General features: G+C 42.5%; 1 non-coding gene across 1 annotated transcript; it reads left to right on the plus strand.

The window, feature by feature from the left end:
* The first annotated feature begins 10,817 nt into the window (after positions 1-10,817).
* Positions 10,818-10,924, plus strand: LOC141624375 (small nucleolar RNA R71). The gene has a single exon (XR_012534181.1). It is a non-coding gene; the product is annotated as a small nucleolar RNA R71 (small nucleolar RNA).
* Positions 10,925-72,089: the final 61,165 nt, after the last annotated feature.

Consider the following 72,089-nt stretch of genomic DNA (forward strand, 5'->3'; position numbering starts at 1 on the left):
GTTCTCATCTGTGTAATCATTTGCAGGGCCTAAGAAACATCACACCTCTAGGAATGGGTGATGTGGACTCAGAGTCGGGAATGGAGCCGAGTTGTCTTTCTTTGTCTTGAAGGGAACATATGTAATCCAACTCCCTAGTGGTTTTGAGTTATTTTTAAATAATCACTATGTACCCAGTTTGTCTAAGAACATTATTTCAGTTTCCGTACTTGATAAAGACGGATTTTCATTTTTAATAAAGGATAATAGCTGTATTTTCTCTTTCAATGAAATGATTTATGGTAAAGCGGTTTCCATGAATGGAATTTACATCTTATATCAAACCACGGAAGTATTACACGTGAATAATAAGAAATTAAAGGTTGGTGAAAAAGATCAAACCTATCTATGGCATTGTCGAATGGGACACATAAATGAGAAACGTGTAAAGAAACTCGTCGATAATGGGACTATTCCCACATTCGAATTTTCTACATATGGCACGTGTGAATCATGTCTCATTGGCAAAATGATTCGAATTTCCTTCAAAGGTGTTGGAATGCACGCTAGTGACCTATTAGGACTCACACATACTGATGTTTGTGGACCTATGTCAATTACCGCTAGAGATGGCTATAGTATTTTATCACTTTCATGGACGATTTGAGTAGATATGGATATGTCTACTTAATGAAGCATAAAAGTGAGTCCTTTGAGAAATTCAAGGAATACCAGAACAGGGTTGAAAACCAACTGGGTAGAAAGGTTAAAGCACTCCGTTCAGATCGGGGTGGCAAATATCTTTCAAATGAGTTTGATCAGCACCTTAAAGACTGTGGAATCGTTTTGTAGTTAACTCAACCTTGACACCTCAAGAAAATGGTGTGTCCGAATAGAGAAATCGAACCTTACTTGATATGGTTCGATCCATGATGAGTCACACGGTAGTGCCTGATTCATTATGGGGTTTTGCTCTTTTGTCAGCTGCTCTTATACTTAACCGAAGTCCGACTAAAGCTGTCGACAAGACTCCATATGAAATGTGGAAGGGAATGGTCCCTAACTTGTCCTTTATTCGGGTTTGGGGCTGCGAGGCTTATTGGTCGGACTATATGTTTTCGGTAACTTGTCGTTAGGATCACCAAGACCAAAACACAATTTATAGCTTCACAAACAACTCTACAATTAGTAAAGAGACAAGTAAAGGTCGGATCCCAAGGGACGGGAATTGAGATGAGATTTCTATTGCAACTAGTGGTGTCTTAGGGGTGTCACAATTGGAGTTGATGTAGAGGTCACTAAACTAAATAGCAATAAAAGTAAACAAGCAAGATGAATTGAAAAGGGTTGTACACAATTGATAAAAGGCACTAGGGTGTCATGGGGTCATAGGGGATTCATGGGAATTGATCATACAAACATGTTCTCAAATTATAAGCAAGCAATTATTGTTGTGATGGATTGAGTTGGGTTATATCTTACAATCCTAGGAAAGTTTGGGTCCCGGAGCCGAATCGATTAGATTGTACAACACCTACAAGTCGACTTAGTCTTCCCTACTCAACAACATGCATGATCTAATGAGACTCGAGTTGGTTTATGTCTTACAAGTCTTATTGAAAAGATAGGTGATTGGTAAAAAATGCAAGGATTCATAGGCTCGCATTTCATCAAACATAACATGTGCATGAGTTGAGATCATAACAAGCAAGCAAATAAACCATGAAAGCATATTAATTTAAGCATGAATCATTCCCCATGTTGGTTTCCCTTAATTACCCATTAACCCTAGCTAGGTGACTACTCACTCATTATCATGTTGAACATGCTAGCAAGGTTGTCAATCATGCCAACAAAGTGAAACATGATAAACAAATGAAAGTAATTAGCAATAATTAAAAAGGGATTAAGAGAATTATACCTAATAATGATTCCAATAACAAAAAAAAAAGAATAAAAGAAGTACTTGATGCTTGATTGAGAGGTTGTCAATCTCCCAATAATAACCCAAATAATCTTCAATTACCTAAAATAAAGGATGAACAAAAGAGAGATTAAGGAAATAAAACTTGTATTAAAACTTGATTAATTGTTGATTACAAAACTAAAGAGAGATTTGATTGATATTAACTACTCAAAGAATTGATAAGAAGAACATGCTCTTCTAATTAGACTAATGGGGTATTTATAGTGGGGATTAGGTGTAGGAATTAGGGTTAACTAAGGCCTTAAATGACGATTAAGTCCCTACTTAGGGAAACGCCGGTATTTTTGGAAGGATGGGCATCTTTCTTGAAGCTTGAAGAAACGAAGTTGTGCTGCCTTGGAATCCGTGCGTCTTAAGCTCGGGACGGCCGGATTCGTGAGTTGCTGCCCGGGCGTCTTTGGGAGAAGACGGGCGTCTTCTGGTTGCTGCTGCCCGAGCGTCTTGTAAGGAAGACGCACGGATTGCGGCTTGGTGGACGGGCGTCTTCTTGAGAAGACGCACGGATTGTCATGCAGCGTGCTTTCTTCTTCTTTTCTTCCCTTTTCTTCATAAAATCCTTGGGGATTTCCTCGGGGATGCAAGGATCTTTTCTCATCATTGCCCATCTACTATAATATGTACAAAGGCCTTCTAATCTTGTCTCTCCTTGATGCTTGGTCATTGAATTCAATCAATTTAGTCTCGTTTTGCCATGAAAATGCAAGGTTTGAACTCCTTTCCTACCAAGGACACAAAACCTCAAAGAATATGCAAAACAAAGAACTAAAGACAATAAATGACCCAAATATGCACTAAAAAGCATGGGAACAAGGCTAATTCGGGGACTAAATATGCTCTAATTATGGTCACATCACTTATGTCAAGTGGAGACACGAGGATAAGCTCGGCCCGTGATCGGTCAAGACATACTTTATAGGTTATCCAAAAGGAACATTTGGTCATTTCTTCTATTCGCCTACCGAACATCGAGTTTTTGTTGCGGCTAGTGCGACGTTCTTAGAGAAAGAATTTCTCGAGAACAAGACAAGTAATAGAACCTTCAAGCTGTCGGAGATTCCAGAACCAACAACCGAGGAACGGATGGAGGAAGTTGTTCCTCCAACTGATGATTCGGTTAATATTCCTGAGGAACCTAGGAGGTCGAGTAGAGTATCTAATCCTCCGGACAGATACATTGGTATGGTCGAGTAGAATGACGTTTTACTCCTAGAGAGTAATGAACCCGCTACCTATAAAGGTGCTATGGCCTGTTCTGACTCAAAGCTATGGCTCGAAGCCATGCAATCCGAGATGGACTCTATGTATGAGAATGACATATGGGATCTTGTTGATTTACCGAATAAGGAAAAACCTCTACAGTGCAAATGGCTTTCCAAAATAAAGCGTTCTGTAGACAAGCAACCAGATACCTATAAGGCACGACTAGTGGCAAAAGGTTTCACTCAAGTGCACGGATTGCATTATGATGAGATTTTTGCACCTGTAGTCATGCTACGTTCCATTCGGATAATCTTAGCGATTGCCGCTTTTCATGATTATGAAATTTGGCAAATGGATGTGAAAACCGCCTTCTTAAACGGTTATTTGGAGGAAGAGTTGTACATGGTGCAACCCGAAGGTTTCATAGATCCTGAACATCCTAAGAAAGTATGCAAGCTTAAGCGCTCCATTTATGGACTTAAGCAAGCTTCTCGGAATTGGAATCATCGTTTCGACCAGGTGATAAAAGATTATGGTTTCACTCGATCGGTTGAAGAACCATGCTTATATATCAAGTCGAGTGGGAGCAAGATTGTATTCTTGATATTGTATGTCGATGACATACTCTTGATTGGGAATGACATTCCTCTCCTATCTTCGGTTAAAGAATGGTTGAAGAACCATTTCCAGATGAAAGATCTGGGTGAGGCACAACGCATATTGGGAATCCGTATCTACCGAGATAGATCATGACGGACATTATCACTTAGTCAGGAGTCTTATTTGGATAAGATTCTTGAGAAGTTCAGCATGACCAACTCCAAGAAGGGGAACCTTCCAATGACGTCTGGGATGCAGTTGAGCAAGTCTCAGTCACCCACGACGCCTGAAGGGATTGAGCGCATGAGTCGTGTTCCTTATGCATCTGCAATAGGATCAATCATGGGAACAAGGCTAATTCGGGGACTAAATATGCTCTAATAATGGTCACATCAAATATCCCCAAACCGAACCTTTGCTCGTCCCGAGTAAAAAGAGGTGACAAAAACTAGGACCATTATTTAAACTAACCTAATAACCTAGCCGATATGAGACAATTAGCGGGTCTCACACCGCCCCTTCAACTCACAACAAGACAACCATGAGGTAGGATGCCTTCTTGCAAGGCAAGGTGGGTCTTGCCAAAATGGCGACACATCCAAACATTAAGCACACAAAATCAAATAATGGATGCTTCTACAAAAGAATAGCCACTCTCCTCATCTAAGTGGCGGAAATTATCTACAAGGGAAGCAATTCAAGGGTACGCACTCCTTCATAGATGCAATTTTTCAAACTACTAAGCCTAGAAGGATACCAATAAATCACCTCCAAATTGTGTCAAGCTAGGGTAACTTTGTCCTTAATCATTAAATGCTTTTGTCAAGAATAGACTCCTTATGGTGTTAGAAACACTGGAGAATCGCGGAATTCCCCCTCTTGCCTAGACAAGAAGAAGGGTCTCCCCTCTCTACCATGCACAAAAATGAATACGGTGGATAAAGGGATCGATAGATATTTGAGTTTCGCTTTAGAAGTTTGCTTTCATTTTTGTTTTTTCCCCCCAATTTCATGTGGCATATATCATTTGAGAACACTTTCTTGCCATTTCTTTTTTATTTTTGGCAATTCAACACTTGACAACTTTCTTTGCATTTCTTTTGAACATTTTCAAAGTCACCCCATATGTAGTTAGGGTGGCTTATATTTGAAGCTTTAGGAGTTCTATTTTTGCTCCTCTTTTCATTTGATGCATTTTTTTGCAAACTTTCTTTCACTTTTCATTTCATTGAACTCAAATTGATTTCTATTTGTGCCCATTCCCTTTGATGACAAAAATGTGGTAGAACATGGATGATGGATGGATGCATGGTTTCAAGGTTCACCTTGGAATAAACGGTAGCCAAGGAGTTATCACACCACAAGGTACTCTTGACTAGGCCTTAATCCATGGGTCAAAGGATACTAGTATGACACATCCTAGGGTGTTTTACAAGTATTCTAACAAGCAAAGTCTTAAGAAGAAAAAGCATCTACTAGGGCCTATATTCACTTGTCAAGCTTCCCAAGTAGACGGTTCTGCAAAATTTTCTAACATGCAAACTACATGACATGATGCAACTAACATATAAACATCCTAATGCAAATGATTCTACCAAGTAATATGACATATAAACTAAATGCAAGTCCTAAGTTCACAATGTTGTACCGCATCAATCAAAATAAAGCCACATAGTCATTACCATGAAGAGGAAAAAGGAGATTGGAAAGATCATACCATGCGGTCTTCAATATCCTCATGTATCGGATGTGGCATAGTCGATCAATGTGAACAAGGGTAAAACAAACACAATATATACAACAATATATACATGACTACATTAAAAAGGAAATGAACTTGTTTTTGGTTTTTCAATTTTTCAATTTTTTTGGATTTTTGAATAGAAGTTAAGTTAGAATTCCCCATCCCCACACTAATATGGGCATTGTCCCCAATGGCCAAAATGATGGGAAATCATGCAAGCATGATGCATGAATTCTACATTAAATGCAAGCTACACTAATCTACACTACATGATGCATGGGCTTTTGTTTATGACGGAGAGGATAATTTAGATTTCCTCCCGTTGTGTATGTATGTACTTCCCCCAAACCGAGTTAGACATTATTTCTAATGTCCTAAGGTTGGGTGTAGTTCATGCACACACAATGCAATGGATGAAACTAAATTTGTCATTTTGGATTTTCAAAAGTGGGAACAATGAAATAAGAACACCTCAATGGGGCCGAGGTGTTAGTCCTCTATGTTGCTAGGACTACTCCAATCATGATCAAGATTAAATAAATAAAACAAAGAGAGAGATAGACAAACCTCAAGAGGGTAGGAGCCTCAAAAGCTTGCTAATCCTCCATCATATCATCACTATCATCATCTTCCTCAATAGAAGTGGACTCATCACCACTTCCTTCTTCACTTTGTTGTTCACTTTGTTCATCATCCTCTTCTTCTTCTTCACTAGCCTCTTCATCATCATCATCCTTATCAACCGCATCACCAACAACCTCATCGTCACCCGGACTCTCATCCCTAGATGCACTCGGAAAGAAGACTTCCCTATCCGCCCAACTAGGCAAAGGACATGAAGGATCAAGTAATCCTTTCCTAGCTAAATGAAGGAGGGGTGGATATTGGGCTAAGTAAGCATCTTCCCGATCCTTGAAGGCTTGCTTGTGCATCTCTTGCATAAGAAGAGTCATATAATCTTTGCTTGCTTCAACACCTTCCGGTTTGAACTCTTGGTACTCGAAAGGATAGGGTGGTGTGACAATGGAAGATGAGGGCATTTCAATTTCACCCTTTTGTTCTTTGATGATGTACTCGGCCTCTTTTGAAAGGGGAAGGAGATAGTTGGTCCGGTGGACACTTAAACGACAAATCTTCGAAGGCAAAGTAAAAGATCTAGCCTCACTAGTGAGCCACCCATACTTGGTGTCAAGAGGGTTATGAGAGACCCACTTGTATTTGTTTATCATAGTATCAATATCAATGATATGACCACCCTTTTTCGCCACATACTTGTTATCCTTATCGAAGTTCGGATCAAAGTATTTAGCCAAAAGAGTGACTAGACCTCCATTCATAATAACGGTAGTGCCTTGCTTCCCACAATCAACATTTAGCCATCTATCCACCAAAAGCCTTAGAGAGTTGAAAGGCTTGGTGAATTCCCTTCCAATGTTCAAGGCCGACTCAAGAAGAACAAAATCGAGCTTGGTAAAGTGGTTGGTGTCTTTTCTTGCAATGATGGTGTTTCCTATGACCTTGTGCCACACTCTAATGCCCGGATAGTGGACTAATAGAGCGCGACTAGCATGATAGTTCTCAAATTTCCTTCCGGAAATCGCCTCCCAAAGAGGAGCGGGGTCATACTTGCCAACATTCTTGAAATAACTATGTGAATCATCAAGACCCAATGCTTTACCCATTTCCTTAAAGGAGATGCGCCTACTAACATTAGCTAGGCGGAACTCGATGTTTTCCATGGTCTCTACCTTATTAACTTTCAAAGAACTCAAGAATTCTAAGGTAAGGGAGGGGTATGTCAATTCTTTTGTTGTAAACAATTTTTCCAACCCCGTGGCTTTAAAGAAGGCTCTAGTTTGCTAAAGGACACCCAACTTATCTAAGGCATCTTCACAAATAATCTTGGTGGATAGAAATGATTTTCTAGCATACTTGGCAAAAGTGTCCCTATGGGATTTGGAAATGAAAATTACCTCCGGATAGTTCGAAAGTTGAGCAATTTCCGGAGTAGTTGAAGTTGTTGCTTCCAAGGGAGGTTGTTCTTGTTGTACTTCCAAGTTTGAGATAGCTACCACCATAGCCAATGAGGCTTTCTTTACTTGAAGACTCTTTTGTCTTGTTGAGAGTGCCTTTGTCTTTGGTGCCTTTGTTGCTCCTTTTGCCCTTGCCATTGATCCCTGAACCAAGAAAAGAGTGAAAATCTTCAATTTCCAAGTGTACCCAAATCGATTTTAAGATGAAAGGCTTTGCCTTTATAAATTCAAAAATCGACTCAAAGGTTGAAGATTTTGGTGCTTGGTTTTATTTTTGTTGAAAGAGGAGTGATTAATTTTTGTTAGAAGGATGTTTTGATTTGATTTTGATGAATGTGGTTGGGAAATCTTGTTTTTGTGATGGAGAGGATGAGGGTTTTGAGTTTTTGGGGTTTATGGGTGGTGTTTTGAATGAAGGAATGAAGAAATGAATGTGGGAGGGGGTTTATAAAAGACCCAAAAATTTTGAAATGCAGGGGGAAGACGAGCGGATTTCCTTCGGGATGTCTGTTCTGGGTTGAGAAATCCTCGCCTAAAGACGGGCGGATTCTAGCAAAGACGCACGGATTTGTAACTGCGGGACGGGCGTCTTTCAGTGAAGACGGGCGAATTCCTTTCCAGGGATTTATCTTGTTTTTCTCAGCCAAAAAGACGGGCGTCTTCTCCTGCAGGACGGGCGGATTCTTTGCAGGACGCCCGGATTTGCTAACAGTCCCAAAATTTCAAAAATTCAGCTCATGAAGGACGGGCGGATTCGGACCAAAACGCCCGGATTGCCTAAAGACGGGCGGATTCTCTTGAAAACGCTCGGATTCTTCCCCTTTTACCCGGATTCAGTTCCATCCGTGTATTAGCATATCCCTTGTCATTTTTTCATTCTTCAAAATCTCGTGTTCTTCATTGTGAGGGCACTACTAAGGCATGGATAGCCTAGGCAATTGCTATCCCCACACTAAGCTTAAAGCACTACACATCAATTGAAATTATTAGTCCCTCCCTCACTTCTCTCAAACATGATAATTATCTTGATCAAGGCATAAAAATCCAAAAATGACAAAAAATGCAATATGAGAATTAAAATGCGAGTTAGGGAGTTAGAAATATTTACAAATGGTGGTTTAGGGAGGACTCCACCAAACTCTCATCCTTAGTGAGATGTCATGGGGGCATGTCTAAGGTGTTGTTGATGTTGCTCAACACCTTGAAGAAGTAATCAAAAGCTTGTTCATTGTCGTGATAAAGATCTTCAATAGATCTTTGCCCTTGTTGTCGGTCTTGATCGATAGCATTACCAATATAGGGATTGAAAATCCCTTCAAACTCATCGTCCCAAAGACCACACACTTCATCTACTTGATCACTAAAGATCTCTTGAGTTGATAGAGACAACTCTCCATTTATCTTGTCTTGGCCAATGGGGCCATCTTCTTCATTGCTTGACTTTGGTGAGATTTTCAAGCTCTCTTTGTTATAATTCACTTGCTCTTTGAATGGAGCATCTTCAATTTTCTTCTTCCATTGGAGTTCCGACTTCTTCCTATCATCCTTCCGGCTATAATGATCAATCATAAAACATGGTTCATGCAAACGGGGAGCTCTAATAGTCTTGTCAAGATTGAAAGTTATACTCTCATCTCCCACTTCTAGAGTGAGCTCTCCATTTTTTACATCAATCACCGCACCCGTGGTGTGTAAGAAAGGTCTTCCTAGAATGATTGAAATGTTGGAGTCTTCTTCCATGTCAACAATGACAAAGTCCACCGGGATGAAAAATTTCCTAATTCGTACGGGAACATCTTCCCATATTCCTAATGGTGTCTTCGTCGATCTATCGGCCATTTGGAGTATGATATTGGTGCATTTAAGCTCTCCCATCCTCAAACTTTTACTCACCGAGTACGGCATAACACTCACACTAGCCCCTAGATCACATAAGGCTTTGTTGATCGTGGTGTCGCCAATGGTACACGGTATTGAGAAGCTTCCCGGATCCTTGAGTTTTGGAGGTGAACTCCCTTGAAGTATTGCACTACTCACGTTAGTGAAGGCGATAGTCTCAAGTTTTCGGATCGACTTCTTCTTTGTGAGGATGTCTTTCATGTATTTCGCATAGGCCGGCACATGATTGATTAATTCCTTGAAAGGAATTGAGACTTCCAAATTCTTCAAAATTTCCATAAATTTTCCAAGTTGGTCATCAAATTTGGGCTTGGCTTGACGACTTGGAAAAGGAAGTCTAATCACAATGGGCTCCTTCTCCTTGACATTGTCTTCATTTTTCTTTGAGATTTCTTCTTTTGATGGTTCTCCATCCTTGGAGTTTTGCACAATTTCTTCCTTGTCACTAGCTTCCACAACTTTATCCTCAACTTGCTTCTTCGGTGCTTCATACCTTGTACCACTTCTCAAGTGAATGGCACTAACCGTTTCATGTCTTGGGGGATTACTTTGAGGTGGTAATTGCCCCTTTTATCATTGTGAGCTTGAAGATGCTAGTTGAGTCAATTGGGTTTCCAACATTTTGGTGTGAGCTAGGATGTTGTTGATGGTGGTTTCCTTTGCTTGACTATCCTTTTGCATTTGAGTGAAATACTCTTGTTGATTCTTTTGCATTTGAAGGACCGCTTTTTGAACATCAAAACCTTGGTCATTTTGTTGATTGTATAGAGATTTATTTTGGTAACCTTGGTTTTGGTTGTAAAAGGGTCTTTGATTTTGGTTTCTCATGGGAGGTGGGGTGTATGTTGTTTGAGGGTTTTGAACATTTTGGCTTTTGTATGAGAGATTTGGATGGAATTTGGTGTTTTCATTGTAATAGTTGGAATAAGGGGTACCACTCTTGTATGCTTAGAAAGCATTCACTTGTTCATTTGTTCCCCTACATTCGCTTGGGTCATGTCCCAAAGTTCCACAATTCTCACTTATCCCACTTGGGATTGATGAAGATGCCGTCATGGCATTAACATGATGCTTTGGTGATTTTGAGACTTCTTCAAGTCTAGCCATAGCCTTTTCAAACTTCAAATTGATGGTATCAATGTGAGCACTAAGTTGAGCACCCAATTGAGTAACGGAGTCCACTTCATGCTTTCCTCATCTAGTAGCCTTGCGAGGTCTACTATATTGTGAGTTATGGACCGCCATTTCCTCAATTTTGTTCCAAGTTTGATTGTCATCAACTTCGGTGAACATTCCATTTGATCCCATGTTGAGAATGTTCCTTGAATCTTCATATAGACCGTTCCAAAATTGTTGTACCAAGAACCACTCGCTAAGTCCATGGTGAGGACATGAGCGACAAATTCCTTTGAACCGCTCCCAAGCTTCATACAAAGATTCTTTATCCCTTTGCTTAAAACCCGTAATTTGAGCTCTTAGCATGTTAGTCTTTTTCGGTGGGTAGAACTTTTTGTAGAAAGCTAGAGCCAATTTCTTCCAAGAATCAATTCCGAGAGTGGCCTTATCAAGGCTCTTCAACCATTGTTTCGCGGTGCCAATTAGAGAAAAAGGAAATAAGACCCATCGAATTTGGTCTTGAGTTACGCCGGTTTGAGAAATTGCATCACAATAATCGCAAAAAGCCTCCATATGAGAGTGAGGGTCTTCACTAGGCATCCCCCCAAATTGGCTTCTTTCGACTAATTGGATAAATGCGGATTTGGCAATGAAATTTCCAGTTAGATGTTGTGGTGTGGGAGTACCGTTGGGTAGGTTCTCCTCGGTGGGTACGGAATGTGATGAAAACTTAGGCATTGTGGGTTGATTTTGTGTTATATTTTGTGTTGGGTTCTCCTCACCTTCTCTTGCAAAAGGGTTGATGAACTCAATAGTTGGTTGAATATCTACAACCTCACCAATACCTCTCAAATTTCTCCTAGCAAGTCTTCTATTGGTTGTCAAAGTTCTTTCAATTTCACGATCAAAAGGTAACAAATCACCTTGTGACCTTCTAGACATGCAAAATATCAAACAACTCGAAAACAATTAGAACAAACCTTGAGGAGTTTTACTTCCCCAAGGCAAAGAAAGACACAACTAATAACAATATAAGAAAATCTAAATCAAGTTAACACCGTCCCCGGCAACGACGCCATTTTTGGTCGGACTATATGTTTTCGGTAACTTGTCGTTAGGAGCACCTAGACCAAAACACAATTTATAGCTTCACAAACAACTCTACAATTAGTAAAGAGGCAAGTAAAGGTCGGATCCCAAGGGACGGGAATTGAGATGAGCTATTGCAACTAGTGGTGTCTTAGGGGTGTCACAATTGGGGTTGATGTAGAAGGTCACTAAACTAAATAGCAATAAAAGTAAACAAGCAAGATGAATTGAAAAGGGTTGTAAACAATTGATAAAAAGCACTAGGGTGTCATGGGGTCATAGGGGATTCATGGGAATTGATCATACAAACATGTTCTCAAATTATAAGCAAGCAATTATTGTTGTGATGGATTGAGTTGGGTTATATCTTACAATCCTAGGAAAGTTTGGGTCCCGTAGCCGAATCGATTAGATTGTACAACACCTACAAGTCGACTTAGTCTTCCCTACTCAACAACATGCATGGTCTAATGAGACTCGAGTTGGTTTATGTCTTACAAGTCTTATTGAAAAGATAGGTGATGGGTAAAAAATGCAAGGATTCATAGGCTCGCATTTCATCAAACATAACATGTGCATGAGTTGAGATCATAACAAGCAAGCAAATAAACCATGAAAGCATATTAATTTAAGCATGAATCATTCCCCATGTTGGTTTCCCTTAATTACCCATTAACCCTAGCTAGGTGACTCATCACTCATTATTATGTTGAACATTCTAGCAAGGTTGTCAATCATACCAACAAAGTGAAACATGATGACCAAATGAAAGTAATTAGCAATAATTAAAAAGGGATTAAGAGAATTATACCTACTAATAATTCCAATAACAAAGCAAAGAATAAAAGAAGTACTTGATGCTTGATTGAGAGGTTGTCAATCTCCTAATAATAACCCAAATAATCTTCAATTACCCAAAATAAAGGATGAACAAAAGAGAGATTAAGGAAATAAAACTTGTATTAAAACTTGATTAATTGTTGATTACAAAACTAAAGAGAGATTTTATTGATATTAACTACTCTAAGAATTGATAAGAAGAACATGCTCTTCTAATTAGACTAATGGGGTATTTATAGTGGGGATTAGGTGTAGGAATTAGGGTTAACTAAGGGCTTAAATGACGATTAAGTCCCTACTTAGGGAAACGCCGGTATTTTTGGAAGGATGGGCATCTTTCTTGAAGCTTGAAGAAACGAAGTTGTGCTGCCTCGGAATCCGTGCGTCTTAGGCTCGGGACGGCTGGGTTCGTGAGTTGCTGCCCGGGCGTCTTTGGGAGAAGACGGGCGTCTTCTGGTTGCTGCTGCCCGGGCGTCTAGTAAGGAAGACGCACGGATTGTGGCTTGGTGGACGGGCGTCTTCTTGAGAAGACGCACGGATTGTCATGCAACGTGCTTTCTTCTTCTTTTCTTCCCTTTTCTTCATAAAATGCTTGGGGATTTCCTCGGGGATGCAAGGATCTTTTCTCATCATTGCCCATCTACTATAGTATGTACAAAGGCCTTCTAATCTTGTCTCTCCTTGATGCTTGGTCATTGAATTCAATCAATTTAGTCTCGTTTTGCCATGAAAATGCAAGGTTTGGACTCCTTTCCTACCAAGCACACAAAACCTCAAAGAATATGCAAAACAAAGAACTAAAGACATTAAATGAGCCAAATATGCACTAAAAACCATGGGAACAAGGCTAATTCGGGGACTAAATATGCTCTAATTATGGTCACATCACTTATGTCAAGTGGAGACACGAGGATAAGCTCGACCCGCGATCGGTCAAGACATACTTTATAGGTTATCCAAAAGGAACATTTGGTCATTACTTCTATTCGCCTACCGAACATCGAGTTTTTGTTGCGGCTAGTGCGACGTTCTTAGAGAAAGAATTTCTCGAAAACAAGACAAGTAATAGAACCTTCGAGCTATTGGAGATTCCAGAACCAACAACCGAGGAACGGATGGAGGAAGTTGTTCCTCCAACTGATGATACGGTTAATATTCTTGAGGAACCTAGGAGGTCGAGTAGAGTCTCTAATCCTCCGGACAGATACATTGGTATTGTCGAGGAGAATGACGTTTTACTCCTAGAGAGTAATGAACCCTCTACCTATAAAGGTGCTATGGCCTGTTCCGACTCAAAGCTATGGCTCGAAGCCATGCAATCTGAGATGGACTCTATGTATGAGAATCACGTATGGGATCTTGTTGATTTACCTAATAAGGTAAAACCTCTACAGTGCAAATGGCTTTACAAAATAAAGCGTTCTATAAACAAGCAACCAGATACCTATAAGGCACGACTAGTGGCAAAAGGTTTCACTCAAGTGCACGGATTGCATTATGATGAGATTTTTGCACCTGTAGTCATGCTACGTTCCATTCGGATAATCTTAGCGATTGCCGCTTTTCATGATTATGAAATTTGGCAAATGGATGTGAAAACCGCCTTCTTAAACGGTTATTTGGAGGAAGAGTTGTACATGGTGCAATCCGAAGGTTTCATAGATCCTGAACATCCTAAGAAAGTATGCAAGATTAAGCGCTCCATTTATGGACTTAAGCAAGCTTCTCGGAGTTGGAATCATAGTTTCGACCAGGTGATAAAAGGGTATGGTTTCACTCGATCGGTCAAAGAACCATGCTTATATATCAAGTCGAGTGGGAGCAAGATTGTATTCTTGATATTTTATGTCGATGACATACTCTTGATTGGGAATGACATTCCTCTCCTATCTTCGGTTAAAGAATGGTTGAAGAACCATTTCCAGATGAAAGATCTGGGTGAGGGACAACGCATATTGGGAATCCGTATCTACCGAGATAGATCATGACGGACATTATCACTTAGTCAGGAGTCTTATTTGGATAAGATTCTTGAGAAGTTCAGCATGACCAACTCCAAGAAGGGGAACCTTCCAATGACGTGGGATGCGGTTGAGCAAGTCTCGATCACCCACGACGCCCGAAGGGATTGAGCGCATGAGTCGTGTTCCTTATGCATCTGCAATAGGATCAATCATGTATGCCATGATATGCACACGTCCAGACGTGGCATATGCATTGAGTATGACGAGTCGGTACCAAAAGAATCCAGGTGAAACACACTAGATAGCTGTTAAAAATATCCTCAAGAACCTACGGAGGACTAAGGATAGGGTATTGACTTATGGAGGCGATACTAAGCTACGCGCAATCGGTTACGCAGATGCTAGCTTCCAAACGGATCGAGATGATTCAAAATCTCAGTCCGGATTCGTCTTCACTCTTAATGGTGCTGCGGTCACCGAAGAGTTCCAAACAGTGTTGTAGCAGATTCTACCACTGAATCCGAGTACTATGCCGCTTCGGAAGCAGCTAAGGAAGCGATATGGATGCGTAAATTCTTACAAGGACTTACGATAGTTCCTAGTTCGAATGACCCGATCACCATCTATTGTCACAATAGAGGTGCCATCTTCCAGGCTAAGGAGCCAAAGTCTAGAAACAAATCTAGACATGTTCATCAGAAAGCTCACCTGATCCGTGATTACGTGGAGCAAGAAGAGATAGTGATTGACAAGATAACTTCGGATGATAACAACGCGGACCCTCTCACTAAACCGTTGAATTTTGATAAGCATGAAGGGCACGTTATTTCCATGGGAATTAAACGTGTTCCTGAGTTGTAGTATTTAATTATGGATTTGATACATTATCTTTTTCATATACTATTTATAACTTCATCGTTTTTATAATATTTTGTTTTTCATGTGGATTGTACTGACAACATTGAACGCCACAAAGTGAAGTGAATTACATTATATTTTGTTTCGTCCGTAATCGCCTTAATGAGCTGATAACTCTGGCTATTATATTGTGCAGCCGATTTATGGTGGGTTCAACGAGCCATAAGTCAAATGGTTGACTGATCGATCACAGATGCGAGATTATAACGATACCTCGTAGGACAAATTTTTGTGACAACGTAATGGAGTCCTAAATGTTTAAATACATTCGATGTCAGGTCGTGGATAGGACATCCATTGTGTTCCTAGAGTCGATTCTTTTGACTATCGACTGTCTCTTGAGATTAAGGCAGTTTGGGTGACTTTGGTTTCTTTCTCACGGTCTGCCGTAACTGGAGGCTAAGTAGATTTTTTCTAGGTCATTTTATACTGTGCTTACATCTGCGGGATTCGAGTTGAGGAAAATATCTAACCTTTATCAGGGCCACTCGAGGAGTTGTAACTGTAATGCATGGCCATGCTCGAATGATGATTCGTTTATCAGTTAAGTTACTCTCTAGTCGGGGAAACCACTCTTGATGATGATCGCTTGTAAAATAGGACCTTTGTGAATACGGATTTGCAAATTGTTTTAGATTGAGTGGGAGAAATTTTAGGATATGAGAATCGGTTATCGCACATACACTTGTGAGGACAAGTGGGAGTTTGTTGGAGCTTGTGTCCTCCACAAATTAGTGTGATAACATTTATAAATCTCTTATACGTTCACAAGGGTATACTTCGTATTTTATCAGTTGATTAACGATTACATAATAACGGTTGGCTTGCTAGAAAGTTTGACGTTATTATCATATGATGGCGGTGATCAACTGGTCCCTAAAAGTCACACCTAAAGGATGTGTTTGAGAAATGTGATTGTATGAAAATATAATCACATTGATGCCTTATATGACTAAACAGTTAGTCGATGTGTTGATGAGACGATTATTTAATGCCGATTAAATAATATTAGCTGAGACAAATTTACTGCCAATTCGTAAAATTGAATATAATATGTTATATTTAATTAATGTATATAATGTTAGCTTGGACGAATTAATATGTTAATTCGTAATTAAATGTAATCGGTTATATTTAATCAGCAAATGATAAATTATACGATATTGTCATAATATATTATTATTGACCCGTATTAATTAATGCGGTATAATATAAATGAAAATTTATATTTAATACATTTTATACATTTTTCATATTACCATAATAAGAAGATTTAATCTCCTTATTTTGGGTAAATAGAAAAACCGAAAAAAAAGAGAAATAATTCTCTTATTTTCGGATATGGGCCGGAAAATTAAAAAAAAGAAAAATCTACCCTAATCTCCACATACACGGTTTATGGGGAGTTTAGAGGAGTAGTTTTTCTAACCTAATTTTTCTAATTCATTCTTGCCTCTCATCTAAAACACAAAAAGAAAAACCCTAGCAATTTTACAGAAAATTTGGGGATCGATTCTAGCAAGAAGCAAGGGCATATCTCATATCGTCTTGGGTGCAACTGATAGGAGAATATCATTGCGATATTGTTCATATGCCATAAAAGCTAGGACCAAAGGTTATTTCTTAATCCTTTACGATTTTGTTTATGCAATTTATTTTATGACAAGTTATCATTATTATAAATTTCGTTATAATCCTTAAAGTTAAGGGAATGCATACAGATAAATCCCACAGAAATAATTTGGCGTCACCAACTCGAGTCTTGTATATATATGACATTTTATTTCTAGTTTGAATATAATTACCTTGATTTGTATGGTCTCACCATAAACTTAATCGTGGTATGTTAGGGCACAACGCTTATTTTAATTGCATAATTGAGAAACCCTTTGCGTTTTATGCATAAACATGAATTATACTCTTATTTAGACATGTTGTACATCATAACAATTATTGAGGTACATTTCTAAATACAAAACTAAAATGGATACACTATAACACTTATATATCCATGGATGAAATGGCAACTACCCTAGTTCCATTGATGTAAATTTCTGAATTTATTCTTGCTAGTCGTCGTACGATAATTCAATGTTAGGATTCTTAAGAAATTAAAAAACCCTCGGATTGTGTTATGAACACATCCTCCTCTAAATACTCATTTAGAAAGGTGGTTTTTGACATCCTTTTACCATATTTCATAATCATGAAATGTGGGATTTTCTAACATTGTTCACAAATTTGTATCAAATACTTAAGACGTGATAATTCGCAAGAAGGATATGTCAATGTCATACATATTTAAGAAGGAATATGTTGGTGTCACACGACCAACTTCCTTGATCTTTACTTATTTAGGAATTTGTCTCTATTTTAGTGTCTAACACCTTCTCTTTGGAGCCTAGTTCTATCCTTAACAATTAAGATAGGTACTTTCTTCTTATTGCTACCACTGACTTCAAGAATTTCTACTTGATGATGACTCATCTTCATAAAAATTCTTAGTTAATCCTTCACAAGGATGAACTTTATAGTGGTATTTGGTCAATCAAAATTTCTAACAAATTAATTTACCAATCTTACATTGTCATGTGCTTAACAACTTAAGTGCTTTGATGACAAGTGTTTAGTTTGAGCAATAAGACTTTTGAATCGTGGATTCATAAAAGACATTATCATAAAACATGCAATATGAAACACTTTTATACGAAATTTTACATACAATAAGTAAAATATACATGTGAGGTTGTGTTAAAATTTCAATGTCAGAATCATAGTCTAACATGTTTTAGTATTTAAAAGTCATTTTACCAAATAAAATTTAATAAAAATACTAAAAATAAATTAAAGAGCAATATTTATACCATAAATCATCAAAATGACCTAAAATCAATTTAGGACCAGAATGTTATTTATGCAAAAAATTGCGTGGTATTTATCCTCATAAATCACAAATTTCTAGTTTTATATGTTAACATTTTAACTCGGAAAAACAATAACCGATTATGCATGCAACAACTATTGCTCTGATACCAATTTTAAGGATTCATTAACCTCTTATTAGACATTTCTAATAACTATATAAAGTTTAGTTTAGTCATAAACTAACTAGATCTTATGGATGCATAACAAAAGGGAAAATCAGAAGAAATCAATCAACTTACAAAGGAGGTGCCACACGGTTATACTAATTGGTCTCCTACCAAATTAGTCTTCAAATAAATCAGGTGTTCCATGGATGAATTTAGACCTAATGGTAGGATCCACTCCTCAAGGAATTGTACCAAGATAATCACCCTTAATACATATACTAATTTGGTTACTAGAAATTTAGTATATGTTCCTTTAAAAATTTATAACTATTTTAGAGAGAATGAGGGGAAAGATGAGTATGCAAAAACTGCATAAGGTAAGAATGTAAAGTTAGAGCCATGCTCCTCTTATTAAAAGGGGAAACCGGTTGGGAGGGGTAAAAAGGAGACCCAATGCATGCTCTCCCTTTTAAATTTTTCTTACCCATAAGACTAGGCTTGCATGGCTAGTAATATTAGGGTAATCATGATGTTTATTTTACAATAAAATAAACCATCCACTAACTTATTAGTCCCCTCCAATTTTCGGCCCCTTAGAGATAAAATAGACTCCATTTTATAACTTGTAATTTGTCAATTGTAATTATGTGTGACACATGACCCATAACATGTTATTAGTCATGTGTATGCATATTTAACAAATTAAACATCATTACACATTAAATAAATTACATGTGATAATTTTTTACTAGTAGTACATAACTATAAGTATTAAAAATGGGTCATACAAATATAATTCACAACATTTTGTAATTATAATTAATCAATCATTCTTATTTTAATTGTTTCATAAACAATAATAAATCCTAAGTAATAAAACAATTTAATTACTTAGTACGAATCTTATTTAATCGAATTACAATAAGGCACGAATTCTCACTCACAAAATCATTTGTTCAATTTTAAGGAATTAAATAACTTGTATCATCATAAAATTAATTAATTAATCAATTAAGAGTGTTACCCTAGAGGTATGACCTTAAGGGATCAACTGATCACCACCGTTACACGACAGTAATGTCAAACTCTAGTCAGCCAATCATTACCGATTAATGTGGATCAGTTGACAATAAAATATTACTTTCCCTCATGTTTCTTATTATGAGATTTAAGCATTTTATCGCATTATTGTCGAGAACACATACTCCAACAGAAGGTTCGTTTTGTGGCTTGCCAACCATGTTGAAGGTGCGTTTTGAGGCTCGCCACCCATGTTAAAGGTGCGTTTTGAGGCTCGCCAGCCATGTTGAAGCTCGAATGATCGACTATGGGAAATAGCTGCGTTTGACGACCTTATTTCGAGAGGTTTTTGAGTTAGTGGGCTCCGTGAGGAGGTCTCCGGTATCGTGTTGAGGATTTTCGGTGTTTATATTGGATGTTTGCGGTGCCGAAAAGAGATAGGCTTTTTGTAGTTTGAGCCTGGCTCATGTGGACGGCGGTCTCTGTTATCGTCATTCGTAATTTCAAATGTCAAGCTGAGGTAACGGTTTTTTTTGCCATTGTTCGGAGTTTGTAGAAATAGCGAATGTGAATTCCGCCATTTGATGTTTGTTTGGGAGCTAACGGTTTTTAATTCCCTCATCTTGTGATTTGAAATTTATGAGAGATAGTGAACTTGAATTTCACTATTTGATTTTTGTTCGAAAAAGCGACAGCTTTTAAGCCCGTCATTTGAAATTGTGGAAATAATGAATTTGAATTTCGCTATTTTATTTTCTTCACAGGTGGCGGTTTTTAATTCCGACGTTTGAGTTTTGCGAAAATAAGGAATTTGAATTTCGCTATTTTGCTTTTGTGAGGAAGTGACGGTTTTTAATTCTCTCGTTTGAAATTTGTGAAAACAGCGAATTTTAATTTCACTATTTTGTATTTGTTTGAAAAATGACGGTTTTTAATTCTGTCGTTTGAAATTTTTGAAAATAACGAATTTGAAATTGACTATTTTGTATTTGTTTGAAAAATGACGGTTTTTGATTTCGTCGTTGGAAATAGGGAATTTGTGTGCAAATTGGGCCAAAGCCCAAAATTTCGCTGAACAAGCAGGGAACACCTCAAAGAGGCGCAAGCCATCGTGCGATGTAAGGAGCCTCCCCTTTTTTCTGTAAAAAGACACGAGGAAGCTTTGCTCCTCATTCACTCCATCTTCTTCGACAAACCCGATAATCAACCAAAAAAAATCGCCATTTTTTATCTCTTTCTTTTCTTGTTTTCGTGCGTCAAACATCATGTCATCTCAAAGGTTTGTAAATCCTCTTGAATCCATTTGAATTTGTATGTCTTTTTGTTAATTGAATTAGGGCGAAACCCTAACCCCCTCGAAATCGAATTGGGCGTTTTTGTTTGTCCCATTTTCGAGTGAAATTGATGATTGCATTAGGTTATAAACCTTTTTAGGAGTATAAGGTTGCTTTTAGTTTGCATTTTGGTCCCCATTCCCGCTCCCTAGGAGCAAAAAATGTGAGTAGACAAAAGATTGTCTTATTTCACAATGTTGTGTTCGTTTGCTTAAGGTGTGTGCCCCACTAGGTTGCATTGTAGTCGGGGAAGACCGTCTTTGCCATGTTGGACCTTCGTTGGGTGTCGTGGGCAAAATTTTGAATTTTTGCCTTTGTCAAACGGTCATATGCTGACGAAATAAGCGTCTGTTTGGGCTCAAACTTAGCCGTTTTGCTTTGAAATGGACCTTAACGGTAGTTTAGGTCACCTTGAGACGTGATCAAATCACGTTGTTTTGTTGTGGTCGTAATTTGAATTTTTGACTTAAATTGGCGCAAAATTGCCTTTTCACGTGCCAAAATTGGCGTAAAATTGCCTTTTTTGAGCTGTGAAAAATGCCCAGTTGTGTCGGGAATTTTCGTCACATATTTTGACGGGCCTTGTGTGGGTCCAAGGTGTTGGGCGGTTTTTGTAATTTGTCGTTGTCTTGACTCATCTTTTGCTTAAAAAGAAGGGCGCGTCGTTTTTTTGGTTCGTTTTTTTGTGAAACGTTTTGTTGGATGGGTTTGGGCGGGTTTGCCCTTGCTTTTGCTTTGTATTTAAGGTGTTTTTTTTTGGATTTTGTCCATTTTGTGCCGTCGTAATGCCGAAATTTTGGCTGACGTTGTTTTTGTTTTGCCCTTATTTCAGGTGAGTGTTCCGGGGCTTCTGGGCCCACTGGTTCTGTGGCCGAGGCTATAGAGCTTTTGTTCGGGTCTGGAGAGGTTAGTACTCTGAGGAGTGCGCCCGAGGTAGTGGTGGAGGACGCATCTGAGGAGGATCCCACTGTTGAGGCTGTTAGAGCCAAGGGGGCCGTAGGGGCTCGGGAGGAGTCCGTTGTTGGGATTGTTGGAGCTGGGGAGCCACAGAAGCTCGGGAAGAGCCTGTTGTTGGGGTTGTTGGTGTTGAGAGGACTCGGTCGGGGTCTGAGGCTTGCATCTTTGGGAGGAGGTTTACCACTAGGAGTGGTACTCGGGTCTCTAGACAGAGGCTCGAGAAGGTTGTGTGGGTTGTCGAGAGGGGTCCTCGTCGACCCGTGCAGTCTCTCGGTGCGAAGAGGAGGAGGGTAGAGACAGAGGCGGATAACGCCTTTGTCGATCGTTGGGAAGCTAGGCGGGTTCAGGCTCCTCGAGGGCTGAATCTACGGGCGGCGCCTGCTTGGGCTGAGGGTTTCGACGGTATCCAGTTGCAGCTGTGGCTCAACACCCACATTTCCTACCGTGCACACAAGGGCCTGAAGAGTTTGCTGCTTTGCTAAGCTTTTGTTATTTTTGTTATTTCAAGCCTGAATAGGCGTTCTGACTTTGTTTGATTTCCAATTTCAGGAGATTTCTACCATCAGGACTTTCTTAGGTTTCTCGACTTTCATGGATTTCTACGATGTTATCCAGGCCAGTTCGAGGGCGTTGATAGAGAGGTCGACTATGGGGTCGCTGGATGCTGCCTGGCGCGAGATTCACGAGGCTTCGATTAGATCGAACCTGAGTTTGATTCGTACCATGTTAGACCGCTACTAGGACACGACGTTTTCGTTCCACATGGAGTTTAGGGAGGTTGGCATCACTTTGGAGGACTTTGCCATGATATCGGGCCTCTCTTGTGGCGAGACGCCTGTCCCGTTTCCGGAGACAACGAAGAGAGTGTCTTCGGGCTTGATCGGCGACGTTTTGCCTGCGTCGACCGACATTACTCCTTTCTTGATAGCGAACTCCTATGTGAGGGACCACTTCAAGGTGAGGGTGACTAGTTTCGTTCCGGAACCGTTGGCGAGTTCGGAGGCTGAGGCTAGGGCTGACGCGCAGGAGGCGCGGTTGTGGTTGTCGTATTTTTTGGGTACCACGTACTTTGACGACAAGGGTGAGCGCTTGTCGACCAAGGTACTTCCTTTGCTTGCCGACCTAGACGCCCTAGGTCGGTATGACTGGGTGACGCCGGCTCTGGCCCAGTTTATCCGTTACCTGCACGCCGCCGTTCTTCCGGAGATGATGCAGGATGGGAGTTCTCCCACTTTGGTTGGTCCCGGCCTCATCTTGGAGGTACGAGCGTTTTTTTGGTTTTTGATTTTGATTATTTTTTTAGTTTTGGTAATTTTCTGAAACATTGGCTGACTTGTGGTTGTTGTGTTTTATGTCACAGGCTTGGTTGTTTGCTTACTTTCTTCCTTTGCGCCCGAAGACGGCGGGTGACATGCCTTCGGTTTATCCGGCTGTGAAGGGTTGGACGAGGGCTCGAAAGAAGCCACCAAGTCGACTTACGAGGACTGCAGACGTCAGGTGAACGCCCTTCGGGTTGGTGACGTAAATCCTTATTTCTTATCTCTTTTGTCATGTAAAAAGGTAGAGATAGGATGACTAGGTAGCTTAGGAAGCCTCCAGTTAGTTGATTAGCTTTGCCATGAGCGTAGTTTGTTGGGTGGTTTTAGGAGCACTACACGGGCGTGCCAGCTTTTGTTAGGGAGCGCTTGCGACCCCGTAGTTGCCAGATCTTGTAACTAGAGATGGCGATCGACCCTGTTTGGTACCTTGGCGAGCGTTTAGCTCATCAGTGCTTTAGTGAGACCTTCGTGGTGCCGGTCGATCCGCCTAGGGTGTTGTTCCTGGAGTCGACACCTTACGAGGTTGAGGAGCACCTTTACGGTCGTGGAGGTGAGGAGCTGTTGTTGCGGGAGGCCGACTACGATTCCTTCCATTTGTCGAGGCTTGATTGGTACCCGATCGAGGTATGTTTCCCTCTGTTCTTGCTTATTGCCATTTTCGCTTTTGGGTGAAAGGATTTGTTACCTTCGACATGGTTTCCCGTTGTAGGGTGTTGACGACCTCATGAGGACCCAGCCCCCAGTTTTCACGGCACAGACCACTTTCCAGGGGCCGAGTGGTGAGGAGCTGCAGTTGCGTCTATCAGAGCCTGCGGTTCCTGAGGTGACCAACGTTGGCATGGAGTGGAGGCTGACGTTTTTAAGGGTAAGCTTCTAGTTTGAACCCTCTTTCTTGTTTGTATTTTGGCCGGTGTCTTGTTTGGTTGAAAGGTTTCTTTTTGTAGGTGTCGACCGTTAGCCATCAGGATCTGTGACAGATGGCTAACCATTGGAGAGCACTTGCTGGTCACCTGGCTGCGAGGGAGTCTCGGCTTGTGCAGGTGCCTCTTGTTGGTTGCTTTTGCATTTTTGTGTGGCATTTCACGTTTAGATCTTACCGACCTGTGTTGTGTTTTACAGACTGCGGATCCGGCGGAGCTTGCTTGGGTCCGTGCTGAGTTGGACACGGCGAGGTTGATGTTCCAGGCGCAGGAGCTGGGACTCACCACCCAGGATCAAGAGCTGAAGCGTCGTAAGGACGGGTTGTAGAGCCGGGACGCGGAGATTGCTTCTCTCAGGGCTCGGTTGGCCGAGGCGGAGGAGCTTCGTGTCACGATGGAGCAGGAGACGTTGGAGAGTTCTCCTGAGAGGGAGCCAGAACAGGAGGTGGTGTCTAGTTTCCCCGCGACTCCTGGTGAGACCGAGGCTGGCCTACCGGGAGGTGCTGAGTAGTTGTAGTTGTTCGTCCGTGTTTTGGACTTTGGCTTGTATATATGTATATTTTGCTTGAGGTGGTTTGTATACATGTGTTTTTGGTTTGTAGTTTGTTTGTGTTTGGCTTTTTTCTGTTGTGTCTCTGAGAATCACGGTCAAAGGCCGATTCCCCATTTGCTTCGGCTTTTGTTCCTGCATCGTCAGTGTAGAAAACAGGCAACAAGTAGCACATATGCATACACGTAAACACGCAAAAGCAATTGTTAGCAACAGAAATAACGACGATGACTCGAAGTTAAAATTAGAATCGAAAAGAAATTTTGAAAATTCCGTGACAAGTCATCACGTTTGGATTTCTCAAACTAAAAAAGTTTTGAAATTTTGAGAAAATAATTCGTGTTTGAATTAAATTGCATCGAATTTCCCTGGAATTGATTTGCAACTTGAAAACTAAAACTCAAACTGTCATGGATGAATTTCAAAAGAGATTTTGTGAGTGTGTTAAATTTGATTTTTTGCGATATCAAAACTCGGATTTGAAAGAGTTTGAATTTTGAGAAAAATTGATGTCGTGTTATCAATTTTTGATTTTTGTGGAAAATGCATAAAAATTTGCGAAAAAAATTTCAGAATTTTCGACTGACATGGAAACGATCCATCGCGGATCGGGGCGACTAGCCCTTCCCCCAAAAAATAAGAGAAAACCCCGTATGTTTAAAGATGCGTCGTGGAAATCGTGCCGAATTTCGTAAGACATGAAATCAGGAAATGTGAGTGTGAGAAAACACAAAAATTTCCGGACAGGCCTGAAGAGGCGCGAGCCTTAAGGCGAAAAAATCAATGCGTCAGAAAGAAACACAACTTGACAGGGACAAGTCAATGTGCGGAACCAGAGAATCAACCCAAAGAGGCGCGAGTCCCTAAGCGATGCAAGGGAGCTTCCCCTTTCCTTCGACAAAATAAATCAGGGATGCTTTCGAAAATAGGTTGCGACATTGCTGTCGGGATTTGTCGCCTCCCGGGAAGTATCAAATCGTTCTAATGGGAGTTGGTCAATTGTTGGTGATTCGTCAAGTTAAGGTGCAATCCTCATTCTTTGAAGCATGCTCTCGGTTCTGGGATTCCAAACATCATGTTTTCGTTTTCCCGAAAGGTGAAATTTACCCTCTTGCCGAAGAAGTGGGTGCTATTGTAGGGTGGTCGGGTTGTACTCCGGTGCTTCCTCCGACTCGGTTATGTTATAAGGAGATGTTTCGATCCATGGTGGGCTTCTCGATGAGCCAAGTGAACTTTGTCCTTGCTCCCCATGGTGTAGATATGTTGGCTCTCATCAACATCTTCTCTAACCGGTTGGATGTTAATGTCTCGGAGGTGGCTAGGAGAAGGGCTCTTGTATTTTGCCTAGTGCATGCGTACATCCTTGTCGATACCTTGAAGAAGGAGGGGTGAAGATGGTACGGTAGTATGACCCTTGTGCATGTTGTTGAGCAAATGAAGCACGGGTGGTCTAACAACCCGGATTTTAAAACAAAGGAAAAATGTAATATAAAGTAAATATGAGATTATAATACTGATAAAAGGGTCTTGGTGGCGGAAACACCTGACCAATCTGGTTCGCTACTAAATCCAAAATCAAGCTATTACATTATTCAAAGGTTCTTTAAACATAAAGCAAACTCCTATTTTATCATTAAGCTCGCTTCGCACATTCCCCAAGCAAGCATCAACCAGTCAGCAACAATCAGAACAACCTGAGAATGGGGGTAGACAATAAGTCGGGAGTAACTAGTTGCTCACCCAGTCATGTTTAGAACCATTGAATATAACCAACAATCATTAACAATTGAAATGTAAAACCAGTAAACGTGTGACACCATATATACTCATGAAAACCCAACGTAAACTTATGATTAAACGAAGATATATTAAGATAATCCTTTAAAAATGATATCTCAAATGAACCCACATATTACGAGACACAAACGTTACCAATCAATAATAGCATCATAAGGCATAAAGCTAGTGTAATACCCGTCCTTTTAGGGACCTATTGACCGACCTTAGATGCATGTCTTGACCTTCGGGTACCTTATGAGCGATGCCTTGTCACGGTATGAGCGTGGGTTTGTGTGAGACTCGATCTAGCTAAGGCTACTCGATCGAGTAGCTTGGGAACTCGATCGAGTAGGGGTCACTCGATCGAGTAAGTCAGTTACTCGATCGAGTAACGGGTTTGCAGCGGGGAATTATAAATCGTGTTTCGTGAGATCTCATATCATTTCCGCACTTCATTTTCTAAACCTAGATGTCGTTGTTTAGGTATTTTTACCCAAGTCGATTAATTAGAGTCAATGTAGTCTTACTCGTTGGTTGGTTGTATGATCGTTCATATGTCAATAAAAAAATAAAAAAATAAAGTGCGTAATGTAAATTGAGACGTAAGATTTGGTGACGCGGAAAACCCAATGTGGGAACAACCGCGGGAGGGACGGTACCCTGCCAAGTATTGCACTATATGAATAAGAGGATGATTACAATTGTGGCACAAAGATAATCCTGCTGGCCCTAGGCGTTAGGCCTGCAAGATCTTAGACGAACGTATATTTGAGTATAATATGTCGAGGTGTGATCTTGAATGTGGACGTGTGAATATGGTGTGTTGAATGCCCTTCTTGATTCGCTTCCTCGGCTATTTATAGGGCAAGAACCCTAGATATGTCCTACTTCAAATATGGAAAGGGAATATAATTTCCATAAGAGCTCTTTCCATACTTGGCCGCCTTTCCCAATTCTCCCTGATCTTCCTAACTTCTCCCTAACTTCTCCCTAACTCCTATTTCCTTAATCCGGACACTTTCCATGATGGGCTCCTGATCTCCCTTGAGCCCGTTCCCCCTTTCTCCATCCGCGGGCTTCCTTCCTCCTTATCACTCCTTCCATAGCTTTCATTTTATTAAGTGGGCCTCCTTTGTTGTGCTAATTTTAGCCCAAACAGTTTGCCCCAAATTTCTTGCGAAGTATGCCTCTAGATATTGAGCAAGGAATTTACGTAATCGAATGCTAAAAACCCTAAGCCGTCTTTTACACTCCTTCCCATGCAATCCATCATGTCCGCCGCCCTACTCCTCTTTTCTGGCACCCAACTCCCTCTCTCCTCTTTATAACTCTAACCTCCACCTTCCACTTTTCATTAATCATTTCAAATCATTTCAAAAAATACTCTTCTCTCTTAAACCCTCAACCTTCCTTCTTTTTATCCTTTGCCGGCTTCACTGTTCCTCTTCCCCGTCTTCTTCATCAGGTAATCCACCCTCTTTTCTTCTTTTAATTTTCGCTTTCTGCCTCCACCATGGGCAAAACTCGTCAATCCTCCACACCTTCTGACCGTAATCTCGACCCCACTTTTCCTTCTCGAAGACTTTTTAAGCACCCCCACGACTGTGACTCTGCCTTGACTGCGGCCGATATTCCCACGATCAAGAATCTGCTAGGTCTTGGTGACGGGGTGGACATCGCCATTCCTGAACTGGGACAGAAAGCCGACGCCCTCCGTCCAGGGTGGGTTAGTTTCTACCTGTACCCATTTAGATACGGCCTCCGTTTTCCTTTTCCTAAACTCGTTCAAGACTTCATCTTCACCAACAACTTTGCCATGGCGCAAATTTCTGCTGCCATTTGGAGAGTTCTTCTCTATTCTCTTGCCGCCGGTCAGAATACTGGTAAATCTGTCACTCTGGGCAACCTAGCCTATATGTACAACATCAGATCCCTGGGCAGGGGTCAATTCTCATTCCGGGGCCGTGGAGAGGCTCCCTTTAGACACGTGTCAAAATCCCGTGATGAGAAATGGTTTGAGGACTTCTTCTACGTGAGGAAGGACTCCATCTAGCCTCCTGCTGATTATGTTTTCGAGAAATGGGTTCTAACTTCGGGTAAGTAGTCTTCCTGTCACCTGATTTATTTTATCTCGCTGCTTAGCTTACTTCATCGTCTTCGTGCAGGCCCCTGTGACCTTAACCGTATTGGTGCCAAGATCCCCGCTGCAGAAACTGTTCAAAGATCTCCGAATCGAGAGAAAGTTCCCGGACACCTTCCTGTTTTTCACATGCTTCCTCCTCCAATCCTCCTCAGTCGGCTCACAGTATGTCTTCTGGTAAGACTTCTACAGCCGTTTTAATTTGCATCTGTTTCTGCTGATGTTTTAAGCATTCTGTAAATGCCGAGACTGTATATGCTTGCAGGTTCAAAAGTTGATCAGTTGGAAATCATCCTCCAAAGTGCCAAAAGAATGAGACCTTCTGCCAGCCCTGATGTGGCCTCTGCCTCCAAGAGAAGTGCTCCTGCTGCCTCCTTCCAGACTCCTCCCACAATTTCCAGTTCTGCTGCACGTGAGCCCTTGGAGGTCGACCCGTTATCACGCCATCCGCCTACTCCTCTTTCCAGTCCTCGTTCTTCGTCCAGCGGAGGCATCATTGCTCATTTCCCAGAGGGCTTTCGGAATGTGGACAAGGTGCCGTACTGGCCAAAGATTGACCAGCTACTCTTTCCTCCTGTTGAGGAGACGTTTTCGGAGTTCTCCCAGAGGAGATGGCTGAGAACGACGTGCACAATGCCTTCATGGTAAATATTCTTCGTCCTCTACCTGTTTGTCTGTCTGCTTTGCTTAGATTCTGCTTCTTGACTTCCTTGCTGACTCTTGATTTTTCCTGCCCCAGACCCTGAAGTCTGCACTCTATAACAGGAAGATGATCAACATAGTGCAGACCACTAGCCGTGCTACCAACGCCAAGAACCAAGAGCTGAAGGGTACTATTGCTGATTTGGCGCAACAGCGGGCTGATCTGAAGGAGCGAGTGGTGGAGCTAAAGACTGAGCTTGTTGTCGCCATGAAGAAGCTGAAGGAGGGGGCTGATCAGCTGGCTCGCACTCAGGCGGTGTGCGACAGTTTCTCTGACTCCCTCAAGCGCTCTGACGAGAAGATCAGTGAGCTGATCTCCCTAGCCACCAATGTTATTGCCTATGCTACCTGGCGGAAAAAGATCAGCGGGATGCGTGTTTCTCTTGTTGAGGCTCCTACCCAGCAGGCTATAGAGGAAGAGGAGAAGTAGCTGGAAATGCTCTACCCCACCCAACCTGATCTGAGTGTGCTGATGCCTGAAGTTGGGGAGGTGAATTCTCCCGCGCCGGGCCGAGCAAGTCATGCGGGATGGAGCTGAACGTCTCGGGATCTTTCCGACGGAGCTCAGGAAGCTATGGCAGCTGTGGATGCGCAAGCTGGTACGGTACCTGAAACGGGAGGTCAGCAGGCAGAGGAGATGCCAGAGGTGGAGGTCATTAATGTGACCGATAATTAAGTATTTTTATGTTTTTGATGCTTTTTTGGCAATCTGGCCCAGAGGTGGCAGACGTTGTATGTTTTGAAAACTTCTTTCTGTGGTTGATCCGCCAAGGTGGCGGTTAAACTTGGGGCCGTATTTTGGCCATGTTTTTTAAATGCCCCTTGTCATAGTTTGGCAAGGTTTTCGTTTTACATATCGTGGGCTTGTTATTTATTTTCCCTTTCTTTAGGAAGTTAGCCGTGTCAGCCTTCTTGACTGATTTAGGCGAGCCCTGTCAACCTAAAAAGGCTGACGTTCTGACTCAGCTAGCTGCCGTATCAGCCTGATGGCTTATTTAGGCGTATGCCGCAATGTAAGGAGGAGTGGCCGTGTCAACCTAGGAGGCTGATTTAGACCAGCCTGGTCAGCCGAAATAGGCTGATCCAGACTAAGCTAGCTGTCGTGTCAGCCGGATGGCTGATTTAGGCGTATGCCACAGTTTTGGACTACTTAACCTTGTTGATGACGCAAGGTGTGTTCATCACGTTTAAAGCCAGCAGGGACGTCATTGAGGCAAGTTTATCGTCATTCCAGGACCAATGGGACGCTGCAGGATTCTGGTAGCGCAGATATCCCTACGTTCCATGTTCGTGTGCATGCATGCTGGGGCCCTGAATAATTACGATTTGTGCGAGCTACGTCCAGGGGGTGGTATCAGGGGTAGCTGGATAAGCGTATTCAGCTGTCAACCAGGCTCCCTTTCGTATGTTCCACAGTCCGCCTGGTGAGGGTGCTCCTTGTGGAGAAAATAGGTTAGGCATGTTGAAGTGTCGTGTGCCTTGTCACCCCGCGTTGGTAGTTGACAGTCCTGCTGGAAATCCTTTCAAAGTACCATAGACACTAGGATTCAGAGTGATGTACTTAGAGAAGCCGGAAATAAGAAAATCTATTAAAATGATGTGAAGTACCTGTTGCCATCTCATGGGGTACCAGAGCAATTGTGGTCCCAGGACGCTGCCAGACCACACCATCTAATAGTAGTTTAAAGTTTTAAAAACAACTAGAGACACCAGAAATAAAAGTGAAATTGGCAGTATGCCTACGACCGGTTTTTTATTTTAACTTTAAAAAGTGATTTGGCCTTTCATAGTACATTATTCTGAAAGCTAAAGTCTACTTATTATTAAAAGTAATATCTCTTCAGGTGAAGTATGTTCCATGGGCGTTGTATGATTTGACCGTCCATAGTCATCAGTCTATATGCACCATGGCCAACAACTCCTTCTACCTGGTATGGTCCTTCCCATTTGTAGGCGAATTTGCCTGCTTTTCGATTCTTGGTGTTTTGAAACACTTCTCGGAGAACTGGTCTCCAACCTCCGGGAGCCTCGACTTTCACATTCTTGTTATAACTCCCCGGCCACAGATTTGTTTGTAGGCGACCAAACGGATTTTTGCGCTTGCTCGCGGCTCGTCAATTATGTCCAGGCTTCGTCATCTCTCGTATTGTTCGTTCCCTATCATATTTTCATACACTGTGAGTGGGAACTAGAACTTCGACAGAATGATCGCTTCATGTGCCAAACACCAGTGAAGGGTGTTTGACCTGTTACTATCTTTGGTGTCGTTCTGTCTGACCATAACACTAGTGGCAATTCATCTGCCCACTTTCCTCCTAACTCCTGTAACCTCCTTCTCAGATTGTCCATAATGATTTTGTTGCTGGATTCAACTTGCCCGTTGGAGTTCGGAGTCCTAGGTGCTGACTTTTTTAAGGTGATGTTCCACCTAGCACAGTATCCCTCGGTATCATTGGAGATGAATTGTGAGCCATTGTCACATATGATTTCTGATGGGATACCAAACCTGCAAATGATGTTTCGTTTTATAAACGAAATGACTTGTTTATCTTTTACCTCTGTGAATGCTTCTGCCTCTATCCACTTGGAGAAGTAATCTGTCATTGCTAGCATCCAGGTTCTGTTTCCTGTGGCTCGTGGTAGAGGTCCTACTATGTCCATGCCCCATGCCATGAATGGCCAGGGGGAAATGATAGGGTGCAGGGGCTCTGCTGGCTGATGGATCATTGGTGCTGAGCGCTGGCAGGCGTCACATTTACATGCGTACTCTGCTGCATCAGCCTTCATTGTAGGCCAATAGTATCCCTGTCTAAGGGCCTTATTTGCCAGACTCCTGCCCCCTGCATGGTTTCCACATTCGCCACTGTGGATAGCATGTAACACAGTCTGTGCTTCTTCCTTGTCCAGGCACCGCAGGTAGGGGCCTGCTAGCGATTTTCTGAATAATATGTCATCAATAAGTATGAATCTGGAGGCCTTCACTCTGAAAGCTCTCACTTCCTTCTTGTGATCTGGTAGCTTGTTATGGCGCAGCCAGTCTAGGTAAGGTGTGCGCCAGTCACTTGCTTGTTCGGGCGTTTGGTCAGGCGTCTGCCTGTTTGGCTGGGAGGTCTCACCTTCTTCTGTAACCGTCTGGACTTCTTTCTCGCACTGTGGGTTCTCCAGTTCACCTTTATCTATTTCATCTGCCTTCAGGATGGAAGGCTCCAGCATGTGTGCTATTGGAATGTTCGATAGTTCTGTTGGTTTAAATGTTGCCCCCGGGGTTGCCAGGGCGTCTGCTTCCACATTCTGATCTCTGGGGATCTGCTTAAGCTTGCAAGTTTCGAATTTCTGTTTTAACTCATTTGCTACTTTTAGGTATGCAATCATCTTAGAATCTCTGGCTATAAACTCATCATTCACGTGATTGACTATTAATAGGGAGTCACTGGATATGAGTAGGTGCCTGACCCCTAACTCCAAAGCTAGCTTCATTCTTAATATCAAGGCCTCATACTCTGTTTCATTGTTGGTTGCCTTGAATTCACATCTTATCGCTTGCGCTATCGAGTCTCCCCGTGGTGACCGCAGATTAATCCCACGCCGCCCCCTTTGGTTGGAGGCTCCATCAATATGCATCTGCCGGACTTCGTCTCCTTGCTTTCCTTCTAAGGTGAGGATCTCCGTATCTGCCGGATTCGGATGGTCTGGGTCAAGCCCGATACGAAGTCGGCCGGTGCTTGCGATTTGATTCTTTGTTGCCGGGTTATATTGGATATCATACCCACTGAGGTGTACAGACCATTTTGACATTCTGCCTGATAGTTCAGGCTTCCTCATGATAGATTTTAGCGGGTAGTTGGTCATGACATGTATGATGTGGGACTCAAAATAGGGGGGCAGTTTGCAAGATGCTACTACCAATGCTAGTACTAATTTTTAAGAGATGTGTACCTGGTCTCTGCCGGCAGCAGAGACTTGCTTACGTAGTATACTGGCTTCTGCACCTTTTCTTTCTCTCTGACCAGGACAGCACTTACTGCCACTTCTGTGACGGCCAGGTATAAGAATAGTGGTTCTCCTGGCTTTGGTTTTGAAAGCAACGACGGGCTGCTGAGGTAGTGCTTCAGCTCTCTGAAGGCTTGTTCGTGCTCAGAGGTCCATTCAAACTTCTGGCTTTTCCTTAGTACGTCGTAAAACAGCCTGCATTTATTTGAAGATCTTGAAATGAACCTGTTTAGGGCTGCTACCTTTCCAGATGGTCTTTGAACATCCTTAGGCTTCTCACGTGACTCCAGCTGCAAGACGGCTTTGATCTGCTTGATGCTGGCCTATATTCCTCTTTGGGTTACTATATAGCCTAAGAATTTCCCAGAAGCTACTCCGAAGGTGCACTTAGATGGATTTAGCTTCATTTTGTATTCTCTGAGGGTGCTGAATGTTTCTGCCAGATGCCGCATATGATCTTTGGCCTTTTCTGATTTCACCACCATGTCATCAATATACACCTCCATTGTTCTTCCTATCTGTTCTTTGAACATTCGGTAAACCAGCCTTTGATATATGGAGCTTGCGTTCTTTAGGCCGAATGGCATGACGTTGTAGCAATATATTCCTCTTTCAGACATAAATGTCGTCTTCTCTTGATCTGCAGGATCCATCTTGATCTGATTGCATCCACTCCATGCGTCTAGGAATGTTAACATCTCATGTCCAGCTGTCGCATCTACCATTGCGTCAATATGAGGCAGTGGGAAGGGATCTTTAGGGCGTGCTTTGTTGAGATCGGTAAAGTCCACACATACTCTTCACTTCCCATTCTTCTTAGGTACCACCACTACGTTAGACAGCCACTCTGGATTTTTTACTTCTCTTATTTTCTTTGCTGCCAGCAGGCTATCTACCTCCTGGTTGATCACCTTATTTCTCTCCGCTGCAAACTTTCTTCTTCTCTGCTGGATGGATTTACTCTTTGGGTCCACACTAAGCTTATGTGTTATGATGGACGGATCTATTCCTATCATGTCATCGTGTGACCATGCAAAACAATCCATGTTATCCTGTAAGAACTTGATTAGTTGTTGTCTTAAGTTTTCTGTGCATCCTACTACAATGAGCACGGTTCGTTCTGGGTGCAGCTTGTCCAGGTTGATTTGATCCAGCTCTTCTGCTGGGGGTTCGATGTATTCGTCCTGGATAGGTCGTCAGAATTGCTATGCGGGAGGGTGGCGGTGCACTTGAGTGCCTTCTTATAGCGACCTCTAGCTTCCTCCTGATCTCCTCTTATTGTTTCCACTCCCCATGGTGTGGGGAATTTTATCTGACCGGTGGTATGTTGAGGGGATCGCTTTCATCCGTGCAACCATGGTCTTCCCAAGATGACGTTGTAGGTGTAGGGGCCGTCTATAACCAGGTACCTGACATGCTTGTTGACTCCTCCCACGTAGGCTGGGATGACTATCTCGCCTAGTGAGCTGGCTGTTTCTCCACTGAAGCCTAATAGCGGAATAGTCTTCTTCTGCAAATCCTTCTCGCTGAATCCCATATTTTCTATAGTTTTCAGCATGATTAGGTTGACCGAGCTTCCTGTATCTACCAAGACCTTTCTAACTGTGAAATTGGCCATCGATAAGGTGATAATAAGTGCGTCATGATGTTCTCGCTCGTCGTATGTATCTCCTTCATAAAAACGATCACGGCGGTCATCGCGTGAAATTCTGCAAGAATTGGCTGGCCTGTCTCCTTTGATCTCGGTGGCACGTCTTTTAGCTGCTGAGTATGTCCGCCCGCTTAAGTCTGAGCCGCCTGTTATCACGTTTATGATCTTGGTGCATGTGGGTGGGTCTGCCGGGTTAGCGGAGCCTACCTTACCTTGCTGCTTGCCCCTACGTGGTAATAGGTGGCTCAGCTTTCCTTGTTCGTACAGGCGCTTGATCTCTCTTCGTAATGTGTAGCAGTCCTCAGTGTTGTGCCCAATATCACGGTGGAACTCACACTTCTTCTTGCTATCCTTTCTCCAAGCTTGCTCTCCCACTGGTGGGTTGGGCCACCTGACTCCATCTCCTATCTCCCTGAGTGCCTTCAGGATTCCTCCGATACCTGTAGTGAATCCATACACTGCAAGAGTGGGGAGTAGCTGATTTTCCTCGATTCTGTTGACTCCCCTCCCGTATGGTCTGTATCTCTCATCCTTCTTGCTGGTGGTTTGCTTTCTTCCTGACTTCTCCACGGCTGAGGTACTAGAGATACTTGGCGTGCTTAGTAAGCTGACTCTGGCTGAGATATCTTCCTCCAATCTGATTGCGGTAGCTGCCTTCTCCTGTACCGCCTCGAAACTATGGCATGGATGCATGGTTAGCTGCTTATATAGGTCGGAGTTATGGTGGAGGCCTCTTCTAAAGCCTTCTACCGCTGTTGAGACATCACACTCTCGTACTGCTACCTTCTCATTGTTAAACCTGGTATTGTATTCTCCAATGCTCTCTCCTGCCCCATGACGATTCTGTACAGATCTCCTGCATGCTTCTGTGGTTTTCTCTCGCTTGCGAATCGTGAGTAAATGCGTTCACCAATTCAGCAAATGTGGATATCGACCTGTTGGGCAAGCTCACAAACCATCGAAGTGCTTGTCCTGTTAGGGTGGACCCGAACCCTTTGCACATGCAAGCCTTCTTGACTTGCCCTACAGCTGTTACTGTCATCATTTTATGCTTGTACTGGCTTATATGATCAAAGGGATCTGCTGTGCCGTCGAAGAGAGGCATATTTGGATTTGTGAATCCCTTTGGCATGGCTGTGATGGATATGGTGTCCACGAATGGCGAGTCGGCAACAGAATCTTTGTCTGAGTCAGCTTTCTCGAGTAGGGGTGGCAACCACGGGACCCCGCTCGCATTTCTTTTAACTCAAAATCTTTTGATTTGTAATCTTTGCCGCTAAATCGGGGTCCGCTGCTTCGGTTGCTGCTAGTTCGATATCGCCTCCGATCCGAGCTCTTGATGATTATGATGTGTTCCAGCTGCTAGAGGAGTTGTTGTAACGATTGTCCCCTGTTGCCAGTCCATTATTTGGTTTGACTCGGATCCTACTCCAGGCGTCTGATCGATCGTTGCGGGGCTGCTGACAGGGATGCCACCTGCTCGTGCTTCCATACCGCTAATCGCCGGCCAGTTAGCCGGCGTAAGGTATCCCAACCCCTGTGGGGTTATCCTCCCATCTGATGGTATCGTGGACAGATCCAATCTTGTTATTAATTCAGCCGGTACCTGTCGAAGTGAATTCCTGCTGCCTAATGCCCCCTGCGTCAAATCTACTAGTGTAGGCCTTCCCGCGTCTATCCTGCTTGCTGGGGTGACAGACTGCTATTTCAGGATGTCTACCTGTGCCCAGAGTTCTCTGTCCCTCCTTCTTGCTTCAGTTTCAGCATTCCTCTGGTCTTCTCTCATGTTTTCCATAGCTTTCTGAAGATTTTCCACACCGGTGAGCAAGATTTATGTGGGACTAGGTGGCGGAGGGAGGCCTGAACTTGCTGTTCCTTTATCCGATCTGGCTTGGGCCGCGACAGCAGGAGCCTTGGGAGGTAAAGAGGTTTTTGTTGTCGGTATGATTCTTGAGGTGTGTCCGGGAGCCTGCGCGGCCACTGCTGATGTTGGATTTTGAGTAGATGGTGGCGGTGGCGATGGTTGCCTGCTCCCTGACACGGCTTTAGATGCTTGGTTATCCGTTGTGTATCTAGAATATCAACGATTGACGACCACAATGCCCCACTGTGGGCGCCAAACTGTTTAGGTATTTTTACCCAAGTCGATTAATTAGGGTCAATGAAGTCTTACTCGTTGGTTGGTTGTATGATCGTTCGCCTGTCAATAAATAAATAGAAAAATAAAGTGCGTAATGTAAATTGAGACGTAAGATTTGGGGACACGGAAAACCTAATGTGGGAACAACCGCGGGAGGGACGGTACCCTGCCAAGTATTGCACTATATGAATAGGAGGATGATTACAATTGTGGCACAAAGCTAATCCTGCTGGCCCTAGGCCTCAGGCCTGCAAGATCTTAGACGAACGTATATTTGAGTATAATATATCGAGGTGTGATCTTGAATGTGGACGAGTGAATATAGTGTGTTGAATGTCCTTCTAGATTCGCATCCTTGGCTATTTATAGGGCAAGAACCCTAGATATGTCCTACTTCAAATATGGAAAGGGAATATAATTTCCATAAGAACTCTTTCCATACTTGGCCGCCTTTCCCAATTCTCCCTGATCTCCCTAACTTCTTCCTAACTTCTCCCTAACTCTTATTTCCTTAATCCGGACACTTTCCATGATGGGCTCCTGATCTCCCTTGAGCCCGTTCCCCCATTCTCCATCCGCGGGCTTCCTTCCTCCTTAACACCGGTTTGCTATGCGTAGGTATATTGCTTGGTTGATTGATATCACATAGTCGGGCGTGGAATCGATGCGGTTGGCTAAAGATAGGTTCGCCTACTCAGTTTTGTTGATTGTCTTGAGTGTCTTTTGATGTGGTTTGATTGTTGTAGCCTCGGTGGGGTTGTCTGATTGTGATAGTTCGTTGGTATTGTATTGTTTCGTTGTCATTGTTGTGGTACAGCTGATTGTGTTTGTTTGTCTCTGGTTCTCGAGGTGCGTCCTCGGCTGAGTGAAGTCACTTGCGGGAGTGGCTTCACGCCCGTAGTTCGCCCTCCGTGGAACCCGCCACGGGAGGGGATGTGCACATTAATGGACATGGGTTTATCGCACGGTATGATGAGCGGGGATTTTGTGGGTACGGCTGCGTTCCCCCTGGTCCAGCAGAAAGTCGATGACGGAGATTGGTTCGATGAGATGTGTTGTGTATGACTTGTTGTGCCTGTGTTGTGTCTGTGGCTGTTGGTGCGTTTCTTCAGTTAATGACCTTGTGTGGTTTGTCCTGTTGTTTGTTTCTGTTGTGTCTGCCGTGATCCCTTATGGTGAGCAGTCAGTCTTAGCAGGTTGTGATCTGGATGTTAGCCGGGTGCTTGGCGGGATGAGTCTTCCACGAGTTACGACATAAATAGTGCACATAGCTGACAGTAGTTTGAGTTGTACCTTTGTATTTATGTATCGTAGTTTTGTTAATCACTATAATGTATCTTAAACGTTCTTTTATCGACATTTGATTATTACTGTCCTCGGGCAACCGAGATGGTGACGCCCTTATATGCTAGGGAAGGTCTTGTTAAGGCTCCTTGGTAGATGAGGGTGTCACAAAGTGGTATCAGAGCGACGATTTTGGAACCTGTAACAAATGAGCCTAATGAACGTAGTGAGTCTAATAAAATAAACCTGGTGCATGTGTATTAGGAGCCCAGCTGATGGTAGATTTTGGGTGAGTAGGCGCCCTCATTTCAAAGTCAAGGCCCCATTATACATAAGCCAGTCACCGGGTATGGGAATGTTGAGTCGGCAATTACGTGCCTAGTGTGTATAATGGTTATGTTAGAAATGTTTGTGATAGGGTCTCTATGTATGCTAGTACGTGTAATGGTGATGAGGAGCGGTGGAAATATGTGGTTGAATAGAGATGTGTATGAACGTAGTGGAAGTGGTGGAGTGGCTATAATATGTGACAGTGTGGTGTGATATAGTAATGGTTATGTTTTCTAAATTGTTCTTTATGCATTGGTATGAAAATTGTGAGCCTTATATGTAGTAATGAAGATAATTGGTAAGTTTTGGATTAGTTGTAACATCTGTCAAGGTAATAATTGGTAAATGTGATAGATGAATGGTTGAATGCTTCCGTGATGTGGCATAATTAAGTTGAGTTAGCTAGTTGATAATTGTTGTGACATGGTTGAATTATTAATAAGTTTGGATGATAAAGAAAGGTTGAATGTTAGATGAATTCTTAGGGTGATATGATTAGTAGTTTTATTGTCGAAGTTACAAATGCGTGATTAGAAGTTATTTTGTTGTAGTCGCAATTGTATGATTAGAGGTAAAAGAAACGTGTTGAAAGTATGTATGAGAAAGATAATTGTTTGGTCATTTGGTTGCGTAATGGTTGTTATAGAATTAAATGAAAGAGTTGAATGGAGTAATATGTTTGTTGGAATTGGTACGTTGTACTTTGGTAGTAGTAATACGTTGTGAATAAGTATAATAATCTATGACGATTTCCGAATTTATTTTGGAATTGACACGCGTTGCTGTTTTGCAGGAATCTTTAGTTAAGCTCATGAATTCCGATCATGTACCTAGCCTTACTTGACCGAGTACGAGTGCCTACTAGACCGAGTAGACCTCATTCGATCTAGTTTAGGAGTTATAACGTCGAAAAGTTGGATATGCCAGCAGAAAACTCGACCGAGTAGCTCCAACTCGATCGAGTAGAGGCCACTTGATCGAGTAACCTGCTTACTCGATCGAGCAAGCTACAGTACCGCTGAAACACGGAATCCTTATACCCTTTTCTCTAATTCTTTTCTTCTTCATTCTTCATTTAACCAAAACCCTAACATCCTATATCTCTCTTGTGCTCTCAAACTTTATGATTTTGTGCTTGAGTCTTGGTATTTTATTTGCTAAATCCGTTATCTTTGCATGCTTGCCAATCAATTAAGGTATGAATGTTTATCCTATTTTGATGTTTTTCATTAATTAGAAGCATGTAGGATGTTAGTAATTGCTGAAAAGTCGATTTATATGGACCAAAACATGTTTATAATTGTTGTAATATGATCTAATTGTTTTAATTTGTTGATTATTGATGTTAGTTACGCAAAAATCGAATCAAATTAGGGGTTTATGTGGCTCAAAATTTCTAGGGTTTGAGATTTTAAATTGAATTTAGGTTGTATTTTGTATGTAAAAAGGAGAAAATTGGGTAATGTATGTTATATATATCGTGTTTATAGTTGATTTATGATGAATTTCACTTAAAATTTTGCCTTAAATCTTTGTCTTAAAAGTGCCCCAAACTGAAATTCGTCTTACATTATTGTGGAAATTGTTTATTTAGGAAGTTATTTTGAAGGTATAATTTTCAAAAGTGGTAGTGGTGATGTAAATTGCTGCCATACTTGTCAAAAATTTTACAGCTGTGAGACCGTCTGATAGTAAATCTGGGAGTTTATACTTATAATATTTCGATTGTTGGTGGAAGTGTGTACTTAGTAGCGCTTTTCCATGATCATAAATAAATGTTTTACATGTTTTTAAGTATATGTGGTTTGTATGTTTAAGTCATGTGTTGAAACAGATGCCGAGACCAACCGTGGGAACCCGTCAGAGCAAGAGGGGGAGGGCTTCTGAGCCCGAGCTATGAGAGGGGAGTGGACCTACGGTCCCAGCAGTACCCGAGTACCCGTCTGTCGTCTTTGTGAACTTTACACAAAGGGATAATTTTGTTGCTTTACAAAGACGCAAGATGAGACCCACCCATTGTATAGACACAACTCTCTTGACTGACTTGGGGATTGGGACCGATGTTAGGCTTATCTTCGAGCCTTTTGGGATGACTGGGTTATACCGTCTCCGGAAACATTCTTATGCTTTCTTGACCCTTGAATTTATGAGTTCCTTTAAATACGATGCGGTGGTGCAGACTGTTGAGTTCCGCCTTATGAACACAATGTTTTATCTCACAATGGATATGTTTGAAACACGCCTTGGCTTGGCTAAACCTGCCAAGGGAGATCTCCAAAACATTCCGTCTGAGTGTGGGGTTAGTAGCCCCATGTCTTGCTTCACTGGTAAACCAGCTCCTACTTCAAGTAACATGTTGATTAATGATGTCCAACTGTCACTTTGAAACTTTTCCTTCGTGCTTTGACATGTTTGCTCTATGAGAGGAAGGATGTGAGTAAGCTAAACTCACACGAGTTGATGTTGCTTGTGGCCTACCTTAACCCCACCCGATCCCAGAAAGTCACCTTTAGTGCCCCGGATATAGTGTGTGCCAGTTTGGCCCTGATGGCTTCTTCCGACACCCGTTTTCTTAGTTATGGTGCTATTGCCACTCGGTTGGCAGACAGACTGACCATCTTTGAGGCCTCCTCGGCTTATACCCCGTTGACCCCTATGGTGCCTACCTTGGGCAGAGGGTACTTCCTCGACCATAAATGGTTGAGAACTTTGGGAGATGGTAGTTTGGCAAGGAGAGTGAGGGGTATGAGTTGGATTCGTATACCAGCACCTGAGCACCTACCTACGACTGAGTTCTTACCGCCGGCGGTGGTAGCTGCCGATTCTGACGAGGAGGAGGAGGAGGCTCCCCTGAGGTAGCTCTACCTCATTCACCCAGATATCTTGGAGGTGATGCCCAAGCCGAGGAAAGGGGGAGAATTTGGGAGTTGAGGATGCCCAGCCTAGGATGGGTAGGGGACCATGGTGAGTGAGGGAGAGGGTGGCAGAGACTCAGCCAGAGCAGCCAGTGCCGCCACAGTACCAGTTTCCCGGTTACCCTCCTTTCTATGGCCCTGAGATGAGAGTGAGCGACCTCACGGAGAGGGTGTCAGCGACCTTGAAACACTGGAACCTCCATGAGATGGCATATGTGCAGGGCATCTGGACTGAGGCAGCGCAGCCTGTGTGGTGGAGAGTGTTGGGGACGACAGTTGAGTTTTTCACTCTTTCGGCGTGGAGAGGTCTACTTGGGGGGAGCCCCAGTCATATCCCTACGGTTGCTTGGCCCCTTGGCGTATGGGCGCAGATGCTGGTGTTGGTGGGGTGAGAGGTCATGATGCAGTAGGAGCGGGCACATCTGGTGGTGGTGGCGAAGATGAGGTCATAGACGAGCAGGATGTGGAGTGATATACTCCTTTTCTTCTTCTTTTATTTCATGGTTTGTAGTGGATAGTATTTGTTTTTGGTTGGTACCTTTTTGGATCTTTGGTTTGTATGTTGGCCATAAGGCCGTATTTTGAGTATCTTTAGACTTATTATGCAGAATTTTAGGGTTAGGAGAGCATCCCGACTCGTGTTTATATGATTGTCTGGCTTATGATTCACTTTTAAGGGATTTTTGATCTGTGGCAACTCAATCGAGTGCCCCTTACTCGATCGAGTAGTTGCAGGTGTTAGTTTGGAGGGAGTATTCTGATTTCGGCTTACTCGATCGAGTAGCTGACGAGCTCGATCGAGTGCCTGACCAACTCGATCGAGTGCACTGTTACAGGACCTTTTCGGATTGAGACTTGGTTGAATCATCATATCTTTGTATGCTACTATACTAATCTTCATTGTCGGTGTTTAGTATCACCGTTTAGCTTCACCGAAGGTTATATTATTGCGTGTGGTCGTGCTATATATATAATTGTCATGTTATGTATATTAGTCGGAACGATAAATCAATTTGATGCAGGTAATATAATGTGCAGCGGTGTTGCTCCAAGTTGATAATGATTGCATATATATTTATATATCTGGTGGGTCATGTTTACGTAATGTCAACAAAGTGTCCTTGCTGTCATGAGTCGTATATGCATAGCGGTCATCTTGCTCAATTCTCGGTGGTATTTGTATAACTTTGTAGTCTACATCAAGTCGAATTGGGTAACTAGGGTTGTTCATAAGGTTGTTGCATGTTCGGTATGATCGTACAACAAATAGTTGATGACCTTGCTGTAAGTTGGTAATAATATATCTTACGGTGTGTTACATACTTTCAGTGGTTTTAAGTTTATACGAGTTACATTATGTAATGTCAAAGAGTAAGTTATGTCAATGTGAATCAAGGTTGTTTTGTGGTTTATGAGTAATGTCAAGATGGTATAATATGTATCGGTTTGAAGGACATGGAAGTTGCTTGATGGTGAACTTTGGGGACGAAGTTCCTTTTAAGAGGGGAAGAGTAATCTCGCAAAGGAAGACTTTGTTGTGGGGTTCTGTTGAATTAGAGTCATAGAGTGAAATGAAGACTTTGTGGTATGAATTAGTAACATTTGTTGTTATGAATCGATGCTCAATGGTTGTCAAGTGATGAATGAAAGTGTATGGTCCGATAGATGTGTCGATGTACGTTTGAATGATAGTATATGGTAAGTGCAAGTAGTAGTCGTTTATGTGTTTGGTACGTGTTCAGTGATTCAAAAAGGAAGTTGGAGTTTAGCTGAGGGTCGTGTAATGTATTGTGTGCTAAGGTGGATGATGATGTTGATGAATATACGTAGAGGGATGGTAATTCTAAACAGTTGTGTCGACCTGTGTTGGGTAAAACGGTGGTGATGACCTTGGTTTCTTTGTCGTGAGGTTCGGTAAAGGATGAGTCAAACTTTGGGGACGAAGTTCCTTTTAAGGGGGGAAGACTGTAATACCCGTCCTTTTAGGGACCCGTTGACCGATCTTAGATGAATGTCTTGACCTTCGGATACCTTATGAGCGATGCCTTGTCACGGTATGAGCGTGGGTTTGTGTGAGACTCGATTTAGCTGAGGCTACTCGATCGAGTAGCTCGGAACTCGGTCGAGAGGGGTCACTCGATCGAGTAAGTCAGTTACTCGATCGAGTAACGGGTTTTAGCAGGGAATTATAAATCGTGTTTCGTGAGATCGCGAATCATTTCTATACTTCATTTTCTAAACCTAGATGTCGTCACTCTTCCTTCTCCTCCACCATAGTCCTTGCCTTGAGGTCCTTTACGGTGCCTACACCATGGGATGAGATGCTTGAGTCAGGTACCGGTCTTAACACCGGTTTGCGTAGGTATATTGCTTGGTTGATTGATATCACATGGTCGGGCGTGGAATTGCTACGGTTGGCTAAAGGTAGGTTCGCCTACTCAGTACTGTTGATTGTCTAGAGTGTCTTTTGATGTGGTTTGATTGCTGTAGTGTCGGTGGGGTTGTCTGATTGTGATAGTTGGCTGGTATTGTGTTGTTTCATTGTCATTGTTGTTGTACAGCTGATTGTGTTTGTTTGTCTCTGGTTCTCGAGGTGTGTCCTCGGCTGACTAGAGTCACTTGCGGGAGTGGCTTCACGCCAGTAGTTCGCCCTCCGTGGAACCCGCCACGGGCGGGGATGTGCACATTAATTGACATGGGTTTATCGCTCGGTATGATGAGCGGGGATCTGGTGGGTGCGGTTGCGGTCCCCCACTGGTAGGGCTGGTCCAGTGGACAGTCGGTGACGGAGATTGGTTGGATGAGATATGTTGTGTATGACTTGTTGTGCCTGTGTTGTGTCTGTGGCTGTTGGTGCGTTTCTTCAGTTACTGACCTTGTGTGGTTTGTCCTATTGTTTGTTTCTGTTGTGTCTTCCGTGATTCCATATGGTGAGCAGTCAGTCTTAGCAGGTTGTGATCGGCATGTTAGCTGGGTGTTTGGCGGGATGAGTCTTCCACGAGTTACGACAGAAATAGTCCACATAGCTGACAGTAGTTTGAGTTGTACCTTTGTATATATGTATCGTAGTTTTGTTAATCACTATAATGTATCTTAAACGTTCTTTTATCGATATTTGACTATTACTGTCCTCGGGCAACCGAGATGGTGACGCCCTTATATGATAGAGAAGGTCATGTTAAGGATTCTTGGTAGATGGGGGTGTCACAGCTAGAAACAAATCATAACAAATAAGGTGAACACCACACATCATACCGATTGGAGCATATAACCGATGCTTCCACACAATACGTATAGGGTATAAAACGAACACCGGCTCGAGCGTATAGCTGACATCTAACCTATCAGAGCATATAACTGATACTTTGACTGACGGATCGTATAACTGACTCCCAGTCGGTGTGAAGTATATAACTGATACTCCACGGTACTATGTATAGCGTATCACCACTGCCTATGTGCCTAAGACCTGGCCAGACCCCTCGATGCAATAACTGTACACCGAACGACACTCGGGACCCAGAGCGTATAACTGACGACTCTGGCCACCCCCGGACATAGACCAAAATAAATCCCATAATGGGTGGCGTTAGTTCATTATGTTTGCTATATAACCGATACCGCATGTCATCTATACCACTAGCCAAGAAAGAAATGCACAGTATAACTGGCTCTACCAACATGCGTGACCAACGTCACGACTCAACTCATAGGATAGTATAACTGACTACCCTACTAATCATGTAAACAAGAGTAACCAAGGCATAAACAAACATAGCGTTATACTATAACTGAATACAACACAATATACGAAACAAGTATTAACAATCAATGTTATAATAACCTTAGTCATAACATAAACTTTAGATGCGAGGTTATAGTAACCTCGACTAAAATTTCAACACGTATAACTTGAAGTTATACTTACCTCAACCATAACCTTGACACGAAACTCAAAGTTATACTAGTGCCAACCATAACCTTGAGCCACACATCTCAGGGTACGTTAGTTCCAGCTATAACCTTAGCTCGCACTTCAATGTTATAGTAGATTCAGCTATAACCTTGAATTCATATTTCCAAGGTTATAACTCAAACAGCCATAACTAGAGCAATAACCCAAAGTTGTACTAACTTCAGCTATAACACTCGAATCATTATCAAGGGTTATACTAGCTTTAGCTATAACTTTGGAGAGCACTCTTGGCCGCCTATCATGCCGCCACTAGGTTTTCATTCGTAAACCCTATTGCGCTCATAACACTCATAATAAACATATAAACAACATACGATATATAAAAATATTAAATCATATACAAACATGCGAAAACATAATTAATCATGATAATAAACAATCAAACATGTACCAATCATACAAACCAATCATTAAATCATATTAGTTACATCAATTGGCATAAACACAATTTAAAGAGAAACACCAAGTTACCTTTTTAGCAATTAATGAAAATCTTCATAAAGAATACGACCAACTAGCTTAGGGTTTTATATTTTTAAAGGGGATAATAAGTGGGCATTGGGTTCATTAGCTCATACAATGGATTATCTGATTATAAATCAGGTTGGACCATATTAAAACGTAAGGAGAGTTTATCATGGAAAAGTAATAATTAAATTAAAATAGTTAAATCGCACACGGATATTTTAACCCTTCCAAAATTAGATTAAAATTAGAAATAATAAAATAGAAAACGAAGACGATAAATATAAATATTTCCAAAATACATTAATAAATTCCGAAATAATCAATTTAATAAAATAATTTTATAATAAAATATTATTATAAAATACGAGGTGTTACAATCCAACCTCCTAAAAAGAAGTTTCGTCCTCGAAACTTGGAATTCAAAGATAAGATGAAAAGAAGGTAAGAATTACAAGTGATCATCAATAAAAGTCATCTCGGAATCCTAACCACTGCGCAGTCTGATCCATATCCAAACTCAAACCAAAGAAAATGATATCCCAAATCCTCAATGTTATTATCATCTTCACACACTCTACAATCCCAAATATTACATCAAAATCATACCATCAAAGATCACGCTAACTCATATCATCTCAACCCAAAATGATCATTAAGCTAACATCTAGTCGTCATATTTCAAACACTCATCCTACTACCATTAACCATCATTCCAAACATATATGCTCTCTCATACTTCGTGAGAACTTATTACTATTACTCTAAGTCAGATAACTTTCAACAACCACTTCAATTCCACCTCATCATTCACTACAAGATCTGGCATTGACCAGAACCTCAAAATAGGTAATCTTTAAACAAGGAAAATCTTTCGAATGAGAAAACTCTTCCATTCACAAGTGCCATTAAAATTATCGCTACCTTATCATCCTCAAAGTCGGTAGTTTTCACTACTATATAAAACTCTTAAGCTCAAAAGACTTTAATATAAAACCTCGTTAGTTCTCGATATACATTAGTATCTAAAATCCTCAATCTAAAACCTCAAACTCTCACTAAACTATCGAAATTATATCCAATCTCAATCTCGTGACATAATCATCAGTCGCACTCGCAAGACTTAATCATTTCCTTTGAATACTTATAACCACGACTTTCCTAAACACCAAAGGAACCATACGTCTTTAGTTAGCTAGTACCTATTGTTTAGGTCTTTTTTACCTAAGTCGATTTAGGGTCAATGTAGACTATATTCGTTGGTCGATGGTATGATGATTCGTACGTTAATAAGTAAACTGGAAATAAAGTGCGTAATGTAAATTGACACGTAAGATTTTGGTGACGCGGAAAAACCAATGTGGGAAAAACCGCGGGAGGGACGGTACCCTGCCAAGTATTGCACTATATGAATTGGAGGATGATTACAATTATGGTACGAAGCTATTCCTGCTGGCCCTAGGTGCCAGGCCTGCAAGATCGAGAATGGACGTGTATTATTTGCCGAGATGTGATCTTGAGTGTTGATGTACGAATGCGGGTGTTTTTTGAATGTCCTTCTTGATTTCCTTCCTCTGCTATTTATAGGGTAAGAACCCTAGATATACTCTATCTCGAATATGGAAAGAGAATATTATTTCCATAAGGACTTCTTTCCTAATCCGGATTCCCTTGCCAACTCTCCCCGATCTCCCTAACTTCTCCCTGACACTCCTTTCCTTAACACGGGCGCCTACTGTGATGGGCTCTTGATCCTTCTTAAGCCCGTTCCCCCTTCTCCTGACTGCGGGCTCCCATCCTCCTCACCTCTTCTCTATAATCTTTATTTCACCAAGTGGGCTTTCTTTATTACGCTATTTTTAGCCCAAAAAGTTTGCCCCAAATTTCTTGCGAAGTACGCCTTCAAGTATCGAGCAAGGAATTTACGTAACCAAATATTTAAAACCCTACGCCGTCCTTTTACTCCTTCCCATGCAAGCCGCCTTTCTCCTCTTTCTCCGCACCCAACTCCCTCTCTCCTCTATATAACCCCAACGTCTCTCTTCCACTCTCATTAATCACTCCAAATCATTTCAAAAAACTCTCTTCTCTTAAACCCTCAATCTTCTTCCCTTTAATCTTCATCAGCTTCACTGTTTCCTCTCCCGTCTTCATCATCAGGTAATCCATCTTCTTTCTTTCTCTCTTTTATTCTTCATTTTCTCTTTCCACCATGGGCAAAACCCGACAATCCTCGGCAACCCCAACATCCTCCGACCGTAGTCTTGATCCCATTTTCCCTTCTCGGGGACTTTTTAAACATCCACATGATTGTGATTCCGCCCTAACTCCGGCCGACATTCCTAGGATCAAGAGTCTGCTTGGTCTTGGTGACGGGGTGGATATCGCCATCCCTGAACCGGGACAGAAAGCTAACGCCCTCCGTCCGGGGTGGGTTTGTTTCTATCTGTACCCATTTAAATATGGCCTCCGTTTCCCTTTCCCTAAACTCGTTCAAGATTTTATCTTCACCAATAATTTCGCCATGACACAAATTTTCGCTGCCATATGGAGAGTTCTTCTCTATTCTCTGGCCGCTGGTCAGAGTACCGGCAAAGCTGTCACTCTGGGCGATCTGGCCTATATGTACAACATCAGGTCCCTGGGCAGGGGTCAATTCTCCTTCCGGGGCCGTGGAGAGGCTCCCTTCAAACATGTGTCAAAATCTCGCGATGAGAAATGGTTCGTGGACTTCTTCTATGTGAGGAAGGACTCCATCCAGCCTCCTGCCGATTATATTTTCGAGAAATGGGTTCTGACTTCGAGTAAGTAGCTTTCCTGCTACCTGATTTGTTTTATCTCGCTGCTTACTAGCTTACTTCATCGTCTTCGTGCAGGCCCTGCGACCTCACCCGTATCGGCGCCAAGATCCCTGCTTGCAGCAAGCTATTCAGTATTTTTGAGTCTGAGAGAAAATTCCCGGACACCTTCCTGGTTTTTCACCGCTTCTTCCTCCAATCCTCCTCAATCAGCCCACGCATGTCTTCTCGTAAGGTTTCGTAACCACTTCGTTTGTATGCCGTTGTTTCATTGATATTTTAAGCATTCTCGCCATCCGAGATCCATGTATGCTTGCGGTTCAAAAGTCGATCAACTGAACTCATCCTCCAAAGTGCTAAAAGAAAGAGACCTTCTCGCCGGCCCGATGTGGCCTCTCGCCTCCAAGAGGAGTGCTCCGCCGCCTCTTTTCAGACTCCTCCTGTAGTTTTTAGTTCTGCTGCTCGCGTGCCCCTGGAGGTCGATCCGTTATCTCGCCATCCGCCTACTCCTCCTGCGAGTCCCCGTGCTTCTACTAGTGGAGGCATCATTGCTCATTTTCCGAAGGCTTTGGGAATGTGGACAAGGTGCCCTACTCGGGCGGAGATTGACCACCGCTCTTTCCTCCCGCCGAGGAAACGTTTTCGAGTTCTCCCGGAGGAGATGGTCAAAAAATGACGTGCACAACGCTTTCATGGTAAATATTCTTTATTTTCTACCGTCTGCATTTTCTTGCTTAAATTCCGCCTTCCAACTCTTTTGCGACTTCGATTATTTATGCCCCGGACTCTTCGATCACTCTACAACAGAAGATGATCTACATAGTGCGGACCACCGGTCGTGCTACCAGCGCAAGAACCAACCGAGCTAAAGGAAATCATGCGGATCCGCACAAAGACGGCGGGTTAATCGAAGGAGCGTGTGGTGGAGTCAAGACGAGCTTGCTTGTCACCAAGAAGAAGTTGAAGGAGGGAGGCGATCACCGGCTCGAACCCAGGCGGTGTGCGGCACTTTTTCCGACTCTCTGCGGCGATCCCCGAGGAGAAGATCACCGAGCCGATCCCCCGGCCACCAATGTCGTTGCTTATGCCACCCGGCGGGAAAGATCGGTGGGATGCGTGCGCCCTCGAGGAGGCTCCCACCCAGCAGCCATAGAGGAAGAGGAGAAGCGATTGGAGATGCTCTACCCCGCTCAACCCGATCCGAGCATGCGATGCCCGAGGTTGGTGAGGTGAATTCTCCTGCGTTGGCCGAAGCGGGTTCTTTGGGGTGATCTTGGAATGTCCCCGGATGCTTTGCGACGGAGCTCGGGGAGCTATAGCGGCCGAGGATATGCAAGCTCGTGCAGTACCTGAAATGAGTGGTCAGCAGGCAGAGGAGGTACCAGAGGTGGAGGTCATTAATGTGACCGATAATTATGTTTTTATATTTTGATAAACTTTTTTGGCAGTCTGGCCCAGAGGTGGCAGACTTTGTAAGTTTAAAACTTGTTTTGTGTTTGCTTCGCCAGGGTGGCGGTTTGAACTTGAGGCCGTATTTTGGCCATATTTTGAATGCCCCTTGTCATAGTTTGGCAAGGTTTTTACATATCGTGTGCTTGTTTGTTTATTCTCCCTGTTTTAGGAAGTTTATGCCGTGTCAGCCTGCTTGACTGATTTAGGCGAGTCCTGTTACCCTGAAAAGGCTAACGTTCTGACTCAGCTAGCTGCCGTGTCAGCCTGACGGCTGATTTAGGCGTATGCCGCAATGTAAGGAGCAGTGGTCGTGTCAACCTGTGGGGGCGATTTAGACCCGACCTGTCACCGAAAAGACGATCCAGGACCAAGCTAGTCGCCATGTCGGTACGGCTGGCTGATTTAGGCGTATGCCGCAATTTGTGGACTACTTAACCTTGTTCATGATGCAAGGTGTGTTCGTCTCGTTTTATGCCAGCAGGTGGCGTCATTGAGGCAAGTTTATCTTCATTCTAGGACCAGATGGAGACGCTGCAGGATTCTGGTAGCGCAGATATCCCTACGTTCCATGTTCGTTTTTTTGCATGCATCTTTGGGGCCCGATTAAGTGCGATTAGTGCGAGCTACGTCCGGGGGTGGTATCGGGGGTAGCTGGATAAGCGTATCCAGTGTCAACCGATCTCCCTTTCATATGTTCCACATCACTTTGGTGAGGGTGCTCCTTGTGGAGAAAATAGGTTAGGCATGTTGGAGTGTCGTGTGCCTTGTCACCCCGCGTTGGCAGTTGACAGTCCTGCTAGACATCCTTTAAAAGTACCATAGATACCAGAATTCAAAGTGATGTACTTAAAGAAGCCTGAAAATAAGAAAATCTATCGAATGATGTGAAGTACACTGCGCCATCTCATGGGGTACCGAGCAATTGTGGTCCCGGAGACGCCGGACCACACCATCCAATAGTAGTTTAAAGTTTTAAAACAACTAAAGACACCGAAATAAGAGTGAAACGCGGTATGCCTACTACCGGATTTTTATTTTATCTTTAAAAATGATTTGGCTTCTCATAGTACATTATTCTGAAAGCTAGAGTCTACTTTTTATCAAAAGTAATATCTCTTCAGGTGAAGTATGTTCCATGGGCGTTGTATGATTTGACCGTCCATAGTCATCAGTCTGTATGCACCATGGCCAACAACTCCTTCTACCTGGTATGGTCCTTCCCATTTGTAGGCGAATTTGCACTTTTTCGATTCTTGGTGTTGTGGAACACCTCTCGAGAACCAGTCTCCTACCTCCAGAGCCCGACCGACATTCTTGTTGTAACTCCCGGCCACGATCGTTTGTAGGCAGCCAGACGGATTTTTGCGCTTGCTCGCAGCTCGTCAATTGTGTCCAGGCTTCGGTCATCTTCGCATTGTTCGGTTCCTCGTCATATTTTCATACCTATGAGTGGGAACTAGAACTTCTGATGGAATGACTGCTTCTGCGCCAAACACCAGGCTGAAGGGTGTTTGACCTGTTGCTATCTTTGGCGTCGTCCTGTCTGACCATAACACTAGTGGCAATTCATCTGCCCACTTTACTCCTAACTCCTGTAGCCTACTTCTTAGATTGTCCATAATGATTTTATTGCTGGATTTAGCTTGTCCATTGGACTTTGGAGTCCTGGGTGCTGACTTTTTTAAGGTGATATTCCACCTGGCACAGTATCCTTCGGTATCCTTTGAGATGAATTGTGAGCCATTGTCACATATGATTTTTGATGGGATACCAAATCTGTAGACGATGTTTCGTTTTATGAATGAGATGACCTGTTTGTCCTTTACTTCCGTGAATGCTTCTGCCTCTATCCACTTAGAGAAGTAATCTGTCATTGCTATGATCCAGGTCCTGTTTCTTGTGCCCGCGGTAGGGGGCCTACTATGTCCATGCCCCATGCCATGAATGGCCAGGGAGAAATAATAGGGTGCAGAGGTTCTGCTGGCTGGTGAATCATTGGTGCTGAGCGCTGGAAGGCGTCACATTTTCGTGCGTACTCTGCTGCATCTGCCTTCATTGTAGGCCAATAGTATCCCTGTCTGAGGGCTTTATTTGCCGACTCCCGCCCGCATGGTTTCCACATTCGCCACTTTGTGGAGAGCATGCAACACGATCTGCTTCTTCCTTGTCCATGCACCGTAGGTAGGGACCTGCTAGCGATTTTCTGTATAGTGTATCATCAATGAGTATGAACCTGGAAGCTTTTATTTTAAAAGCTCTCACATCCTTCTTATCGTCTGGTAGCTTGTTATGGCGCAGCCAGTTTAGGTAAAGTGTGCGCCATCGTCTCATTGGGTCGGCTACTTGGTCGCGCGCACTGTTTGGCCGAGAGCTCTCACCTTCCTCTCAGAATCGCTGATTTCCTTTTTGCTTTGAGGATCCTCCGCTTCACCTCTCTATTTTGTCCGCATACGGATAGAAGGTTCCAGCATATGTGCTATTGGAATGCTGGATAGCTCTGTTGGTTTGAATGTTGCCCCCAGGGTTGCTAGGGCGTCTGCTTCCACGTTCTGGTCTCTGGTAACCTGTTTAAGCTTGCATGTTTCGAATTTTTGTTTTAATTCCTTTGCTAATTTTAGGTATGCAAACATCTTCGAATCTCTGGCTATAAACTCATCATTCACGTGGTTGACTATTAGCAAAGAGTCACTGGATATGAGCAAGTGTCTGACCTCTAGCTCCAGAGCTAGCTTCATTCCCAATATCAAGGCTTCGTATTCCGTTTCATTGTTGGTTGCCTTGAATTCACATCTTACAGCTTCTGCTATCAGATCTCCATGTGGTGATCGCAGGATTAATCCTACACCTGCCCCCCTTTGGTTGGAGGCTCCGTCAATATGCATCTGCCAGACGTCTGTCTGCTTTCTTCTTTCTAGAGTGAGGATTTCTGTATCTGCCAGATTCTGGATGGCCGGATCAAGTCCGACACAAAATCGCCGATGCTTGTGATTTGATTGCTGTCCTAGGGTCGAACTGGATGTCGTATCCACTGAGGTGTACTGACCATTTAGACATTCTTCCTGACAGTTCAGGTTTCCTCGTGATAGCTTTTAGCGGGTAGTTTGTCACAACACGTATGATGTGTGACTCAAAATAGGGACGCAGTTTGCGAGATGCTACTACCAATTCTAGTACTAACTTTTCAAGGGATGTGTACCTGGTCTCTGCGCGCGAGAGACTTGCTCACGTAGTATACGCTTCTCGTTCCTTTTCTTGCTCTCGACCGGAACAAAGACTCACCGCTACTTCCGTGACGGCTAGGTATAGGAATAATGGTTCTCCTGGCTTTGGTTTTGACAAAGCGGGCTCTTTGAGATAGTGCTTCGTGTTTCGAAGGCTTGCTCGTGTTCGAGTCCATTCAAACTTCGACTCTTCCTTAGTACGTCGTAAAATAGCTCCGCACTTGTCTCAAGACCTTGAAATGAACCTGTTCAGTGGTCTACCTTCCCACTAGCCTTTGAACATCATTAGGCTTCTCCGGTGATTCCAGCTGTAAGACAGCTTTGATCTGCTCGATGCTGGCTTCTATCCCTCTTTGAGTCATGATATAGCCCAAGAACTTGCCAGAAGATACCCCAAAGGTGCATTTAGATGGGTTTTGTTTCATCTTGTATTCCCTGAGGGTGCTGAATGTTTCTGCTAGATGTCGCATATGATCTTTAGCTTTTTCTGACTTCACCACCATGTCATCAATGTACACCTCAATGGTTCTTCCTATTTGTTCTTTGAACATGCGGTTAACCAGCCTTTGATATGTGGAGCATGCGTTCTTTAGGCCAAATGGCATGACGTTGTAGCAATATATTCCTCTTTCGGACATAAATGATGTCTTCTCTTGATCTGCAGGATCCATCTTGATTTGATTGTATCCACTCCATGCGTCCAGAAATGTTAGCAACTCATGTCCAGCTGTTGCATCTACCATTGCATCAATATGAGGCAGCGGGAATGGATCTTTGGGACACGCTTTGTTGAGATCAGTGAAGTCCACACATACTCTCCACTTCCCATTCTTTTTAGGCACCGCCACTACATTAGACAACCATTCTGGGTATTTCACTTCTCTTATCTTCTTTGCTGCCAGCAGGCTGTCTACTTCCTGGTTGATTACCTTATTTCTCTCTGCTGCAAACTGTCTCCTTCTCTGCTGGATGGGTTTACACTTTGGGTCCACGCTAAGCTTGTGTGTTATGATGGATGGATCTATGCCTACCATATCATCGTGTGACCATGCAAAGCAATCCATGTTATCTTGTAAGAATTTGACTAGTCAGCTGCGTCGTAAGCTCCATGTACATCCCGCTCCAATGAGCACGGTTCTCTCTGGTAAAACTTATCCAGGTTAATCTGGTCCACTCTTCTGCTGGGGGCTCGATGTATTCGTCCTGACAGTCGCTTCAGTAATTGCTATGCGGGAGGGCTGGCGGTGCCCTTGAGTGCCTTCATGTAGCAGCCTCTAGCTTCCTCCCGATCTCCTCTTATCGTTTCTACTCCCCATGGGGTGGGGAACTTTATGCACCGGTGATATGTTGAAGGACCGCTTTCCTGGTGCAGCCATGGTCTTCCTAGGATGACATTGTAAGTAGAAGGGCCATCTATAACCAGTGCACTGACTTGCTTGTTGACTCCTCCCACATAGGTTGGGATGACTATCTCACCTAGCGAGTTGGTCGTTTCCCAGCCGAAGCCTACTAGCGGAATAGTCTTCTTAAGTAAATCCTTCTCGCTGAATCCCATGTTTTCTATGGTTTTCAGCATGATTAAGTTGACCGAGCTTCCCGTATCTACCAAGACCTTTCTTCTTGTGCGATTGGCCATTGACAAGGTGATAATAAGTGCATCATGGTGTTCTCTTTCATCGTATGTATCTCCCTCATCGGCCGATTTTGCGGATCACCGTGAGATATTCTGCAAGAATTGGCCGGTCTGTCTCCTTTGGTCTCGGCGGCATGCCTTTTAGTCTGCCGAGTATGACACCCGCTTAAGTTTGAGCACTTTGTTATCACGTTTATAATTTTAATGCATGTGGGTGGGTCTGCGGCCATGAGCCTACCTTATCCTCGCTTTCCCCCACGTGGTAACAAGTGGCTCGGCTTTCCTTGTTCATACAGGCGCTTGATCTCTCTTCTCAATGTATAGCAGTCCTCAGTATTGTGCCCAATATCACGGTGAAATTCGCACTTCTTCTTGCTATCCTTTCTCCAGGCTTGCTCTCCTCTTGGTGGGTTAGGCCACCTGACTCCGTCTCCCATCTCTCTAAGTGCCTTCAAGATTCCTCCGACACCTGTAGTGAATCCATATTCTGCCAGGGTGGGGAGTAGCTGATTTTCCTCGATTCTATTGACTCCCCTCCCATATGGTCTGTATCTCTCGTCCTTCTTGCTGGTGGTTTGCTTTCTTCCTGATTTCTCCACTACCAAGTACTAGAAATACTTGGCGTGCTCTGTAGTCGGCTCGCTAGGATATCTTCCTCCAGCCTGATCGCGGTAGTTGTCTTCTCCTGCACTGCTTCGAAACTATGGCAAGGATGCATAGTCAACTGCTTGTATAGATCAGAGTCATGGTGGAGGCCTCTTCTAAAGGCTTCTACTGCTGTTGAGATATCACACTCTCGTACTGCTACCTTCTCATTGTTAAATCTGGTATTGTATTCTCCAATGCTCTCTCCTGCCCCCTGGACGATTCTGTACAGGTCCCCTGCGTGCTTTTGTGGCTTTCTGCTGCTTGCGATATGTTGAGTAGATGCGTTTACCAATTCAGCAAATGTAGATATCGACCTGTTGGGCAGGCTGACAAACCATCGTAGTGCTGGTCCCGTTAGGGTGGACCCAAATCCTTTGCACATGCAGGCTTCCTTAACTTGTCCTATGGCTGTTACCGTCATCATTTTCTGTTTATACTGGCTGATATGATCAAAGGGGTCTGTCGTGCCGTCGAAGAGAGGCGTATTTGGGTTTGTGAACCCCTTTGGCATGGCAATGACGGATATGGTGTCCACGAATGGCGAGTCGGCATAACTGTCTAGAGCTGCTTTCTCGAGTGGGGGTGCTAGCCCTGGAACCCTACTTAGCATCTCCTTTAGTTCCAAGTACTGCTGATTAGTTATTTTGGTCAATATCTGGGGCGCCTTATCACCGTCCCGCATATCTCCACCTGATCCTGGTTCTGGAAGGTTCTGGTAAGTTCCAGCAGCCAGGGGGGTTACGGTAACGATTGTCCCCTGCTGCCAGTTCATTTGCTGGCTTGACCGGATCTCCGCCGGTGTGTCGATCGATTGTTGCGGGGATCGCGACGGAGACGCCACTTGTTTGTACCCCCACGCAGCCGGCTGGCTGCCAGCTATCTGGCGTGAGGTATCCTAACCCTTGTGGGGTTATCCTTCCATCTGATGGTGTCGTAGCCAAATCCAATCTTGTAATTATTTCAGCTGGTATCTGCCTGCCGCCTGCCACTCCTTGCGTCAGATCTACCAAAGGAAATATTCCTTCACCTGTCTTGTTTGCTGGAGTGTTGGACTGCTGCTTTAGGAGATCAATTTGTGCCTAGAGCCCTCTGTCTCTCCTTATTACCTCAGCCTCTGCTCTCCTTTGATCTTCTCTCATGTTTTCTATAGCTTTCTAAATATTTTCCACGCCGGCGAGCAGAATCTGCGTGGGACTGGGCGGCGGAGTGACGCCTGAGCTTGATGTTCATTTGTCTCGATCCGGTCCGGTCACGAGAGACAACAGGGTCTGGGAGGTAGAGAGGCTTTTGTTGTCGGTATGATTCTTGGGGTATGTCCGGGAGCCTGCGTGGCCACCGTCGATGTTGGACTTTGGGTAGACGATGGTGGTGGCGATGGCTGCCTGCTCCCTGACATGGCTTCAGATACTTGCTTTTCCATTGTATATTCAGAATATCAACGATTGACGACCACAATGCCCCACGGTGGGCGCCAAACTGTTTTGGTCTTTTTTACCTAAGTCGATTTAGGGTCAATGTAGTCTATATTCGTTGGTCGATTGTATGATGATTCGTACGTTAATAAGTAAACGGGAAATAAAGTGCGTACATTAAATTGACACGTAAGATTTTGGTGACGCGGAAAACCCAATGTGGGAACAACCGCGGGAGGGACGGTACCGTGCCAAGTATTGCACTATATGAATTGGAGGATGATTACAATTATGGTACGAAGCTAATCCTGCTGGCCCTAGGTGCCAGACCTCTATTCCCAAAGTAAACTTCTTCGTTACCAAACTCATAATAATAAATTCTCTTTTCTTTAATACTTGAACATCCCAACCTGGCAATCAATCCTAACTTGATGCCTCAAGAAACCACAAATGGATCAACCTCAAAATTAGCCCAAACAGAGACAACACCGCCGAATGATCCAAAAAGGATGAAAGTACGATAAGATTAAAGCACGACATATAACATGCAAAGAACATTTTCAAAATTGACCGTCTTTAAAGTCAACAAAGCATGCTCGAAAAATCCATTCATGAAAACACATTTTATACAATTAATGAAAAAAAAAACATCAAGTCAAAAACAACATAATACATAAACTATACATTAATATAATTAATAACGATAAACATAAAGACATAAACAAACAAATGCATGAACAAGACATGTTATACAATTATAAACGATGTGAAACATTAAGGCATAAACAAACAATACATGGACAAAACATGTAATACAATTAATAACGATGCGAAACATTAAGGCATAAACAATTAAGTCCTTAATTGTTTCTAGCCTAGTTACTCTCACTCATTTACTAAGTCAACTTATTTTAGTCATTAACTACGCGAGAGTTGGGAGCGTATTCACTCAGATTCCAACTGTAACAACCCGAATTATAAAACAAAGGAAAAACGTAATATAAAGTAAATATCAGAGTATAATACTGATAAAGGGTCAAGGTGGCGGAAACACCTGACCAATCCGGTTCGCTACTAAATCCAAAACCAAACTATTACGTTATTCAAAGGTTCTTAAAACATAAAGCAAACTCCTATTTTATCATTAAGCTCGCTTCGCACATTCCCCAAGCAAGCATCAACCAGTCAGCAATAATCAGAACAACCTGAGAATGGGGGTCGACAATCAGGCAGGAGTAACTAGATGCTCTCCCAGTCATGTTTACAACCATTGAATATAACCAACAATCATTAACAATTGATATGTAAAACTAGTAAACATGTGACACTATCTATACTCATGAAAACCCAACGTAAACTTATCATTAAACGAAGGCATATTAAGATAATCCTTTAAAAATGATATCTCAAATGAACCCACTTATTACGAGACACAAACGTTACCAATCAATAATAGCAACATAAAGCATAAAGCTAGCAACAAAGCATAGCAAATAGGGTGAACACCACACATCATACCGATTGGAGCATATAACTGATGCTTCCACACAATACGCATAGGGTATAAAACGAACACCGGCTCGAGCGTATAACTGACACTCTAACCTATCAGAGCATATAACTGATACTCTGACTGACGGATCATATAACTGACTCCCAGTCGGTGTGATGTATATAACTGATACTCCACGGTACTATGTATATCGTATCACCACTGCCTATGTGCCTAAGACCTGGCCAGACCCCTCGATGCAATAACTGTACACCGAACGACACTCGGGACCCAGAGCGTATAACTGACGACTCTGGCCACCCCGAACATAGACCAAAATAAATCCCATAATGGGTGGCGTTAGTTCATTCCGTTTGGTATATAACTGATACCTCATGTCATCTATACCACTAGCCAACAAACAAATGCACAGTATAACTGACTGTACCAACATGTGTGAACAACGTCATGACTCAACTCATAGGATAGTACAACTGACTACCCTACTTATCATGTGAACAAGAGTAACCAAGGCATATACAAACATAGTGTTATGCTATAACTGAATACAACACAACATATGAAACAAGTATTAACAATCAATGTTATAATAACCTTAGTCATAACATAAACTTTGGATGCGAGGTTATAGTAACCTCGACTATAACTTCAACACATATAACTTGAAGTTATACTTACCTCAACCATAACCTTGACACGAAACTCAAAGTTATACTAGTTCCAACCATAACCTTGAGCCATACATCTCAGGGTACGTTAGTTCCAGCTATAACCTTAGCTCGCACTTCAATGTTATAGTCGATTCAGCTATAACCTTGAATTCATATTTACAAGGTTATAACTCAAACAGCCATAACTAGAGCAACAACCCAAAGTTGTACTAACTTCAGCTATAACACTCGAATCATCATCAAGGGTTATACTAGCTTTAGCTATAACTTTGGAGAGCACTCTTGGCCGCCAATCATGCCGCCACTAGGGTTTCATTCGTAAACCCTAATTGCGCTCATGACACCCATAATAAACATATAAACAACATACGATATATAATTAAAATATTAAATCATATAAAAAATGCGAAAACATAATTAATCATGATAATAAATAGTCAAACATGTACCAATCATACAAACCAATCAATAAATCATATTAGTTACATCAATTGGCATAAACACAATTAAAAGAGAAACACCTAGTTACCTTTTGAGCAATTAATGAAAATCTTCATATCCGTTGGGTGGTGCCGTGGTGGCACTTGTAGTCCTTCACGGGGTTGCCCGCTCCGGTCGCTTGTTCTTGTTCTTTGATGGTGGTGGGTTTAAAGGTGGATTCCTTCATTTATACCGAAATGCTTATAAGGCGAATGGGCCGGCAACAAAAGGTGCCCGCTCAAGAAACTCTCGTCCAAGAGAATGTTTTTCAAAACTCCGAGCTTGTGGAGATATTCGAGAGGTGGTGGGGCACTCGGCCGACTTGGGAGGTACCAAACCTCTCTTCAACGACATGGGTGACTTCCGCTTATGTCAAGTAGTCAAGAGCTCAAACCTTGTAAGAAAGGTCCAAGTTTCGTAAAGACAAAGTCGTTGACTTGAAGTATAGGGAATTTGGTAAGGCCAACCGTGCCTTCTTTGACTACTTTGACGATGACGTTATCCCGGATGTGGTGAGGCCACCGAAGAGGAGGTGCTTGGGTCCCAAAGAGATGGTGGCCCGTGTGTGGGCTCGGCTAGGACCGAGTATGGGATACTGCAAGAGACCGAATATTGTTGCCGTTGTAGATTCGTTGAGGATCTGTTCCGAAGAGGAAGTCTATGCTAGGCGGGCTAAGAAGAAAAGCAAGGGGAAGATGTACCTCGAGGGAAAAGGTAAGGGTAGAATGGAAAAATGAAGACCTCCATTACCCGTTTTACTATTATGTGGTAATAGTGTTTGTATGTTTTTATTATGTTGTACTAGCTATGTATTGTGTGGTTTTGTGCTAGTATTACTATGTAAGATGTCTTGGTCGACATTTTAGCTTTGGCAAGTTGTGGACTTGCTTAGCTTTATTTGTTGTCAAGTTTGTAATCCTTCTCATTATTAATTAAATAAGAGGACTGCGTGTGTTAACAGAAGTTGTGAACGCTTGTGGTTTCTTCCATCCATGTTGTAAAGGTAATTCGGTTTGAACAATCCTAAACATCGCACCTGTGAAAGGGGGGCTTTGTGGGAAGGGAGAAAGGCTCTTTCTTTTTTTTTGATAAAATGGAATGTTTTCCCCTTGTTTTTGTGAAGTTGGTATGGGTGATTGTTTTTTTGTGTGGTGATGGTTTTATCCTTCTTGTGTAAGAAAGGATTGCCTCTGTATTCACCAGAAGAGGTGAAATCAAACCATGCTCGTAGTTCGAATATTTTTTTAGTTTTGTTAGGGGTGTTGTGGTTGTATCCTTCTTGTGTAAGAAAGGACTGCCTACGTATCCACCAGAAGAGGTTAAATCAAACCACGCTCGTAGTTCGAATGTTTTATTTTGAGTGAAAATGGATGTGGCCTTTGATAGATCAAAAGTTGTTTGAAACATGGCAAGGTGCCGTAACTTAGACTCGATAAAACATGCAATTTCAAATCAAAATGTTTTGATGAATTGACTCAAAAGGGGGATTGTGGCCATTAGTTGTGAAACTAGGGAAAGGTTTGTTGGTTGCTAAGGCTCAAGAGTAGTATTTCTTGAGTTGGTATAGGTTGGTCGGGTTTGTGAAATCCTCTCCGTCTAGGTCACTCAATCTCACTGCGCCCCCCGAAAGTATTTTCATGACCAGGTATGGCCCTGCCCAATTGGGTTTGAATTTCCCCCTCGGATCGGCGGGTAATGGTGCTTGAACCGACTTGAAAACCAAGTCGCCTTCTTTGTTGTTTTTGGGTTTGACTTTTTTATTGAATGCCCGTTGTATACGTCGTTGGTATAGCTGGACGTTGTGCAAGGCATTGAGTCGTTGTTCGTCTAGGAGTGTCAGTTGTTTGAACCTTCGACGGGTCCATTCTGCCTCAGGAACTTGAATTTCTAGTGGGATGCATAGAGTTGGGACTTCTAACTCTACTTGTTGTACCGCCTCCATACCGTATGCTAGGTAGAAGGGTGTTGCTCTTGTTGGTGTTCGAATGGATGTTCGGTATCCCCAGAGTGCGATTTGGGTGCCCTGTCCTTTTCAATTTGGACGTGGCCTTTCCTTTATCCATTGTTTGGTTGGTTTGATTTGTGGTAATCAAATAAGATGTCGTGTAACAATATGGGCATCTAATGAGATGATTTTGGGTGTTACATGGGCTAGGTATTTTGTGTGCTTGACTCGGGTTTGACCCGTGTTGAGTCGGGATTTGAATTTGGAGTCGGTTTTTGGCCCGGTGTCGGTTTTGACTCAGATTGACTCGAGTTCGGGTTTCTAAGTTAGTTTTGGGTCCGAATACGGTTTTAACTCTGAATAGTGTTACTTTAACGCAAATGAAGTTAGAAAACCATTTTTGAAATCATTTTTCATATTTGAGTAGTGCATTAAACCGTCTCAATAATAGCCAATCCACGCACTCATATCAAAAACACGTTGTAGTCCGATCATCATCGGGTGGTTTTTGGAAGGTGCAGATACTTGATATCTACACACGACATGTCTTTTCTAGTTGGGTGTATCTCGTTCGTTTCGATGAACTTTTTGCTGATGTAGTAGATGGCTCGTTCTTCTCCGTCGAATGTTTGTGCTAGCATCGCTCCCATGGCTATGTCGGTGATAGAGAGGTATAGGGATAAGAGCATTCCTTGATGAGGTGGCATGAGGACAGGAGGCTTGGATAAGATTTTTTTTATCTTGTCGAAGGCCTTTTGACTATCGTCGTCCCAATCGATGTGATCGGAGGCGCGGAGCTTCTTGAATATTGGTTCACAAATCATAGTGAGCTTAGCTATGAAGCGGCCGATATATTGGACTTGACCGAGAAATCCCCAAATCTCCTTCTCGTTCTTAGGCCGAGGCATTTGTTGAAGAGCTATGATTTTGGTTGGATCAATTTTGATGCCTCTTTTGCTGACGACGTGTCCCAAGAGTTTTTCGGAGGTGACCCCGAATGCACATTTCTGAGGATTTAGTCTTATGTTGTGTTTCCGAAGACGAGCAGAGAATTTCCGAAGGGTGCTGATGTGGCCGTCCCACTCCTTTGATTTGACGATCATGTCATCGACGTGTACTTCAACCTCCTTGTGCATCACGTCGTGTAGGAGAGTGGTGGCGGGTCTTTGGTAGGTTGCTCTGGCGTTGATTAGACCGATGGGCATGACAGTGTAGAAATATGTACCCCACTATGTAGTGAATGTAATCTTGTGCATGTCTTCCTCATCCATTTTGATCTGATTGTACCCAGCATACCCGTCCATGGATGATATAAAGGCGTGCTCGGCGGTATTGTCCACCAAGATGTCAACATGTGGTAGAGGGAAGTCGTCTTTTGGACATGCCTTGTTCAGGTTCCTGAAGTCGATGCAAACCGAAATTCTCCCATCTTTCTTGGGTACGGGGACTATGTTGGCCACCCAGTCCGAGTATTCCGAAACTTTGATGAATTCGGCATTGAATTGTTTGTCCACCTCTTCTTTGAATTTTAGGGCCTACTCGGGGGGCATATGGCGCAACTTTTGCTTCATGGTTTTAGCTCCGGGCTTAATGGGTATCCTGTGCACTGCAATCTCTCTATCAATTCCAGGCATGTTTTTGTAGGACCAAGCGAATACGTCCTTGTATTTATGTAGAAGCTCGATGAATTGTTGTCTTTCTGAGGAGTCAAGGGTGGTCCCTATCCTAAGTTCTTGAGGTTTATTGTCGGTCCCTACGTTGATGGGTTCGGTCTCCTCAATGATGGGTGTCCTATCCTCTCATTTGTCAAGTTCTTTGGCCAGGTGACATGGGTAGTCACTCAAGTCAAATTCCTCAAAGTCGTTCAGAATTGCATTGCAGTTAAATTGAGACGAGTCGTAAGCAAACTTGCGTTCATTAAGTCGACCTGAGCGAAAACTCAGATAGGACAGACATCTCATGGGCAGTTAGAGGCGACACAGTAGAGGAGGTGACCCCTGGAACAAGCTCCGGGTATCTACCTTCTACGGGATTGGGGGTGACCCTAGTTGACTCAGCCTCTGAGGCAGCCACATGTTTGTGATAAAACAAGGGAAAAGGGACTTTGACCTGGACATCGGGAGCGCTAGGAGCTGAGACAGACTCTGACTCAGACTTGTCATCAGACTCAGACTCGGTCTCGTCTTCACTTACCTCTTTGAGCATGGGGCTTTCTCCAGTTGTGATCTTCAAAATACGGCCTTGAAGATAGGTCCACTTGACAGTCATCCTCCAGCCTTGTGTAGCTTTCTCTGGGTCAGTATCAGAGATTAAGGCAATGGGATAAAACTGGTTGTCTTTGAGAGCGATGTTGATGATGTCCTCATAATCAAGGTGCTTGATGATATCTTCTCCGAAGAGGAAACCCACGGCTTGCCCGTCTAGGCAAGGGGTTGATTCAGATTTGGTTGACACAGCTTTGGTGTTGTCAGGGATAGAGTAGCAATCTTGGAAGACTTCTGCGCCCGGGTGCTTGACCTTTGCTACGGGGTCGTAGATTGGCTCAGGAAAGCCGTTATAAAGCTCGGACTCTCCCTCGGGGATGAAGTAGCCATTGAGAGTTAAGTGATAGGGACAGAGGATGACTCCTTCCTTTTTGCGCTTCCTTACTAGGAGACCCATTTCCTGGATATCTTCATCGGTTGGTTCATAGCCTAGCTCGAAGGGGATGTTCGGGACCTTGGCCTGTTTCATGTGAGGCAAGGTGCTCTTCAGTGGGTTGAGAGGTAGGCCCGGGAAATAACCCTGGCGCATCAAGATGCGGTTGACTGTGAGGTTTGAGAACGGGTCATAGTCAAAGGGCGTTAATTCATTGGTTAGGGCATTCACAGCTTGGAATCGCCAAATTTCATTGTCGTCCTCCTCAATGACTTGAGAGGCTACCCTTCTTTATGATAGCCTTGATCGGGGATGCAGGAATTGTGATTGTTTTCCCGTTGAAGGGGACCCTGATTTTCTGATGAAGGGTTGAAGTGACGGCCTTGGCCGCATGAATCCAGGGGCATCCCAGAAGCATGTTGAATAAGCCATCGATATCAACCACTTGGAAACTGACTTGTCTTTCCACGGGTCCCGTTGCAATGGTCAAGGCGATGAGCCTTGGGACCTTACAACGATTGTAGTCATAGGCGCGTACTCCTTCATTAGTTGGGACCAAGTCAACTTCCTTGATACCCCGTTAATGAGCCGTCTTGAGGGGAATGACGTTGACCGCAGATCCGTCATCACCTTGGACCATAGGCACGTTCCTTTTTAGGTACTGCATATTGGTGTATAGGGCCAAGTTATGATTGGCTTCGAACGGAGGGATATCTTCGTCTCAGAAGATGACTGGGTTGTTCAGGTCAGGGACATCCCCGGTCATGTGTGCTACCACTTCTTCAGGAGTGGAGGTAGAGGGAACCGTCAACTTTCCCAACGATTGTACCAAAGCCTGTCGCTGTTCGGATGTGGCAATCTGTTACCAAATTAATATTTCGGCCTTAGCCTTTTGTAGTTGCTTAAGGATCGAGTTCTCGGGAACCCTGGGTTGAACGTCCATGTCCGGGACGGTTTGGTCATTTGTTTTTTGGTTAGTTATTGTATTGTTCGGATTCTGGTAGCGGCGTCCGGATCGGGTAAGGTGACCGATCTCTTTTGCCCGTTTGCCTTTTTCCGAAACAATGTAGACATCCTCCGCGTCGTCTCTCCAGATACCGTTGATCTCGGGATCGCGAGGTTACCTTGTAGGGTTATTACTCGGTGGATAGTTTTTGTAGGGGATGTTCTTGTGGAGGTAGTTTTTGTGGGGTTGATTATTGTGGGGTTGATTCTTGTGGGGTGAATGCCAGAATGGTCGCGGGAGCAATCCTTTCTGGAACTGGGAGTTTTGGGTGCTTTGAGGATCCTCCCTTGGGCCTGGTGTTGGTGTTGGTGGGTTGAATACGAGCCGGTGGTAGGCATCGTCAAGTCGGGTGAACCTTTCTAAGAGACTGGCTATGGGGTCTTTAACCTGCTGGAACATGGTGAGCATGGTTGTGGTGCTGAATACGAACATCCCGTCCGGGGTGTCCTTTTCCAAAGCATTCACCTCGTCCTCAAAAGGTAGGATGAGGTGTGAGCAATCCAGGATTAGCTCGTCATCGGAGATGGCATGGATTCCCTAAGGGGTTTCTCTTGTTATTTGGTTTTGTTGGCGGAGGTAAGGGTAATTCCCTTTTCTCAATCATATCTTGAATGACGTGCTTTAGCTTGAAGCAAGCTTCTGTGTCATGACCTTTGCCCCGGTGGTATTGACAGTAGGCGTTACGATTCCAGAAACGGGTTTTCTTGAACTCGGACGGGTCTGGAGTGGGCCCAATCGGCAGTAGTTTTCCTTGGTCCATGAGTCTTTTTAGGGCGCTGGCATAGGTTGTTCCCAAGTTTGTGAATGCCCTTTGAGGACGCTCGGTTTTCTTTATAGTTGGTTCGAGGAGGTTGACCTTATCGATTTTGTTTGTCTGACCGTAGGCATGAGATCCAGTTGATTTAGACCCCTGATAACCTCTACCGGTGGTTTTGGCTAGAACGGCATTGCGCAGGTTGTCTTCAATCCAGTTTCCGAGGATTTGCAGATCCTGGAAGGTTTTGATGTTTTGATATCTCAGCAGGTTGGCATAAACTGGATGGAGGTTGTTGACAAACTTCTCCACCAGAGTTGATTCACTCGGCTTACTGACCAATTGGGTGCTCACCCTCCTCCAACAGGTTAAGAATTCTGTGAATACTTACTTATCATTCTGAGTTAGGACCTCAAGAGTGCGGGTATTGGCTTGGATTTCGTCGTTGTCGGCGTATTGTTTAGCAAATTCAACGGCGACTTCGTCCCAAGTGGTAATGCTCTTGGGGTCGAGGGGATAGTACCATTGGCGGGGAATTGGCTCTAGGGATGATGGAAATATCCGGATGAAGAGTTCCTCTTTGACCCCCTTGATGGACATGTAATCCTTGAAGGCCCGAATGTGATTGAGTGGGTCCTCCACTCCCTTGAACTTGGTTACATCTGTTAAGGTAAAATTGTCAGGCAGTTGATCCCGACAGGTTCGAATCTACGATTGTACTCAAGGTGGATGTTGTTTCCACGGGCCAAGAGTTGCTCTTCCAAGAGCATGACCCTTTTCTGAGTTTCGGTTAAAGGCCGAGTGTTGTATTTTCCGGTTTCCTTGTTTTTTAGGGTGTCGATGTTGGAGCTGTGTCCTCCAGTTAGTGCGGATAACGTTATTACACATACACTTGTACGGACAAGTGGGAGCTTGTTGGGGCTGGTGTCCTCTACAAGTAGTGCAATAACATTTAAATCTCTAAAAGGATCAAAGGGTATACTTTTGTATTATAATCAGTTGGTCCACGTTTATCAATAACGGTTGGCTTGCTAGATAAGTTTGACGTTATTGTAATACAGATGGCGGTGATCAACTGGTCCCTAAAAGTCACACCTATAGGATACGTTTGAGAGATGTGACGGTATGAAAATACAGTCATGTTGATGCCAAAGTTGACTAAGCAGTTAGTCGGAGTTATTGACTAAACAATTAGTCAAACGCGATGTTGAGATAATTATTTAATACGGATTAAATAATAATGGCTAAAACGAATTAAACAGTTAATTCGTAAATTAAATATTAACGATTATATTTAATTGATGTATATTGAATTAATTATACAATATTGTCTTTGTCGGACATGTATTAATATTTCAACTAATCCGTGTTATTAGTTGATTTTTTAATAACCGATAACCGATGACGATTTATAATAAAAGCGTGTCATATACATTTAGCATTTTACGAACCGGACCACGAGGTAAAAAATAAGAGGAAGTGGAAGCCCACTTCCCCATGAGGGCTCGGCTGGCCGAATGCAAGGAACAAAAAGGAGAGCTTCTCCTCTTTGCAACCTAATCATTTTCATTGGTAAAATTATTAGGGTTTTGAGAACATTTCCTCTCAAAACCTAGATCTCACATCCGAAAAACTCACACATCATTTCTCTCAATATTGCAAGGCAATTAGAGAATACATTTCTAGCACAAGGGCATAGTCTCAGACGGTCTTGGGTGTATCGATTAGGAGGAAATCTACTTTGATTTCTGTTCTTAGGCCGCATCTCAAAGGACCCGAGGTTATTTCTTTACCTTCATCGTTTCTATTGCATTTTCGTTTTATGACAATAATTACATATAAAATTTGCGTTATAGTCCTATATTTTAAGGGTATTATACTCTTGTTGGGGCTGGTGTCCTCTACAAGTAGTGCAATAACATTTAAATCTCTAAAAGGATCAAAGGGTATACTTTTGTATTATAATCAGTTGGTCCACGTTTATCAATAACGGTTGGCTTGCTAGATAAGTTTGACGTTATTGTCATACAGATGGCGGTGATCAACTGGTCCCTAAAAGTCACACCTATAGGATACGTTTGAGAGATGTGACGGTATGAAAATACAATCATGTTGATGCCAAAGTTGACTAAGCGATTAGTCGGAGTTATTGACTAAACAATTAGTCAAACGCGATGTTGAGATAATTATTTAATACGGATTAAATAATAATGGCTAAAACGAATTAAACAGTTAATTCGTAAATTAAATATTAACGATTATATTTAATTGATGTATATTGAATTAATTATACAATATTGTCTTTGTCGGACATGTATTAATATTTCAACTAATCCGTGTTATTAGTTGATGTTTTAATAACCGATAACCGATGACGATTTATAATAAAAGCGTGTCATATACATTTAGCATTTTACGAACCGGACCACGAGGTAAAAAATAAGAGGAAGTGGAAGCCCACTTCCCCATGAGGGCTCGGCTGGCCGAATGCAAGGAACAAAAAGGAGAGTTTCTCCTCTTTGCAACCTAATCATTTTCATTGGTAAAATTATTAGGGTTTTGAGAACATTTCCTCTCAAAACCTAGATCTCACATCTGAAAAAACTCACACATCAATTCTCTCAATATTGCAAGGCAATTAGAGAATACATTTCTAGCACAAGGGCATAGTCTCAGACGGTCTTGGGTGTATCTATTAGGAGGAAATCTACTTTGATTTCTGTTCTTAGGCCGCATCTCAAAGGACCCGAGGTTATTTCTTTACCTTCATCGTTTCTATTGCATTTTCGTTTTATGACAATAATTACATATAAAATTTGCGTTATAGTCCTATATTTTAAGGGTATTATACTCTTGTTGGGGCTGGTGTCCTCTACAAGTAGTGCAATAACATTTAAATCTCTAAAAGGATCAAAGGGTATACTTTTGTATTATAATCAGTTGGTCCATGTTTATCAATAACGGTTGGCTTGCTAGATAAGTTTGACGTTATTGTCATACAGATGGCGGTGATCAACTGGTCCCTAAAAGTCACACCTATAGGATATGTTTGAGAGATGTGACGGTATGAAAATACAGTCATGTTGATGCCAAAGTTGACTAAGCAGTTAGTCGGAGTTATTGACTAAACAATTAGTCAAACGCGATGTTGAGATAATTATTTAATACGGATTAAATAATAATGGCTAAAACGAATTAAACAGTTAATTCGTAAATTAAATATTAACGATTATATTTAATTGATGTATATTGAATTAATTATACAATATTGTCTTTGTCGGACATGTATTAATATTTCAACTAATCCGTGTTATTAGTTGATGTTTTAATAACCGATAACCGATGACAATTTATAATAAAAGCGTGTCATATACATTTAGCATTTTACGAACCGGACCACGAGGTAAAAAATAAGAGGAAGTGGAAGCCCACTTCCCCATGAGGGCTCGGCTGGCCGAATACAAGGAACAAAAAGGAGAGCTTCTCCTCTTTGCAACCTAATCATTTTCATTGGTAAAATTATTAGGGTTTTGAGAACATTTCCTCTCAAAACCTAGATCTCACATCTGAAAAAACTCACACATCAATTCTCTCAATATTGCAAGGCAATTAGAGAATACATTTCTAGCACAAGGGCATAGTCTCAGACGGTCTTGGGTGTATCGATTAGGAGGAAATCTACTTTGATTTCTGTTCTTAGGCCGCATCTCAAAGGACCCGAGGTTATTTCTTTACCTTCATCGTTTCTATTGCATTTTCATTTTATGACAATAATTACATATAAAATTTGCGTTATAGTCCTATATTTTAAGGGTATTATACTCTTGTTGGGGCTGGTGTCCTCTACAAGTAGTGCAATAACATTTAAATCTCTAAAAGGATCAAAGGGTATACTTTTGTATTATAATCAGTTGGTCCACGTTTATCAATAACGGTTGGCTTGCTAGATAAGTTTGACGTTATTGTCATACGGATGGCGGTGATCAACTGGTCCCTAAAAGTCACACCTATAGGATACGTTTGAGAGATGTGACGGTATGAAAATACAAATCATGTTGATGCCAAAGTTGACTAAGCGATTGAGTGGAGTTATTGACTAAACAATTAGTCAAACGCGATGTTGAGATAATTATTTAATACGGATTAAATAATAATGGCTAAAACGAATTAAATAGTTAATTCGTAAATTAAATATTAACGATTATATTTAATTGATGTATATTGAATTAATTATACAATATTGTCTTTCTCGGACATGTATTAATATTTCAACTAATCCGTGTTATTAGTTGATGTTTTAATAACCGATAACCGATGACGATTTATAATAAAAGCGTGTCATATACATTTAGCATTTTACGAACCGGACCACGAGGTAAAAAATAAGAGGAAGTGGAAGCCCACTTCCCATGAGGGCTCGGGCTGGCAATAAAAGGAACAAAAAGGAGTGCTTCTCCTCTTTGCAACCTAATCATTTTCATTGGTAAAATTATTAGGGTTTTGAGAACATTTCCTCTCAAAACCTAGATCTCACATCTGAAAAACTCACACATCAATTCTCTCAATATTGCAAGGCAATTAGAGAATACATTTCTAGCACAAGGGCATAGTCTCAGACGGTCTTGGGTGTATCGATTAGGAGGAAATCTACTTTGATTTCTGTTCTTAGGCCGCATCTCAAAGGACCCGAGGTTATTTCTTTACCTTCATCGTTTCTATTGCATTTTCGTTTTATGACAATAATTACATATAAAATTTGCGTTATAGTCCTATATTTTAAGGGTATTATACTCTTGTTGGGGCTGGTGTCCTCTACAAGTAGTGCAATAACATTTAAATCTCTAAAAGGATCAAAGGGTATACTTTTGTATTATAATCAGTTGGTCCACGTTTATCAATAACGGTTGGCTTGCTAGATAAGTTTGACGTTATTGTCATACAGATGGCGGTGATCAACTGGTCCCTAAAAGTCACACCTATAGGATACGTTTGAGAGATGTGACGGTATGAAAATACAGTCATGTTGATGCCAAAGTTGACTAAGCAGTTAGTCGGAGTTATTGACTAAACAATTAGTCAAACGCGATGTTGAGATAATTATTTAATACGGATTAAATAATAATGGATAAAACGAATTAAACAGTTAATTCGTAAATTAAATATTAACGATTATATTTAATTGATGTATATTGAATTAATTATACAATATTGTCTTTGTCGGACATGTATTAATATTTCAACTAATCCGTGTTATTAGTTGATGTTTTAATAACCGATAACCGATGACGATTTATAATAAAAGCGTGTCATATACATTTAGCATTTTACGAACCGGACCACGAGGTAAAAAATAAGAGGAAGTGGAAGCCCACTTCCCCATGAGGGCTCGGCTGGCCGAATGCAAGGAACAAAAAGGAGAGCTTCTCCTCTTTGCAACCTAATCATTTTCATTGGTAAAATTATTAGGGTTTTGAGAACATTTCCTCTCAAAACCTAGATCTCACATCTGAAAAAACTCACACATCAATTCTCTCAATATTGCAAGGCAATTAGAGAATACATTTCTAGCACAAGGGCATAGTCTCAGACGGTCTTGGGTGTATCGATTAGGAGGAAATCTACTTTGATTTCTGTTCTTAGGCCGCATCTCAAAGGACCCGAGGTTATTTCTTTACCTTCATCGTTTCTATTGCATTTTCGTTTTATGACAATAATTACATATAAAATTTGCGTTATAGTCCTATATTTTAAGGGTATTATACTCTTGTTGGGCCGTGTCCTCTACAAGTAGTGCAATAACATTTAAATCTCTAAAAGGATCAAAGGGTATACTTTTGTATTATAATCCGTTGGTCCACGTTTATCAATAACGGTTGGCTTGCTAGATAAGTTTGACGTTATTGTCATACCGATGGCGGTGATCAACTGGTCCCTAAAAGTCACACCTATAGGATACGTTTGAGAGATGTGACGGTATGAAAATACAATCATGTTGATGCCAAAGTTGACTAAGCGATTAGTCGGAGTTATTGACTAAACAATTAGT

The sequence above is a fragment of the Silene latifolia genome, chromosome X (genome assembly GCF_048544455.1).
Source record: "Silene latifolia isolate original U9 population chromosome X, ASM4854445v1, whole genome shotgun sequence".
NCBI classification, from domain to species: Eukaryota; Viridiplantae; Streptophyta; class Magnoliopsida; order Caryophyllales; family Caryophyllaceae; genus Silene; species Silene latifolia.